Genomic DNA, 72,089 nt, shown 5'->3' with positions numbered 1-72,089 from the left:
CCTCCTCCCCACCACACCACTGTGCCAGCCTGTAGCGTATCCGTTGAAGTACATCTTTTGTTCCATTCGCTTTGCTGTTAGCCCTCTAGCTTTGAGAGCCTGCCTGCCACCTTAAATTGAACAGGGACCTCTCTCTATGCAAGGCAGAGAAAATCCTTTGGGTGCACATGTTGAAAATTCCCGCATGGTTTGGGTCAATTGGTGAGATTGACGTCAGTTTTGGTACACGTGTATGTGAAATGATAGCTGAATGATTGCTTCTGAGTGCAATTGATGTTCAATGATAACTAAATGATTGCTCTTGAACACAATTGATATCAAATGAGTGCAAATGATCGCTGTTCAACCCAAATGAAGCCAAACCTTTCAGGTAGGGACAGTCACTGTTGAAATGCAGGAAATATGGCAGCCAATTTGCACACCACAATTCTCACAAGCAGCTATAGTGACCATCTTTTGGTTATTGTTGTGATGTTGATTTAAGGAATCAATATTTTCAGGTGATGGGATCTTTCTTGTTCACCCAAGAGGGCAGACCGGCCCTGGATTTAAACTTGCTAAAATGTCCCATAGAGCTTCAGATACCTGTTGCCCAACAAATCTCAACGCTGAGTCATATGGGAAGATGGGTGACCGTCAAGGTTTGGTGAAAGAGGAAGTTTGAAAGAATCATGGAATCCCTATAGGGCAGAAGGATGCCATTCGGCCCCACAAGTCTACATGAACCCTCCAAAATATCACCCACCCTGTTACGTTCTGGTGCTTGGCTTGAAGGAATCAGTGTACTAGAGAACGTCTAGTTCGTGACTAGTTAAATGTTTATTGTTAAACAATAACGTGGGTTAGATAATAATAAGAAAACTATCAAAATCTACTAACTATAAATTACTTTTATTAAGAGCTACGACAACTGCGACTATCCACTTCAACACCTATCTCCAGACTCCCCGAGGTAACAGTGTTGGATTGTTGTTCTTTGCTGCCACCAGCAGGTTGGAGGTCATATCTATTAATATTTACATGATGGCATATGCATTTCATCACACACCCCACCCTCTTGCTGCAACCAGGTAACCCCACCTAGCCTTTGGACACGAAGGGTCAATTTTAGCACGGCAATCCACCTAACCTGCACATCTTTGGACTGTGGGAGGAAACTGGAGCACCGGAGGAAACCCACGCAAACACCGGAAGAATGTGCAAACGCCGCACAGTCACCCAAGGCCAGAATTGAACCCGGGTCCCTGGTGCCTTAAGGCAGCAGTGCTAATCACTGTGCCACTGCGCCATCTAGGCGTGACGTAAACAAGAGAGGTGGAGAGGTTCTGAGGAAATTCCAAAGCATTGGCAGCTGGAATTTTGGAAATCAGGAATCGGAGAAGCGCAGAGAGCTCAGAGTGTTGTCGGGTTGGAGGAAGTTACAGAGAATCAGAGAATTTACAGTGCAGAAGGGGGCCATTCGTCCCATCGAGTCTGCACCAGTCCTTGGAAAGAGAACCCCACCCAACCTTTTTGGACACTAGGGGCAATTTAGCACGGTCAATCCAGCTAACCTGCACATCTTTGGACTGTGGGAGGAAACCGGAGCACCCGGAGGAAACCCACGCAGACACGGGGAGAACGTGCAGACTCCACACAGGCAGTGACCCAAGCCGGGAATCGAACCCGGGACCCTGGTGCTGTGAAGCAACTGTGCTAACCACTGTGCTACCGTGCTGACATGAAATGGGGCACGATGCTATGAAGGGATTAGAAACCAAGGTTGAATGAGGCACTGCTGGACCAGGGACGAAAATGAACGATGAACACAGGGCACAGATAAAGTGGAAACCTACACGAATAAAACTCCTACGAAGCGTGTCCTTGTCCCGGGTTACCTTGTGCCGCAACCTGTCCCTATCCCATCCTGGACCCACACCCTCCCTGCCCTCTCCACCCATCAGCTGCAGAATCTACAACCCCCTTTAACTGACAGGTTAAGAAGGTCCTTTGTGGGACCTTTCAGCACTCAAAGGTGTTGAGGAAAAGTAGGATTGTCTCTGGCAGGTTTGATACACAGCCCAAATGAAAGAATTCAAAATATTAGCCCCACTCTGTCAAATCATGTTTCTCATGGTTTTCGAAGACAAGTCAACACACCTGTCATCACATAAACTCTGTTTTAGAAAATGAGTCAGTAACTGCAGACAGCTGGCCCATCCCTGCCTTTGACTGCAGTCGACCCCACCTAGCACCTGCACAGGTTGTCCCTGGATTTGATTTCCTACAGAAACACATTGGTCTGTCTTGCGGACTGATTTATAGTCTTCACTCAGCTCAATGTTTTGACTGGATAATTATCCAACAGGCTTTCCACATCTCTGACAAGTGTACTGCACAAACAGGCATGTCCATACACACACCACAAGAATGAGTCGCATTTATGTAGTGCCTTTGACACGGTGGAACATCGCAAGGTGCTTCACAGGAGGGTTGCCAGAAATACCTTTGTCACAGAGCTGTGTGAGGAGATAGTCGGAGAGATATGCAAACTCTCGGGCACACGGGAAGGTTTTAAAGCGTGTTTTAAAGGGGGGGGTGGAAAGGCAGAGAGGTTTAGGGAGGGAATTGCAGAGTCTAGGGAGCAGGGCAGATGAAGACTGCCCCCCTCCCCCACCCCAACCCTGAGGTGGAGCGCTGGAAATCAGGGATACACAAATGGACAGAATTGTAGGAGTGCAGAGATGACAGAAGGTTGTAGGGCTGGAGGAGGTTACAGCGATAGAGATAGAGGGCATGGTTGGATTCATAAACAAATGTGAGGATTTTAAAAATCGATGCTTGCTTACATATGCATGCAGACACATAACAAGCACACACACACACAAACAAACACACACCATATGCATGCAGGCGCACACACAACAATCACACGCATGCACACACACATGCATTCAAAACACCCGCACATGCACATTCAGACACACACACATACATGCATGCATGCAGACCCTTGCGCACACACACAAGCAGGCAGATACCTGAACACACACACATGCGCATGCATACACAGAGTCACACACATGTATGCAGACACACACACACATGCATGCATGCAGACCCATGCATACATGCATGCATGCAGACCCATGCATACATGCATGCAGACCCTAGCGCATGCACACATATGCATGCGCACACATGTATGCATGCAGACCCTTGCACGTGCAACACAATTATAAACATACCCAAAAATGCACACATACAGCTATACACACACTCATGCGCATACACACACAGGTGCATGTACACCTGCCAACACACATACATGCATTCAGACATGCACATACATGCAGGCAGACACACATGCATGCAGATCTTCACACCCAAATTCATGCATATACCTACATGCACACACAGCCACACCCATGTGTGTGCGCACACACATGCAGACAGCATGTGTGCAGTCACGCACACCCACACGTGCGCAGACACACACACAGGCAAACACACACATACACACACAAAGGCACACACACACATGTGCATACAGACAGATGCACCCATACACAGTAACACATGCACAGTCATATAGACACAGTCACACACATTCAAAAATGGCTGATTGCATGCATGATGGGAAGTTTTGGTCAATTTGAAATGAGACCTGTCATGATATTCAAACACACACATCATGATGGACACACCAACAGGCAAATCAGAGCACACAACACCACAACCAATCACACACAAGAACACCAACCACATAAAAAGCACGAGCACGACACCTGGTGGTCGGTAGGTCTGGGGACAAAGACACGGAGAAGAGCTGTTACAAAATCACAAACAGGGAATCCCCACGTGCAGAGTGTCAAGACAAAACTGTACATAGTAAGTTTAAATAAAATAGCGTTGTACCATATACAACCGTGTTGGCTCATCTGTGTGTCAGAACACCCAACACCACATGGTACAGGAGTGGATCGATACCTGCCAACTAACCTGCCATTCTGGACATGGACCGCACCGACAAACCGCAGCCGTTGCAAGTCGCGGGGAACCTAGGTACCAATTGGAAGCTCTTCAGGCAGCGATTTGACCTGTACATCCGAGCCACCGAAAAACAGAGTGCCTCGGATGAAACGAAGATTGCAATGCTCCTCTTCTACGCAGGTCAGCACGCCCTCGACGTCTTCAACTCACTGGTGTTCGAAGAAGGCGAAAACCAATCCAAATATGACACGGTCATCCTCAAACTGGACCAGCACTTTAAAGTTGAAGTAAATGAAAGTTTTGAAAGATACCTCTTTCAGCAATGCCTGCAAGGTAAGGAGGAGCTTTTTCAACCCTTTTTGACGCACCTCCGGATTCTAGCGCAGTCCTGCGGTTACGGCACCACCACAGAGTCCATGATCAGGGACCAGATTGTTTTTGGCGTTGCCTCTAGTGGCCTACGCCAGCAGCTTCTCAAAATAAAAAGCCTCACCTTAGCATCGGCTGTGGAAGCCTGTGTCCTCCACGAAAATGCTACCTGCCGTTTTGCCCGATTTCAGGCGTCCGAGTTGGCACGGAGGGGGTCCCCAGCCGTCGAATCGGCAAGCCAGGCCGCCCACGACGTCGAACGCATCCAGGCCCCGACCCACGGCCCGGACGACAGCGGCCGCTTCCCGCGCTTTTCGCGGTCTCCCGCGCTGGTGCGCGCCAAAAATAACGGCCACATCGAGGGACGCACTGCGCAGGCGCGCCCACCGCAAGATCGCACTGCGCATGCGCAGTGGCGCAATGAACGCCGTGACGTCATGACGTGCGGCAATTGTGGAGCTCTACATTTAAAAGGGCAATGTCCTGCAAAAAACCGACAGTGCCTCAGATGTGGCAAGATGGGCCACTACGCTGCCCACTGTCGTTCGGCTCAACCCATGGATCCGGCACATCCCCGACAATCTCGCAGACAAGTCAGGACCGTCCAGCCCACGCATCAAGACTTCCAGTTAAGTGATGCAGATGACCAGGATGCCTTCCGCGTTTCCGTCATCGATGTCAACAAGGTCAATGCCATCAATCCAGCCGATGAGTGGTGTGCCACCCTGACGGTCAACCGATCGCGCGTCACCTTCCGTCTGGACACCGGCGCATCCGCCAACCTGATTGCATATTCTGCAGTCCAGGCCATGAAGGTCAAACCACCCATCACGCCATCCCGGCTCAAGATGGTTGACTATAACGGGAACGTCATCCCGTCCATAGGATCTTGCCAGCTACAGGTGACTCACAAGATGCACACGGCCACACTCCCCTTCGAAGTTGTCGGCTCATCAAAAGACTCGTTACTGGGCGCACAGGCGTGTAAGGTCCTTCACCTGGTACAGCGCATTATGTCTCTCTCTCCAGATGAGATATCCGACTTCCCGGATGCTGAGTTCCACGCAAATCTCCATTCCCTCCTTGCTCACAACCAGGAGGTTTTTGAAGGCATGGGGACATTGCCATACACGTACAAGATTCGACTCAAACCGGACGCCATCCCTGTCGTTCACGCACCTCGCAGGGTTCCTGCGCCACTCAAAGACCGCCTCAAGTTACAACTGCAGGATCTTCAGGACCAAGGGGTCCTATCCAGGGTCACGGAGCCCACGCCATGGGTCAGCTCCATGGTCTGTGTAAAGAAGCCCTCTGGCGAGCTCCGCATATGTATAGATCCTAAAGATCTGAATAACAACATCATGCGGGAACACTATCCCATCCCGAAACGAGAGGACCTCACCAGCGAGATGGCGCAAGCCAAAATATTCACCAAATTGGATGCGTCCAAAGGATTTTGGCAGATCCAATTGGACCCGGCCAGCCGAAGACTATGCACATTCAACACCCCTTTTGACAGATTCTGCTACAACCGGATGCCATTCGGCATCATTTCAGCATCTGAAGTTTTCCACCGCATTATGGAGCAGATGATGGAAGGCATCGAAGGGGTACGTGTATATGTGGACGATATCATCATTTGGTCCACCACTCCGCAGGAACACATGCATCGTCTACGACGTGTCTTCACCCGCATACGACAAAATGGCCTGCGTCTCAACCGTGCGAAGTGTGCCTTCGGCCAGACGGAGCTGAAATTCCTCGGGGACCACATCTCACGGTCAGGGGTCCGTCCCGATGCAGACAAAGTTAGCGCCATCACAGCCATGCCACGGCCGGCTGACAAGAAGGCTGTCCTAAGATTCCTGGGCATGGTCAACTTCCTTGGGAAGTTCATTCCCAACCTGGCTTCTCATACAACGAATATGCGCCATCTCGTAAAAAAATCGACAGAATTCAACTGGCACCAATCGCATCAGCAGGAATGGGAGGAGCTCAAGCACAAACTGGTCACGGCACCAGTGCTGGCGTTCTTTGACACGACTCGCCCTACAAAGATCTCAACAGACGCCAGCCAATCTGGTATTGGAGCGGTACTCCTGCAAAAAGACAGCACGTCGTCATGGGCCCCGGTTGCATATGCCTCACGAGCCATGACCCCTACCGAACAGCGCTACGCGCAAATAGAAAAAGAATGCCTGGGCTTGTTAACTGGACTGGACAAGTTCCACGACTATGTGTATGGCCTGCCACGATTTACGGTTGAAACTGACCACCGCCCCCTGGTCAACATCATTAACAAAGACCTGAACGACATGACCCCTCGCCTCCAGCGCATCTTACTTAAACTCAGGAGGTATGATTTCGAACTGATCTACACTCCGGGGAAGGATCTCATCGTGGCGGACACTCTCTCCCGAGCAGTGAGCACACCACCAGATGCGGAGGTGTTCGTGCGTCAAATTGAGGCACACGTAACTCTGACAGCAGCAAATCTGCCAGCTGATGATCCTAGTCTGGCCCACATACGCGCAGAGACGGCGACTGACCCCCTTCTGCAGCGAGTGATGCGCCACATGACGGAAGGGTGGCTCAAAGGGCAGTGCCCCCAGTTTTATAATGTGCGAGATGACCTTACCAACATAGACGGGGTCCTTATGAAATTAGACAGGATCGTTATTCCGCACAGCATGCGCCAGATGATTCTTCATCAACTACACGAAGGCCACTTGGGCGTCGAAAAATGCAGACGAATGGCCCGAGAGGCGGTATATTGGCCGGGTATTAATGAAGACATAGCCAACATGGTGCTCAACTGCACAACCTGTCAGAGGTTTCAACCGGCGCATCCTCCGGAGACGCTTCTACCACACGAGATGGTGACGTCCCCCTGGGCGAAGGTGGGTGTTGACCTATTTCACGCGCTCGGCAGAGATTACATCGTTATTATAGACTACTTCTCAAACTACCCGGAAGTCATGCCTCTCCATGATCTGACGTCGTCCGCAGTCATTGGGGCCTGCAAGGAAACATCTGCTCGCCATGGCATTCCAAGGACTGTCATGTCAGACAATGGACCCTGTTTCGCCAGCCGTGAATGGTCGTCCTTTGCCGCAGCATATGGTTTCACTCATGTGACATCCAGCCCTCTATATCCACAATCGAACGGGAAGGCTGAAAAGGGTGTCCACATCGCCAAGCGGCTCCTGTGCAAGGCGGCTGCTGCCGGATCGGACTTTAACCTCGTCTTGCTGGCCTATCGATCGGCCCCGCTATCCACGGGTCTCTCGCCAGCGCAGCTACTAATGGGTCGCTCCCTCAGGACGACGGTACCTTCCATCCTGGCACCAACAACAGACCATGAGACGGTTCTTCGGAACATGCAAATGCAGCGTGATCGCCAGAAAAGTCGGTACGACACACGAGCGACGGACCTGCCCCCCCTGTCCTCCGGAGACAAAGTACGCGTCCATCAACCGTATGGTGGCTGGTCAGCATCGGCCGAAGTCCTCCGACAAGTGGCTCCCCGCTCGTTCCTGGTTCGCATGCCGGATGGTTCAGTGCGTCGCCGCAATCGGCGCGCCCTTCGCCGACTTCCACGCTCACAGCCACACAGTACGCACACGCCAGATCCTCAACAGGCTTCCGAGGATGACTTTGTGGAGCTGCCGCACATCACGCCCTTTCCATCGCCACCCATGGCCATGCCTGCACAGCAGCCGGTGGTTCTTGATCCACCCTTGAGGCGGTCAACCCGAACTCGTCACAAGCCCATTAGACTGGACTTATAATACCGTTCATATGTCTAACAAGTTGCACAATTTTACATGATAACCTGTTGTTGTTTATCGTTCCAGATATCGTCTGACTGGACAACTGTTCAAGTTTTTTTCTCTCGTTCGCATTCATGTTCTGTTATGGGACAACTTGGTTCATGTGACGCACCCGACATCGCCCCATGTAAATAATTCCGTCATATACACATGCTGTACACGACACACACACACTCTTAGATGCACTCACGACACGATCATATTTATTACCACGTAGGCACATATCTTTGTAAAAAGGGGGGATGTCATGATATTCAAACACACACATCATGATGGACACACCAACAGGCAAATCAGAGCACACAACACCACAACCAATCACACACAAGAACACCAACCACATAAAAAGCACGAGCACGACACCTGGTGGTCGGTAGGTCTGGGGACAAAGACACGGACAAGACCTGTTACAAGATCACAAACAGGGAATCCCCACGTGCAGAGTATCAAGACAAAACTGTACATAGTAAGTTTAAATAAAATAGCGTTGTACCATATACAACCGTGTTGGCTCATCTGTGTGTCAGAACGCCCAACACCACAAGACCTTCAGGCCAATGACCTATTTATGGAAAGGTTTGCAAAGCACAGATTAAATGTTTACAGAATGCATGAAAGAGGAACTCCGAGCTGACACCTGTGACCAGAATGTCTGAATATTGAGGAACAATGTCTGGAATATGAACCTGTGGTTAGAATAACGACATCATTCACCGTTCGAAACAGAGCAGAAGAGAATAAGAATCAAGCATCGAAGAGTTTGCTTCAGCGACGACCGAGGACCAATCGAGCGAAAGCAGCACCCTGAGTCAGGCTCAGAGAACAGAACGATCCTGCCAGAAGGATTTGACCAATTCAGTTCAAAGGGATATGCTTGAAGCTGTGAGTATTGAGATGAATTGTGATCAGTTGTACGGCATACAATTTGGATACATGGGGTGGGATTCTCCGCCTCGCCACACCACGCCCCCACCATTGACGGGATTCTCCGTCCCGCCAGCCGGCCAATGGGATTTCCCGTTGTGGGCAGCCTCACGCCGTCGGGAAAGCCCTGGGCGTGGGCATGCTGCCGGCGCAACGGAGAATCCCGCCAGCGGAGAATCCAGCCCACGCTAAATTGTGTTGAGTTATAAGTTTTCAATGCAAAGTGTTTGATATGTGACTGTTTGACCTCTTGTGAGAATACAGAGACCAGAGGTTCAACAGCACACAGAGACCCTCACACACATACACACACACACACACACTGCATGCAGACACACACAGCCACACTCGTACACACTAACTTCATTGCAGTGTTAATGTAAGCCTACTTGCGGCAATAAAGGTTATTATTAAAAAACACACCCAGCAGCTCCCTTTATCCAGCTGACACCTGAGATCAGTGTTTAACAATTGCCTTGTTAAAAAATGTTAGCAGACAAAGAAAAGCAGAAAGACAAGTTAGCACAAGAAAGCCAATTGTTGAGGCTATGTACTACTTTGTATCCAACCCACAATCTCCTGATCTGTTCCTGTTCTGGTTGTATCAGTTTTTATCAGTGTATTGTATGTGGGAGTATTGATACAGGGCTTCATTTGTAACTGAATATGGTGACAGTGGGTCTCTGTTAGTCACACATGAACCATGAATGATGCTGTAATAGCCAAGAATTAATCTGAAAGACACATTGGCATTTTTAGAAGATCAAAAAGATCAATATGTTCATGAAATAGAGAGCAGCAGTCAACAAAGAGAATACAAAATTGAATGATGTAGTGCTAAATGATTTGATTGTTCTATGTTCGATGTGAGACCTATGCTCACTGTGCTTGATTGTTGAAGCCTGGGTGATGAGTTTGAGTGAACAGGGAAGTTAGAGGACAGATATTTAGTGATCGCAGAGTGTTTTGAAACTCTTGTGAATAAAACTGTTGCACTACTGTCACCTCTGCATAGCTCTGAGATGTAGACAATATAACAAACCACATAAGTATGGCAGCAAATTATTAGTTAGAGCAGTTCATGTCAAACTTGTGTTTTAATAATCATATAAAGGCACATTCACTCATAAGGGAATGGGTGAACATGTTGTGGGTTCATTAATTTGCCCTCCTGTAAGAACGGTTATACAAAGGTACAAGTCTTGAGAACACCAGCAGCAGAGCTGTGCACTGCTCAATATTGAGAGTGGATTGCATGACACACTTCCCTTCTAGTGATATCATCCTGCTATCACTTCAAGTCACGTTGCAGCCAGACTGTGAAGACATCTGGCCAAAGTGGATGCCAAGAAGAAAGGGAGACATTCAAACACCTGAGGCAATGCCGAGAAGGTCTACAAGGACAAGCCTTAGGCCGGGATCTCCTGGCCCAACCGCGGCGGGTCTACCGGCAGCAGAGGAGGCGCGCCATTGGCGGTCGGCACGATCGTCCGCTTCTGCCCAAGTCTGCGTTGTTCACCGGCATCGCCGCTGGGGAAACCGCCGCGGGGCGGTGGTCACCTTCAGCGGGATCGGAAGACCCAACTGGCGGAAAGGGCCAGAAAATCCCACCCTCCGTGTCAGGGGTTTGACTTCTGAGAAGAAACGAGACCGCAGGGGAACTGAGAGCCAGTCGGATAGAAACGAGTTACGGAAATAGAATGCAGTTAATCAGAATGGGGAAGGCCCTTGCTAATGAAAGTGCAGGTGAAGCGGAGGCATTGCACATAACTGGACATAGGGAGGTGGATTTGAGACCAGGAAGAGAACAGCCATGGTCTGATTGGATGGCGGAGCAGGCTCGAAGGGCTGAATGGCTCACTTCTGCTCCTAATTCCTATGTTCCAGCTGAGGGAGGGAAGCTCTGATCCGAGCCTACCTTCTCATCGTATTGTACATTTATTGAGTTATCCCCTCACTCTGCTGAACCCTGGGGGATAGGACCGTACCACTCGAACTCTGCTCAACGAACACCGCCCTCACCCCAATCACACGTCGACGTGGGAGAATGCAATTGTTTGCACATGTGACTTACAGAACGCAGCACGGCCAGCTTCATTCAGCATCAGTGAGGTTTTCATCGAGAGCCTTCAATGACTATTCTATTTTCAACACACGCTTGGCCTTTTCAGCAACTGGAGACAAAAGGGGGATTGTTTCAGCTGGAGTTTGTAATTGCTGGTTACCTGGCAACAGAAAGCCAGCCGCTGGCAGCCCTCGGGGTGTGTGCGCGTCTCTATAATTGCACCTTCTCTGTGGCGAATATTTGCAACAAACGACGCTGGCAGCAGCTGAATGGCACAGAGGGATCGAGGAAAAAGAGGGAGAAGGAAGGACTGAGACGAAACGGGGTGAGGGAAAAACGTCAACTGGGTTAGAGATGGAACGAAGCGACTGTTTACCCCACGCGCTGTCACTCCAAAGTGATTGTGACACAAATATCTGTGGTAAGGATTGGTTGGAAAATTCCCTGTTGTAACCCGCACGGGTCTCACGGGGTTGGGTTAATTAACTGACCAAGACACCAGACGATTAAATCAGATCACCCACTTGATTGGCACCCGATTCACCACCTTAAACACTCACTCCCTCCACCACCGACGCACAGTGGCAGCTGTGTGCACCATCGACAAGATGCACTGCAGCAATTCACCAAGGTTCCTTCGACAGCACCTTCCAAACCCACGACCTCTACCATCTAGAAGGACAAGGGCAGCAGATACCTGGGAACCCCACCACCTGGAGGCTCCCCTCCAAGTCACTCACCACCATGACTTGGAAATATATCGCCGTTCCTTCGCTGTCACGAGGGCAACATCCTGGAACTCCCTCCCTAACAGCACAGTGGGTGCACCTACAGCGGTTCAAGCAGGCAGCTCACCACTACCTTCTCGAGGGCAACGCTCACATCCCATGAAGAATTAATTTAAAAACGTGTTCTGGGCTGCATCCTATCAGGCTGCATCACAGCCTGGTATGGCAACTGCTCGGCCCAGGGCCGCAAGAAACTTCAGAGAGTCGTGAACACAGCCCAGTCCATCACACGAACCTGCCTCCCATCCATTGACTCCATCTACACCTCCCGCTGCCTGGGGAAAGCGGGAAGCATAATCAAAGATCCCTCCCACCCGGCTTACTCACTCTTCCAACTTCTTCCATCGGGCAGGAGATACAGAAATCTGAGAACACGCACGAACAGACTCAAAAACAGCTTCTTCCCCACTGTCACCAGACCCCTAAATGACCCTCTTATGGACTGACTTCATTAACACTACACCCTGTATGCTTCATCCGATGCCAGTGCTTATGTAGTTACATTGTATATGTTGTGTTGCCCTATTATGTTTTTTCTTTTATTCACTTTTCTTCTCAATGATCTGGTGAGCTGCTCGCAGAAAAATACTTTTCACTGCACCTCGGTACACGTGACAATAAACAAATCCAATCCAATCCATCATTGAAAGCAAATAGCTGCACGGTCTCTGGCCCCCCTATCATAGACAACAGCCAGAGAGTACACCCAACCTTTCCCTCAAGCAACAATACAGTCATTGTATAAAGCTTTTCTCTGGGCTAATTTAGGATAGTGGTTATACCACTTTTGTGATCCACCCATAAGCAAGCTACATGTCTCATTGCCAAGATTTTTACAGATCTCCTTTGAACGCTGAAGGCCTCCAGCGTTGCTGGCAATTAGAGAAACCTTTCCCACAATATAAAGAGCGAGCGTACGTGTATGTAATCACCCTGTGGGGGCTCCGGGCATGGCCTCCAACTAATGAAGTGTAGTGTCAATTGAGTCATATATTCTTGGCCACAAACTACCCCAAATATCACTGTGGCTTTCAGAGACCACGAGATTAGAGTGAAATTAAAAATTAATGTCACTATAGTCCCCTTTGAGGGGGGAGGGGGGGGGGAGAGCTGACTGGTGGTGATTTAGCCTGAGGGTCACCACACCTCAGGCGAGGGGCGAGGTTGAGAGCAGCCATGATCTGATTGGATGGTGGAGCAGGCTTGGGGGACTGAGTTATTCATGAATAACCTCAGTCGGGACGGGAATCGAACCCGCGTTGCTGACCTTACTCTGCATCATGAACCAGCTGTCCAGCCCACTGAGCTAAACCAGGCCCCTATGCGATCCAGCCGGCGCATAGCCCAATAGTTTCTGTGATCATTGTTTGGGGGATTTTAGGCCACGAAGGAAAACTTATTTTATTTTATAACTGCTATTATGTACAGCTACAGTAGCTCACTCCTGGGTCTCCACTAATCAGTGCCTGACTGATCTCCTGCCCCCTTATCGGGGAGCTCGTATTCTGCCTCGGCAGGGTCGTGGACAGCGCATCAGGGGCAGCGCAGCTTTTGTAAGGGCCACGAAGAATCCAGCACGAGTTTTAAGGATACAAAGTAATAACATTTATTTACTATAACATATATACATAACAGTAGCAGTAACTTCCCTTGCTGCACACTCCTTCCTGTTGGTTCCAAACTGGCCAGCTTTATTTATACTAGGAGTTTACTAGTGGTTTCTCCGCCCCACTCATTGGGGAAGCTCATACTCCCACAGGATTGTGGGATAGTCATTAGTCCCCAGCCAATGGTAAGTAGGCAGGTTATAACAGCGGCACTCTGGTAGGTAGGCATAGCATGTTGCACTCACCTCAGTTGCTAGTGAACTGAGGACCACCTTGTGCAGGCCACTGACTAGCAATCACATTTGACACAGACATGAATTCCCGGTGGCGCAACGTTAGATTGGAAAAGCCAATAGGACACCAGCGGGCAGCTGTTATAATGAGCATTCATGAGATGCAAATGAATGCAAATGGAATTCACTCCCCTGCCAGCGGGATGACCGACCCGCCATTAACCCGTCACTGGGAGAATTGCAGCCGGTGATGAACCTTATACGGATTGTTGCAAAATGGCTGCCATGTTTACAGAAGGTGCTACACAAGATAAACATCTTAATTTCTTCAATGAGGTCCAACCTTTGGGGTTATGCTAAAGACGGCAATATTGGAATTCTACTGGAAGTGATTTCAGTAGGTAACTACAAGACTATGATCGGTTATTGTTTGCAAGCCAAAGTATAATGCCTGTGGTGTTTCAAGTAAAAACCTACTTTTGGATGCGATTGCTCCCATGGATCTGGCCAATATCCATTGGGAGTCGCAGAAAGTGACTCTTCCCGAGCTATCGATTCGTGGGTTTCCGACCTCTTGGCATGTGCCAGACTCTCCTCACTCACCGGCTACCAAACCCGCCATGGATTGGTTGGGAGAATTCCACCTTGGAATAATCCAGTCCAATGGAAACTTGGAACAGAATCGATAGCTCGGGAAGAGTCACTTTCTGCGACTCCCAATGGATATTGGCCAGATCCATGGGAGCAATCGCATCCAAAAGTAGGTTTTTACTTGAAACACCACAGGCATTATACTTTGGCTTGCAAACAATAACCGATCATAGTCTTGTAGTTACCTACTGAAATCACTTCCAGTAGAATTCCAATATTGCCGTCTTTAGCATAACCCCAAAGGTTGGACCTCTTTGAAGAAATTAAGATGTTTATCTTGTGTAGCACCTTCTGTAAACATGGCAGCCATTTTGCAACAATCCGTATAAGGTTCATCATTAACTGCCCAGAGGGAAATTCAGTAAAACTTGGAAAATGACTTATTTTGGTCCAAACTAGTCGTGTAAATCTTTTAGACTCCAGTTCGGACCAATATCTGTCACCTCCAAGTTCACGCGTGTTTTTCTTGGTGGACATCCGGTGTTCTTGAAAGTTGCTATATAAATGAAATCTTTCTTCCTTTACTTTTAGGAATTGGTGACTAGATGGGTTTTATTCATCGCAAGATGTTCCTGTGAATGTTGGGCATGAGGTCCGATAGCCTGTGCTACACGATGAAGGCATTTTCGAAAAAGAGAAGATTTCAAAGAGACCACTGGCAATTTTTACCCCGACCAAGTTTACCATAATCGACAGCAGGGAAGAAAATCAAGGAAAAGTTACGGAAGTCAGGAGCGGCGAGGAAACCAAAGTATTTCGCACAAAACCGGACAGAGACACTGAGAATGTTGCGTTTAGATTGTACAACACCTCATGTCTTGAATGCTTCGCACAAGTTACTTTTGAAGTCCAGTCACTGCTGAAATGCAGGCATAGGTGGTGTAGTGATTATGTCACTGGCCTATTAATCCAGAGGCATAGGCTCATGCTTTGGAGTTACGGGATCAAATCCCACCACGGCAACTGGCGGAATTTAAATTCAATTAATAAAATCTGGAATTGGAAACTAGTTTCCGTGATGGTGACCATGGATCTATCATCAGGTTTTGCCATTTAAAGAAGGAACTCTGCCACCCTTACTCGGTCTGGCCTACATGTGACTCCAGGCCCACTGCGTGCTTGGGTGGGGTGCTGTTTCCAACGGTTGATGCAGAGTCGATGGGCCAAATGCCCTCCTTCTGCACTGTAAGTTCTATGATTCTATGGTATAGTTGACTCCTGACTTCCCCTCTGAGATGGCTTTGATTGATTGAAAATGAAATGAAATGATAATTGCTTATTGTCACAAGTAGGCTTCAATGAAGTTACTGTGAAAAGCCCCTAGTCGCCACATTCCGGCCCCTGTTCGGGGAGGCTGGTACGGGAATTGAACCGTGTTGCTGGTCTGCCTTGGTCTGCTTTAAAAGCCAGCGATTTAGCCCAGTGTGCTAAACCAGCCCCTGGTTGATTGATTGATTGATTGATTTATTGTCACATGTACCGAAGTACAGTAAAAAGTATTTTTCTGCAGCCAAGGGAACGTACACAGTACATAGTAGACACAAAGAATAATTGATAAAGTACATTGACAAATAGTACATCGACAAACAGTGATTGGTTACAGTGCGGAACAAGGGGCCAAACAAAGCAGATACATGAGCAAGAGCAGCATAGGGCGTAGTGAATAGTGTTCTTACAGGGAACAGATCAGTCCGAGGGGGAGTCGTTGAGGAGTCTAGTAGCTGTGGGGAAGAAGCTGTTCCTATGTCTGGATGTGCGGGTCTTTAGGCTTTTGTACCTTCTGCCTGATGGAAGGGTCTGGAAGAAGACAAAGCCTGGGTGGGAGGGGTCTCTGACAACGCTGTCTGCCTTCCTGAGGCAGTGGGAGGTGTAGACAGAATCAATGTGGGGGTGGCAAGCTTGCGTGATGTGTTGGGCTGAGTTCAGCACACTGCAGTTTCTTGCGATCATGGGCCGAGCAGTTGCCATACCAGGCTGTGATGCAGCCGGACAGGATGCTCCCCATTGAAGGACAATTAGGGTTGGGCAACAAAGTCTGGCATTGCCAGCGACGCCCACACCCCATGAAAGAATAAAAGCTGAACACAGCATGATCCCGCGAACAGAAATGAAACTGATGAGCAGTGACAGGAAACGGGGAGAACTCCAGCTCCGCAGATCCCCTGGGATCCTGGTTCAGGAGCAGTTTGTTGCATTTCTTCCAAGAGAAGGGATTGGTGGACAGGGAATGAAAGAGAAGCAATTTGTCTTAATCATAGAATCATAGAATTTACAGTGCAGAAGGCGGCCATTCGGCCCATCGAGTCTGCACTGGCCCTTATAAACAGCACCCTACTGAAGCCACGTATCTCTCCTATCACCGTAACCCAGTAACCCCCACTTTTGTTTTTAAAAATATGTTTGTTCAAAGTTTTTCCAACAAAAATTTTCAACCAATTGAACTCCCCCCACCCCCCCCCGTAACAGAAAAGAAAAAGAACAGAACAGAACATAAACATATCAATCAAACAGAATAGAGCTTATACAATGGGTTTCTCCCGCACATATTAACCCTCCCATATGCTTTTTTTTACAAGTACCCCTCGGAAAAACCCCTCCCCCGCCCGTCCAAATACCCCCCCCCCCCGAAAGAGACACCCCCTCCCCTCCCCTCACCCCCTCCCTCCCTGGGTTGCTGCTGCTGCTGACCGACCTCATTCTAACGCTCCGCGAGATAGTCTAGGAACGGTTGCCACCGCCTGAAGAACCCCTGCGCAGACCATGTCAAGGCAAGCTTTATCCGCTCCTGCTTAATAAACCCTGCCATGTCATTTATCCAGGCCTCCACGCTGTGGGGCTTCACGTCCTTCCACATGAGCAAGATCCTCCGCCGGGCTACCAGGGACGCAAAGGCCAGAATACCGGCCTCTTTCGCCTCCTGCACTCCCGGCTCACCCGCCATCCCAAATAACGCCAGCCCCCAACTTGGCTTGACCTGGACTTTCACCACCTTGGACATAGTCCTCGCAACACCCCTCCAGAACCCCTCCAGTGCCGGGCACGACCAGAACATGTGGGCGTGATTCGCCGGGCTTCCCGAGCAACTCCCGCATCTGTCCTCCATCCCAAAGAACCTACTCAGCCTCGCCCCTGTCATATGCACTCTGTGAATAACCTTAAACTGTATCAGGCTGAGCCTGGTACATGAGGAAGAGGAATTAACCCTACTCAGGGCATCAGCCCACAGACCCTCTTCAATCTCCTCCCCCAACTCCTCCTCCCACTTGCCCTTCAGCTCCTCTACCGAAGCCTCCTCCTCTTCTTTCATCTCCTGATATATCGCCGAAACCTTGCCTTCTCCGACCCATACACCCAAAATCACCCTGTCCTGAATCCCTTGTGCCGGGAGCAGCGGGAATTCCCTCACCTGCCGCCTCACAAACGCCCTCACTTGCATGTACCTGAACGCATTTCCCTGGGGTAACCCAAACTTCTCCTCCAGCGCCCCTAGGCTCGCAAACGTCCCGTCTATAAACAGGTCCCCCATCCTTCTGATCCCTGCCCGATGCCAGCTCCGAAACCCCCCATCCATCCTTCCTGGGACGAACCCATGGTTCTCCCGGATCGGGGACCACACTGAGGCTCCCATTGCTCCCCTATGTCGTCTCCACTGCCCCAAGATCTTTAGCGTTGCTGCCACCACCGGACTCGTGGTGTACCTTGTCGGCGAGAGTGGCAGCGGTGCCGTCACCAGCGCCCTCAGGCTCGTTCCTTTGCAGGACGCCATCTCCAACCTCTTCCATGCCGCCCCCTCTCCCTCTATTACCCACTTACGGATCATCGCCACGTTGGCTGCCCAATAATAGCCACCCAGATTCGGCAACACCAGCCCTCCTCTGTCCCTACTACACTCCAGAAACCCCCTTCCTTACCCTTGGGGTCTTGTTTGCCCACACAAAACCCATGATGCTCCTACCTACCCACTTAAAAAAGGACTTGGTAATTATAATCGGAAGACACTGGAACACAAAAAGAAACCTTGGGAGGACCATCATTTTAATCGACTGTACCCTGCCCGCTAGCGAGAGTGTCAGCACATCCCATCTTTTGAAGTCCTCCTCTATCTGCTCCACCAGCCGCGTCAAATTAAATTTGTGCAGGGCCCCCCAGGTCCTAGCTACCTGGATCCCCAAGTACCGAAAGCTCCTTTCCGCCCTCCTCAACGGCAGGTCGTCTATCCCTCTTCCCTGGTCCCCTGGATGCACCACGAAGAGCTCACTTTTCCCTACATTGAGCTTATAGCCCGAGAAGTCCCCAAACTCCCTTAGGATCCGCATGACCTCCGCCATCCCCTCCACTGGATCTGCCACGTACAGCAACAGGTCGTCCGCATACAGCGACACCCGATGCTCCTCTCCCCCTCAGACCACCCCCCTCCATTTCCTGGACTCCCTTAATGCCATGGCCAAAGGCTCAATTGCTAACGCAAACAACAGGGGGGACAGGGGGCACCCCTGCCTCGTCCCTCGATACAGCCGAAAATACTCCGACCTCCGCCGATTCGTAGCCACACTCGCCATCGGGGCTCTATATAGGAGCTTAACCCAACTGATAAACCCCTTCCCAAACCCAAACCTCCGCAATAATTCCCAGAGATACTCCCACTCCACCCGGTCAAAGGCCTTCTCCGCGTCCATAGCTGCCACTATCTCCACCTCTCCCTCCACTGATGGCATCATAATCACGTTTAGGAGCCTCTGCACATTGGTGTTTAGCTGCCTGCCCTTTACAAATCCCGTCTGGTCCTCATGAATCACCCCCGGGACACAATCCTCAATTCTCGTAGCCAGCCCTTTTGCCAGCAACTTAGCATCCACATCGAGGAGCGAAATTGGCCTAAACGACCCACATTGCAGTGGGTCCTTGTCCCGCTTCAGGATCAGAGAAATCAGCGCCCTGGACATTGTCGGGGGCAGGGTCCCCCCCTCCCTTGCTTCATTGAAAGTCCTCACTAGCAACGGGGCTCACAGGTCCGCACACTTCCTGTAAAACGCAACCGGGAACCCATCTGGCCCCGGGGCCTTCCCCGCCTGCATACTCCCCAGTCCTTTAACCAGCTCCTCCAACCCAATTGGCGCCTCCAAACCAGCCACCTCCTGCTCCTCCACCCTCGGGAACTTCAGTTGATCTAGAAATCCTCGCATCCCCTCTTCCCCCGCTGGGGGCTGAGATCTGTACAGCTCCTCATAAAAGTCCTTAAATGCCTCATTTACTTTCACCGCACTCCGCACCGTAGTTCCCCTCCTATCCTTGACTCCACCTATCTCCCTCTCTGCCATCCTCTCACGAAGCTGATGTGCCAGCATCCGGCTCGCCTTCTCCCCATACTCGTACGTCGCCCCCTGTGCTTTCCTCCACTGTGCCTCTGCCTTCCCCGTGGTCAACAGGTCGAATTCCGTCTGGAGACTTCGCTGCTCCCTAAGTAGTCCCTCCTCAGGGGCCTCTGCATATCTCCTGTCCACCCTTAGGATCTCCCCCACTAACCTCTCCCTTTCCCTGCCCTCTCTCTTCTCCTTGTGGGCCCTGATGGAGATTAACTCTTCCCTGACCACCGCCTTCAGCGCCTCCCATACTACCCCCACCTGCACCTCCCCGTTGTCGTTGGCCTCCAAATACCTTTCATTGCACCTCCGCACCCTCCCGCACACCTCCTCATCCGCCAGTAATCCCACATCCAGACGCCACAGCGGGCGTTGGTCCCTCTCCTCTCCCAGCTCCACCCAGTGCGGGGCGTGGTCTGAGATGGCTATGGCCGAGTACTCCGTTCCCTCCACTTTCGGGATCAGCGCCCTACTCAAAACAAAAAAATCTATCCGGGAGTAGGCTCTGTGTACGTGAGTAAAAAAAGAAAATTCCCTGGCCAGGGGCCTAGAAAATCTCCACGGATCTACTCCCCCCCCATCTGGTCCATGAACCCCCTAAGCACCTTGGCCGCAGCCGGCCTCTTCCCCATCTTGGATCTGGAGCGATCTAATGCTGGGTCCAACACCGTGTTGAAATCCCTCCCCCCATTATCAAGCTTCCTGCCTCCAGATCCGGAATCCGCCCCAACATGCGCTTCATAAATCCAGCATCATCCCAGCTCGGGGTGTATACGTTTACCAATACCACCCACGCCCCCTGCAACCTACCACTCACCATCACGTATCGACCTCCATTGTCCACTACAATCTTCTTGGCCTCAAACGACACCCACTTCCCCACCAGTGTTGCCACCCCTCTGTTCTTTGCATCCAGCCCCGAATGGAATACCTGTCCTACCCATCCCTTTTTTAACCTGACCTGGTCTGCCACCTTCAAATGTGTCTCCTGAAGCATGACCACGTCTGCCTTCAGTCCCTTTAAGTGCACGAACACTCGGGCCCTCTTAACCGGCCGATTCAGGCCCCTCACATTCCAAGTTATCAGCCGGATTGGGGGGCTTCCCACCCGTCCCCCTGCCGACTAGCCATCTCCTTTTCTAGGCCAGTCCCGTGCCCGCGTCTCCCGCACTCTCCAATCCCCCAGACGAGGGACCCCCATCCCGACCGCCTCTTCTGTTTCCAGTTCCCCATTGGCTAATGCAGCAGCAACCCTATTTCCACCACCCCCCCTCCCTCCGCTAGATCCGTATCTAGCTCTTTTGCTCCCCCCATAACACTCCCGTAAGTCAGCTGACTCCTGCTGACCCCGGCCTCCCCCGCCGTCCCATTGACCGCCCCCCCCCCCCGTGTGGGAATCCCCCCTCCCCCTCCACCCCAGCAATCACTATGCGCTCCTCCACAACCCCCAGCCCCCCCCCCCTCCCTCCTTCTCTAGCACGGGAAAAAGCCCGCGCTTTCCTGAGCCGGCCCTGCCCCCTCTGGCGCCGCTCGTGTTGCGGCCTTATCCCAATTCCCCCATCCCCGGGCCTCCCCTCCCTCCAGCACCGGCGCCCACACACTCTCACAGTCTCCCCATCGGATCTCTTCCCCCATCCCCATCCATCACCCAACCCGTGGAACATTCCCTGCGCATAGTTAAAACCCTGTAGACAACCGACATCCCCCCCACAACCACAAACCCTCAGTTTGAGTCCAACTTTTCAGTTTGTATAAAGGTCCAAGCCTCCTCAGGCGTTTCAAAGTAGTGGTGTCGATCCTTAAATGTGACCCACAAGCGCGCTGGCTGCAGCATTCCGAACCTCACCCCCTTCCGATGAAATGAATGAAAATGAAATGAAAATCGCTTATTGTCACAAGTAGGCTTCAAATGAAGTTACTGTGAAAAGCCCCTAGTCGCCACATTCCAGCGCCTGTTCGGGGAGGCTGTTACAGGAATTGAACCATGCTGCTGGCCTGCCTTGGTCTGCTTTCAAAGCCAGCGATTTAGCCCTGTGCTAAACAGCCCCTTGGCCCGATTAAAACCAGCTCTCTTATTTGCCACCTCCGCACTCAGTCCTGATAGATTCGGATCTCCGTATTCTCCCACCTGCTGCTCCGCTCTTTCTTGGCCCACTCTCAAGACACACTCCCTATCCACAAACCGGTGAAACCTCACCACTACTGCCCTTGGCGGCTCGTTGGCCTTGGGTCTCCTCGCCAGGACCCGATGAGCCCCATCTAGCTCCAGGGGACTCGGAGAGGCCCCCGCCCCCATCAGCGAGTTGAGCATCGTGCTCACATATGCCCCGGCATCGGCCCCCTCCACCCCTTCAGGCAGACCCAGAATCCGAAGATTCTTCCTCCTCGACCTGTTCTCCAGGTCCTCGAATCTTTCCGCCCACCTCTTGTGCAGCGCCTCGTGTGCCTCCATCTTCACCGCCAGACCCAAGATCTCATCCTCGTTCTCCGTGGTTTTTTCCCACACCTCCCGGATCGCCGCCCCTTGGGCCTTCCGGGTCTCCACTAACCCCTCGATCGCCGTCAGCATTGGCACCAGCACCTCTTTCTTCAGCTCCTCAAAGCAGCGCCTGAGAAACTCCTGCTGCTCCTGCACCCATGCCGCCTGATCTACGTCGTCCGCCATCTTGTTTTTTCTCCCTCGCACTTTTCTCTGCTCCAAAAACTCTTTTTTGACCGCTCCACTCCTGGTCCAATCCATATACTATGGAGGGGGGACCTTGCTCACCTTCCCACACTGGAAGTCGTCGAAAAAATTGCCGTTGGGGCTCCTCTGGAGAGCCCAAAAGTCCGCTTTAGCGGGAGCCGCCGAATGTGCGGCTTAGCTCCGCATAGCCAGTAACCCCCACTTAACATGTTTTGGACACTAAGGGCAATTTATCATGGCCAATCCACCTAACGTGCACATCTTTGGACTGTGGGAGGAAACCGGAGCACCCGGAGGAAACCCACGCAGACACGGGGAGAACGTGCAGACTCCGCACAGACAGTGACCCAGCTGGGAATCGAACCCCGGACCCTGGTGCTGTGAAGCAACTGTGCTAACCTCTATGCTACCATGCTGCCCAAATAACACTTCCCTATTCTTATGGAGGGTTTTTGAACAATGGATGTTTCCAGTTGAACTGGTTACATAGCACAAAGGCTGCATTCAGATCCTTAAACCATGTAGATGCGGTGTAAAGATAGCAGTCGCGGTGGGTGGGAATGTATAAACACCAGCACAGATCTGCAGAGCCCAATTCCTGGTTTTGCAACCTGTTACCTTGTCACTTTGACCCAGTCGATGTTTTTATACCAGGTAGCTCACAGAGCCACTTTTCCATTTGAGCTGAAGATTCATAGGCATTTCTTTGTCTTATTGCTGACAGTATTGTTGCAACTTGTTATGGCTTTAGGCAGGAACTCAAATCAATATTTCCACTGGAGTTGCTAAGGAAGATGTGGGGTGTGGCAGCTATCCATTTAGAAAAATTACTATTTGTTAATAGAGTTGGCTCCAAACCTCAAGGGCGAGATCAATACAAGAGATGGTTTGATCAACCATCTTATCAGATTTCTCGGGCACATCAATTCACACAATGAATGTCACACTGTTGCTATGTGTTGGCCACTTTACACACACTCAGGTCTCACGCATAGAGATGAATTGGGAGTTAATGTTTGACAAAGTGATATCGGCCTTACATTAGGAAAACGCCCGAGTCTTTTATTAGTGCCGTGATGAGAGATGGGAATGCACTCTCTTCTCAGCAGATCACTGCATTGGGGAGAAAACAGGACTCCATTTCAAAAAAACCATGCGGGAATGTGTTTGCAACTCTTTAGGAGCATTAGAAAAGGCAGCCCAGACAACATTTGAGCTAGTTCCGTCATTCAATAAGATCATGGTTAATCTTTTACATCAATGTCACTATCCCACCTTATTCCCAGAATCACTTGATTCCCTTAATGCCCAAGATCCCATTGATACCAGCCTTACCGAAACATAGGAACAGGAGGAGGCCATTCGGCCCTTCGAGCCTGCTCCGCCAGTCATTATGATCATGGCTGATCATGCAACTCACTCGCCTGATCCCTCTTCCCCCCCCCCATATCCTTTAATCCCCTTCGCCCCCAAGTGCTATATCTAACTGCTTCTTGAAAACATGCAATGTTTTGACCTGAACTACTTCCACAGGCCGACCACTCTCTGAGTGAAGAATTTTTCCTCATCTCTGTCTGAAATAGTCTACCCCGTATCCTCAGACTGTGTTCTCTGGTTTTGGACACCTTCTCTGCACTCCCTGCCGCTCCCTATGGGCCCACGAATTCCAAAGGTTCACAGTCCCCTGTGAAGAAATTTGCAATTACAATGACAACAAGTCCCCAGGTAACTCTACAGAGGGAGAAATCGTCCCAACCTTGCCAGCATGTTCCCATGACATGGATGATGTGTGAATTGACGAATGCGATGGAGGGGCCAAAGGTTTCTCTCCATAAAAACCTTCCCTGCACCTGAATGGACCAGCAAGGGGTAAAATATTGAGAGGAAAGCCTTCAATTCCGAGGCCTTTCGATGTCCCCCGAGAGCTCACTTAGCCATTCTACAGGTGCACAATACTGATAGTGACAGCCCAAGAGAAGAGCTAAGGGGAAGGAGGGAACCTACAGACGATCGAGGGAAGAATAATGTGGGGAATAAATCTGAAACAACTCTGCAATGAAAGCAACATTGAAAGGAGGAGTTGGCGTCTACATAACACCAGAAAATACTGGACAATCTCAGCAGGTCTGACAGCATCTGTGGAGAGAGAAGGGAGCGAACGTTTCTAGTCCGGATGACTGCTCGTCAAGGCTGGAGAGAACTGGGAAATGATTTGTACTGTTGTGGGGGGGGGGGGGGGGGGTGGAGCAGTGGGGCTGGAGAGGGGGCCAGCAATAGGTGGAGATTGACAAAGATGTTGTGGTAAGAAGCATAAAGTGAATGTAAACAGGGGTGATAATGACTGAGAAGGGAGCTGACAGTGACACCTAAAGAGATTAGAATGTGTCAATGGCAGAACGAAGCTGAGCAGTGTGTCAAAGGTCAACTAGGAACAGATGGCCCCAGTGGGGCGGGGTGGGAGGAGAGGGGGACCTCGGAAGGTGTTGCTCCTTCAGTTTGCGATGGGCTTCACTGGAACGTTGCAGCAGGACAAGAACGGACATGCGGACGTGAGAGCGGGCCGGTGAGTTGAAATGGCATCGACAGGAAGGTCTGGGTCCAGCTTGCGGACGGACCGGATGTGTTCTCCAAAGCGGTCACCCAGTCTGCGTTTAGTCTCTCCTACGGAGAGTAGACCACATTGGGAGCAGCGAATGCAATAGACCAGATTGAAGGAGGTGCCGTAAAGCTCTGCCTCACTTGAAAAGAGTGTTTAGGGCCTGGGATAGAGAGCAGGGAGGAGGTAAAGGGGCAGGTGTTACACCTTCTGCGATTGCATGGGAAGGTGCCGGGGGAAGAGGGTGAGGTGTTGGAGGTGATGGAGGAGTGGACCACGGGATCCGGAGGGAACGGCCCCTGCAGAATACTGACAGGGAGAATGAAGGTAAGGTGCGTTTGGTGGTGACATCATGCTGGAGCTGGCACAGGATGATTATTTGAATGCGGAGGCTGGTGGGGTGAAAAGTGTGGACAAGGGGGACCGTATCCTGGTTCTGGGAGGGAGGAGAGGGGGTGAGGGTAGATGTGCGGGGGATGGGTCGGACACAGTTGAGAGCCCTGTGGTCGACCACAGTGGGCGGTAAGTCACGATTAAGGAAGAATGAAGACAGGTCAGCAGCAGCAGAGGCAAAGGAACTGGGAGAACGAGATGGAGGCCTTGCAGGATGTGGGGTGTGAAGAGCTGTAGTCGGGCTAACTGTGGGAGACAGTGGGTTTGTAATGGATACTAGTGGACAGTCTATCCCCAGAAATTGACCACACGAAAGTGATAGAGAGGTGGAAATTGGAAGCAAAATAAATAAATATCGCCCCTCGCCCACACCCCTCCCACACAACAGTATAAATCTGACCCTATTTTCAGCTCTCTCCAGCTTTGACAAAGAGTCACCCAGACTCGAAACGTTCGCTCCCTTCTCTCTCCTCGGATGCTGTCAGACCTGCTGAGATTGTCCAGCATTTCCTGTTTTGTTTCCGATTCCAGCATCCGCAGTAATTTGCTTTCGACAGTTTTGTCGCATTGGTTATCAATGGGTAGCACTGGAGGGTGTGGGTTCAAGACTCAGTCAAGGAGCTGATCACAAAATGCAGGCTGATACTTGGCAGTGCTGCACTCCCTCTTTCAGGGGAGATGAGACACTGGGACCCTGCCTCCCCTCTGAGCTGAGGTGCAAAAGATCCTCTGGGACTATTCTGAAGAAGAGCAGGTGAGTTATCTCGCTGTGCCCTGGTCACCATTTATACTGGATTTAGATTTATTGTCATGTGTAGCGAGGTACAGTGAAAGGTATTGTTCTGCGTACAGTCCAGGCAGATCGTTCCATACAAGAAAAAAACATAGGACATGCGATAAATACACAATGTAAATACATAGACCCAGGCATCGGGTGAAGCATACAGAGTGTAGTACTGCTCAGTGGAGAATGTGTGTGAAGGGATCAGTTCAGTCCATAAGAGGGTAGTTTAGGAGTCTAGTAACAGCAGGGAAGCCGTTTTTGAATCTGTTTGTGCGTGTTCCCAGACTTTTGTATCTCCTGCACGATGGAAGAGGTTGGAAGAGTGAGTAAGCCGGGTGGGAGGGGTCTTTGATTATGCTGCCCGCTTTCCCCAGGCAGCGGGAGGTGATGATAGAGTCAATGGTGGAATTGGATTGGATTGGATTGGATTTGTTTATTGTCACGTGTACCGAGGTGCAGTGAAATGTATTTTTCTGCGAGCAGCTCAACAGATCATTAAGTACATGGGAAGAAAAGGGAATAAAAGAAAATACATAATAGGGCAACACAACATATTCAATGTAACTACATAAGCACTAGCATCGGATGAAGCATACAGGGGTGTAGTGTTACATAGGTCAGTCCATAAGAGGGTTGTTTAGGAGTCTGGTGACAGTGGGGAAGAAGCTGTTTTTGAGTCTGATCGTACGTGTTCTCAGACTTCTGTATCTCCTGCCTGATGGAAGAAGTTGGAAGAGTGAGTAAGCCGGGTGGGAGGGATCTTTGATTATGCTGCCCGCTTTCCCCAGGCAGCGGGAGATGCAGATGGAGTCAATGGATGGGAGGCAGGTTTGTGTGATGGACTGGGCGGTGTTCACGACTCTCTGAAGTTTCTTGCGGTCCTAGGCCGAGAAGTTGCCATACCAGGCTGTGATGCAGCCCGATAGGATGCTTTCTATGGTGCATCTGTAAAAGTTGGTAAGGGTTAATGTGGACATGCCAAATTTCCTTAGTTTCCTGAGGAGGTATAGGCGCTGTTGTGCTTTCTTGGTGGTAGTGTCGACGTGGGTGGACCAGGACAGATTTTTGGAGATGTGCACCCCTAGGAACTTGAAACTGCTAACCATGTCCACCTCAGCCCCGTTGATGCTGACAGGGGTGTGTACAGTACTTTGCTTCCTGACGTCAATTACCAGCTCTTTAGCTTTGCTGGCATTGAGGGAGAGATTGTTGTCGCTACACCACTCCACTAGGTTCTCTATCTCCCGCCTGTATTCTGACTTGTCGTTATTCGAGATCCAGCCCACTATGGCAGTATCGTCAGCAAACCTGTAGATGGAGTTGGGACCATGTTTTGCCACGCAGCCATGTGTGTACAGGGAGTAGAGTAGTGGCTAAGTACGCAGCCTTGCGGGGCCCCAGTGTTGAGGACTATTGTGGAGGAGGTGTTGTTGTTCATTCTTACTGATTGTGGTCTGTTGGTCAGAAAATCGAGGACCCAGTTGCAGAGTGAGGAGCCAAGTCCTAGGTTTTGGAGCTTTGATATGAGCATGGCTGGGATTATGGTGTTGAAGGCGGAGCTATAGTCAATAAATAGGAGTCTGATGTAGGAGTCCTTGTTTTCAAGATGCTCTCGGGATGAGTGGAGAGCCAGGGAAATGGCGTCTGATGTGGACCGGTTGCAGCGGTATGCGAATTGCAGTGGATCAAGGCATTCTGGGAGTATGGAGGTGATGCGCTTCATGATCAACCTCTCGAAGCACTTCATTACGACTGAAGTCAGGGCCACTGGACGGTAGTCATTGAGGCACGTAGCCTGGGTCTTCCTTGGTACCGGTATGATGGTGGTCTTCTTGAAGCAGGTGGGGACCTCGGAGTGGAGTAGGGACAGGTTAAAGATGTCCGTGAATACCTCTGCCAGCTGGTCCACGCAGGCTCTGAGTGCACGACCAGAGATCCTGTCCGGGTCCGTCGCCTTCCGAGGGTTCACTTTCAGGAAGGCCAATCTGACTTCGGAAGCTGTGATGGTGGGTATGGGTGAATTATGGGCTGCTGGGGCACTCGACAGCGGATTGTTGGTTACCTGCTCGAACCGAGCATAGAATGCATTGAGCTCATCGAGTTCATCGGGAGGCGGGTTCGTGGACTTGGCACACTGAGGGCTGTATATCAGTCTTGTCACTCTGAGGGTTGTATACCAGTCTTGGCACACTGAGGGGTGTATACCAGTCTTGTCACTCTGAGGGCTGTATATCAGTCTTGGCACACTGAGGGCTGTATATCAGTCTTGGCACACTGTGGGTTGTATATCAGTATTGGCACTCTGAGGGCTGTATATCAGTCTTGGCACATTGAGGGTTGTATATAAGTCTTGGCACACTGAGGGCTGTATATCAGTCTTGACACACTGAGGGTTGTATACCAGTCTTGGCACACTGAAGGGTGTATACCAGTCTTGGCACACTGAGGGTTGTATACCAGTCTTGGCACACTGAGGGTTGTATACCAGTCTTGGCACACTGAGGGCTGTATACCAGTATTGGCGTACTGAGGGTTGTATCCCAATCTTGGCACACTGAGAGTTGTATAGCAGTCTTGACACACTGAGGGGTGTATACCAGTCTTGGCACACTGAGGGTTGTATATCAGTCTTGGCACACTGAGGGTTGTATACCAGTCTTGACACACTGAGGGTTGTATACCAGTCTTGGCAAACTGAGGGTTGTATATCAGTCTTGGCACTCTGAGGGGTATATACCAGTCTTGGCACTCTGAGGGTTGTATACCAGTCTTGGCACTCTGAGTGGTGTATACCAGTCTTGGCACACTGAGGGTTGTATACCAGTCTTGGCAAACTGAGGGTTGTATATCAGTCTTGGCACACTGAGGGTTGTATACCAGTCTTGGCACACTGAGGGGTGTATACCAGTCCTGGCACACTGAGGGTTGTATACCAGTCTTGGCACTCTGAGGGGTATATACCAGTCTTGGCACTCTGAGGGTTGTATACCAGTCTTGGCACTCTGAGTGGTGTATACCAGTCTTGGCACACTGAGGGTTGTATACCAGTCTTGGCACTCTGAGGGGTATATACCAGTCTTGGCACACTGAGGGTTGTATACCAGTCTTGGCAAACTGAGGGTTGTATATCAGTCTTGGCACACTGAGGGGTATATACCAGTCTTGACACAATGAGGGTTGTATACCAGTCTTGGCACACTGAGGGTTGTATACCAGTCTTGGCAAACTGAGGGTTGTATACCAGTCTTGGCACTCTGAGGGGTATATACCAGTCTTGGCACACTGAGGGTTGTATACCAGTCTTGGCAAACTGAGGGTTGTATATCAGTCTTGGCACACTGAGGGGTGTATACCAGTCTTGGCACACTGAGGGTTGTATACCAGTCATGGCACTCTGAGGGGTATATACCAGTCTTGGCACTCTGAGGGTTGTATACCAATGAGTTTCCTCATTAATTTTCTCGTTTGATGTTCCATGTTAAACCCTGGGTATTTGTGGTAAAATAACCCCAAGGATGTGTCTGCAAAGTCCAGGCTGACCCTCCTCATGCCTATACAGAGGAAGTGCTATTTTAGCAGAGAGATGAAATCAGTACCCCAAACTTAACAAGGCAAAAAGAAAAAGCTCGGATATTTTACCCAATATCTCAACACTGACCACTCCTAGTTCACCGATGACCTTCCCAACAAACACTACTCCCTTCATTGACTGGATTTATAGCTGCAATTATCATTCGGTTGTCAATTCTGTTGGTCGTTTCTCAAGCTCCTGTGAAAGGAGTTAATAAAATTTATGAGAGTCCACAAACTGATTAAAACGGTGTAAAATATTGTCAGATATTTTTGCTCAATGGTAACCAATTTGGCATTTATTTCGAATTCTTTCCAAGTGTCGTCTGAATTAAATAACTAGTTGTGTTTACATTTGCTGTGCCTTTTCTTCGTGCTAAGGTGAAAATTTGGATGCTCCCAACTGTCGTGTTGGGTGTTCCGATGCACAAACGATCCAACACGGTTGTAGATGGTACAACTCTGTTTTATTATTCTGTACAATAATAACTGTTAACTTCTGGCTTGGGTACGTGCTTCACCAGCTAACCTGTGGACCCAGCCCTAGCACTATCTTAGTGAGGCACTCAGCACATGGTGTATGTCTGAGTGGCGCGCTGTGAGCTCTGTGCTCTGAGCTATCTCCTGGTAGAATGAGCGGGAACTGTGGTGTTCCCTGTTTTATAGTGCGTGTGCTCTCACTGGTGATTGGCTGTGATGTTGGTCCAACTACCTGTCCATCAGTGTGTGTGTGATTGCATCATGATATGCTAATGTGGATATCATGACATCCCACCTTTTCACAAGGATATGTGCCTACATGCTAATAAATATAAGTGTGTATTGAGTGCATCTGAATATGTGTGTGCAATATTTACAACATGTACATGAGACTAAATTATATACAGAGGAAGGTGTCAACAGAGCAACGAGGTTGTACCAATAACAAAACAAATGCAATCAGCAAACGACGAGAGAGAACTTCTGGAACGACAAGAAAGAAACACATTAACAGTCTGTAAAACAATTCAGTGAGTCCAATGTGCAAACAGGCTCATAAGTCAAGTCTATCAGGTGGGTGACGAATTCGGGTTGACCGCCTCAAGGTTGGGTCAGGATCCACCGGCTGAGGAATGGGCCTGGCCACGGGCGAGAGAGGAATAGGCAGAGTGGCAGGAAGCTCCACGAAGTCGACATCAGGGACAACAGGAGGGCGTGGCACCGGTGCATGATCAGGTAGCGAGCGCGGAAGCAGCCGAAGGGCCCGCCGATTATGTCGGCGAATGGAGCCATTAGGCATGCGAACCAGGAACGAGCGGGGAGCCACATGGCGGAGATCCTCGGCGGTTGCCGACCAGCCACCCTCCGGTAGGTGTATGCGGACGTGGTCTCAAGGTGCCAGGGCAGGAAGATCAGTCGCCCAAGCGTCATGTGCCACCTTCTGCTGAGCACGCTGTTGTTGCATCCTTCGCAATACTGGAGCATGGTCGAGGTCAGGAACATGAATGGACGGCACAGTGGTCCTGAGGGTGCGACCCATCAACAGCTGGGCTGGCGAGTGGCCCGTGGACAGTGGGGCCGAGCGATAGGCCAGCAGGGCTAAACAGAAGTCAGATCCGACATCAGCAGCCTTGCAGAGGAGCCGCTTCACAATGTGGACGCCCTTTTCTGCCTTGCCATTCGCCTGGGGATGCAAGGGACTGGACGTCATGTGCGTGAAGTTGTATGAAGTGGCAAAGGAAGACCATTCTTGGCTCGCAAAGCAAGGCCCGTTCTCAGACATGACGGTGAGCGGAATTCCATGGCGAGCGAAGGTTCCTTTGCATGCCTGGATGACAGCTGATGATGTCATGTCGTGCAGGCGTATGACCTCCGGATAATTTGAAAAATAGTCAATCAAAATAATGTAGTCCCTGCCAACTGCCCCACCTTCGCCCAGGGGGACGTGACCAACTCATGGGGCTGAAGCGTCTCAGGGGGTTGCGCCGGCTGAACCCTTTGGCAGGTGGGGCAGTTGGCACCATGTTGGCGATGACGTCGCTGATGCCCGGCCAGTACACAGCCTCTCGGGCCCTCCGCCTGCACTTTTCAACTCCGAGATGGCCTTCGTGCAGTTGTTCGAGGACAAGCCTGGTGCATGCTGTGTGGGATCACAATTCGGTCCAACTTCAAGAGGACACCATCAATGACGGCCAAGTCGTCCCAGACATTGTAGAATTTTGGGCACTGCCCCTTGAGCCACCCTTCCGTCATGTGGCACATTACACGCTGTAGAAGGGGGTCAGCCGCAGTCTCACGGCGAATGTGGGCCAGACGTGAGTCAGTGTCCGACAGATTGGCCGATGTGAAGGCTACTTGTGCGTCGAGCTGACAAACGAACACCTCCGATTCGGGCAGTGTGTTGACCGCCCTGGACAGAGCATCTGCGATGATGAGGTCCTTCCTCGGGGTGTAGACAAGTTGGAAGTCGTACCTCCGGAGCTTGAGCAGAATGCGCTGGAGGCGAGGGGTCATATCGTTGAGGTCCTTCTGAATGATGCCGACCAGGGGGCGATGGTCAGTCTCCACAGTGAACTGCGGAAGACCATACACATAATCGTGGAATTTGTCGATGCCGGTCAACAAACCCAGGCACTCCTTTTCAATCTGCGCATAGCGCTATTCTGTGAGGGTCATGGCCCGCGAGGCATAGGCGACCGGGGCCCATGATGCGGTGTCGCCCCGTTGCAGGAGTACCGCCCCAATGCCGGACTGGCTGGCGTCAGTTGAGATCTTTGTTTCCCGTGTGGTATCGAAAAACGCCAGTACCGGGGCGGTGGTGAGCTTGACCTTGAGCTCCTCCCATTCACTCTGTTGTGCGGGCAGCCACTGGAATTCCGTTGTCTTTTTGACCAGGTGGCGAAGAGCAGTCGTGTGCGAAGGAAGGTTAGGAATGAACTTTCCCAGGAAATTGACCATCCCGAGAAAGCGCAGCACTGCCTTCTTGTCTGACGGCTGCGGCATGGCTGCGATGGCTGCCACTTTGTCGGCATCAGGCCGCACACCCGACCCGATGTGGTCCCCCAAAAACTTTAGCTCAGTCTGGCCAAAAGAGCACTTGGCTCGGTTAAGGAGCAGGCCCTGATCCCGTATCAGTGCAAAGACACGCTGAAGACGACTGATGTGCTCCTGTGGTGTGGTGGACCAGATGATAACGTCGTCTACGTAGACGCGTACCCCTTCGATGCCCTCCATCATCTGTTCCATGATGCGATGGAACACCTCAGAGGCCGAGATGATGCCGAATGCATCCTATTGTAGCAGTATCTGCCAAAGGGAGTGTTGAAAGTGCACAGCTTCCTGCTGGACTGATCCAGTTGAATCTGCCAAAAGCCCTTTGAGGCATCAAGCTTGGTGAATATTTTTGCCCGAGCCATCTCGCTCGTGATTTCTTCTCGTTTGGGTATGGGGTAGTGTTCCCTCATAATGTTGTGATTCAAATCTTTTGGGTCGATTCAGATCCGGAGCTCGCTGGAGGGCTTCTTGATGCACACCATGGAGCTGACCCATGGCGTTGGCTCCGTGACCCGGGAAAGCACTCCTTGGTGCTGCAGGTTCTGCAGCTGCTGCTTGAGGTGTTCCTTGAGTGGTGCTGGGACCCTACGAGGTGCGTGAATAACCGGGGTGGCGTCCAGTTTGAGCCGTATTTTGAACATGTCGGGCAGTGTGCCCATGCCCTCGAAAACCTCCTGGTTGTGGGCGAGGAGTGAGTGGAGCTGCGCCCTAAAGTCTGCATCCGGGAAATCGGACGTGCCTTCTGGAGACAGAGTGTGTACCCGCTGAACGAGGTGGAGGATCTTGCACGCCTGTGCGCCTAACAGAGAGTCCTTCGAGGATCCAACTAATTCAAACGACAATGTGGCTTTGTGTGAGTTGTGTGTAACCTCGAGCTGGCAGGACCGTGGCCGGGATGACGTTTCCATTGTAGTCAACCAGCTGACAGTGGGATGGCAGAATCGGTGGTTTAACCTTCAAGGTCTGGAAGGCTGACCATGCAAGGAGATTGGCGGAGGCACCAGTGTCCAGGCAAAATGTGATCTGGGACTGTTAGGGTGGCACACCACTCATCGCCCGGATCAACGCTGTGCACTGGCAGCGGCTGGTGGTTCCGACTTGGGGACATCCGGTTCTTGTGGATTACCGCAACGCGGAAGGGTTCCCTGTCTTCGGTATCGCTGGTCTGCATACTGTCAGGATATGACTCAGTGTAGGGGGGCTGAATCGCCCCCACGTCCCTGCGAGGCTGGCGGAATTGTTGGGAGTTGGCAGGTTGAGCTGCTCGACAGCAGGCAGCATAGTGGCCCATCCTGCCACAGCGGAGGCATTGTCGCGCTTTGGCCGGACATTGCCGCTTTAAATGGGCGGTGCCGCATTGCCGCACGTCGTGACGTCATGGCATTTGTTGCGTCGTTGCGGGTCCTGCATAACGCGCGCCTGCGCATCACGTCCCTCTGCGTCAACGTCCCCTCTTTTGGCGAGTACAAGCGCGGGAGGCCTCGGAAAGCGCGCAAAATGGCCGCCCTCGTCCGGGCCGCGGGCCGGAGGAACTCGATCGACTGGACCCGCTCCGCCTCGTAGGACCTGTGCTGTGCCGTTTCGGCCGCCTGGATTTGGGAGTACCGGCTGGTTGCGTTCTCATGGAGGGCGCAGGTCTCGATGGCAGTCGCTAGGGTGAGGTGCTTTATTTTAAGGACCTGCTGGCGTAGGGTGTCCGAGGTGACCCCAAAAACTATCTGATCTCGAATCATGGAGTCGGAGGTGGCCTCATAGCCGCAGGACTGCGCGAGGATACGGAGGTGTGTCAAGTAAGATTGAAAAGGCTCATCCTTACCCTGCAGGCGCTGCTGGAAGAGGTACCTCTCGAAGCTCTCAGTGACTTCCACGCTGAAGTGTTCCTCGAACTTCAGAAGCACCGTCTTATATTTTGTCTTGTCCTCGCCTTCCGCGAATGCCAGGGAGTTATAGATGTGGATGGCGTGTTGCCCCACCGTGGAGAGGAGGAGGGCGATCTTCCTGGTGTCCGATGCATTCTCCCTGTCTGTGGCTCCTAGGAAGAGCTGGAAGTGCTGTTTAAACATAAGCCGAGATTACCAGCAATTCGGAGCGGCTGCGGCGGGCTGATGTTTTCCATGGAGCAGGATGGCGGATTTCTGAAAGGGTGCAGGTAGGTCTCACAGTCGCTGGTTAGCTTCCACTACTGGTATCATGTCGTGTTGGGTGTTCTGATGCACAAATGATCCGACACGGCTGTAGATGGTACAACTCTGTTTTATTGTCTAAACAACGGTAATAACTAACTGCTGGCTTGGGTACGTGCTTCACCAGCTAACCTGTGGACCCAGCCCTATCACTATCTTAGTGAGGCACTCAGCACATGGTCTATGTCTGAGTGGCACGCTGTGAGCTCTGTGCTCTGAGCTATCTCCTGGTAGAATGAGCGGGAACTGTGGTGTTCCCTGTTTTATAGTGCGTGTGCTCTCACTGGTGATTGGCTGCGATGTTATGCGTGTGCTGGTTGGTCCAACTGCCTGTCCATCAGTGTGTGTGTGATTGCATCATGATATGCTGATGTGGATATCATGACATCCATGACTATGGTACAGGTCAAGGAGTTGTGGTCACTGTCACCAAAATGCTCTCCCACCGAGACATCTGACACCTGGCCTGATTGGGCGATAACTATTGGTCAGAAAAGAAAGGACATCGGCAACAGTGCAGCACACCCACAGTACTGCAATGGAGCGTCAGCCCTTGACTTTATGCTCAACACTGGAGTGGAACTCGAGGCTAGGACCTCATGACTTTAAAGGTGAGGGTGGTACCGATCGAGGAAGGATCCCTTCCGTATATCTTCAGTTGCAGTTCCGTTAGCAGATACGTACAAGGTCCTACCCGCCAGGCTTGGATGTGGCTTTGGTGATCACGGAAACAAAATGCAGGAAATAAAGATGTGTATGATGCTGAAAGAAACTCCAACATCAGACAGCAAGGAGCAGGACACCCCCCCCCCCACCCCCACCCCACCCCAAGTAAGGCTTCAGGAAATTTGGAATCATGTCCGTCTAACTTTGAGACTCACTCTTGAAACTTTTTTTACGACAGCAGATGCAAGGCAGGGTAACATGGTGACGCCGACCTGACGGGCAGCTACAGTGTCACGTCCCACACCTGAACCGGGGGCTGGATTCCCCGAACCTCTGCACCGAAATCGTGATCGTGAGGGGGCGGAGGATGGGCGTTTACACCGAAATCCGGTCCAACGCCGCTCCCGCAATTCTCCGGACAATCACTCACGAATCGCGTGCGAACTACGCGGCGTGGGTAGGAGGCCATTGACAGAGGCCCCGCCTGCGATTCTCCGAGGATAACTGGCCGATTTCCCGAAGGCGTAGTTCTAACCACCGATCGGCCGTCGGGAACGGCCGGTGGTGGCTGCGGACTCAGTCCGCTGCCGCTCTGGTGGGGGGGGTGCGGGGATCGATCACGGTGCGGGGAGGCGACATCATGGACGGCCGGGGGGTGCGATCGGGCATCACGGACCCGCGTGTGCGCGCGATCCCGGGGGGGGGCCTACATTTCTGGTGCTGCCGTGCGCATGCAGGGTCTCCCCTGAAGGTAGGAGAATCACTCAGCACTTTCTTAAGAAAAGTCCCGAGTGATTTACGTTTTTACGCTGCCGTATGGACATAGCCCATACATAATATGGACATTATTGGAGAATCCCTCCCCGGGTTTTAACATTGCCAAGTGCAGTCAGGCTGGTAGATCTTACAGCTGAGGTTTGACCGGGTTTACGATGGCCTCGCCGCCGAGATTCCGATAACCATCGCTTTGAACTTATCGCAACAGAAGGACGATTGTCTCCACCCGACTGCCTGAGGAATGAGTCACAGGAAAACAGTCGATATTCGTCCTGATGGATAGAAATCGAGGCGAGTTCGGCTCGTTTTAATGTCAGAGCAAACACATAATCAGCACTTTGTAAAGTGAACCCACTTCTAAAACAAAGAGTGTGGTACTGTTTAATCTGATCATACCTCCATCCTTATTATATGTCTGTGTTCGTAAAGAGTTATTGCCAACATGAGTCATTATCTTGTCAATGGAAGAGATGTGAGAGGTTTCATGTTGTCAGCTAGTAAGTCTGAAATGTAACTAAAGTGTGCAAAGATACTCATCAGATAGTTCCAGAGATTGGGGAATACAGTTACATGGATAGGCTCGAGAAGCTGGCCTTGCTCACCCTACAGCAGTAAAGGACAAGAAGGGATTTGACAGATGTGTTTATATGAAGGACGTAGAGAGGGAAATTGATTCCAGTTGCTGAAGGTTTGACTAAGATGATGTGTTGGGTGTTCTGGATCACAAACAGGTCACCAACATTAGAAGTGGTGCAACTTTATTTTATTATAAGGTTAACTATATGAACATACTTGAACTGTGGGTAAATGCAATACCAGCTTTAACTGTTGACCCTTGCCTAGTCCTAACCAGGTGATGCACTCAGCAAATGGTGAATGTCTGTGTTGCAGGCTGTGAGCTCTGTGCTCCGAGCTGGCTGCTACTAGAATGAGCGGGAACTCTCCTGTCCCCTGTCTTTCTAGTGCGTGTGCTCTCACTGGTGATTGGCTGCGGTGTTATGTATGCTGATTGGTCCCACTGCATATCCATCAGTGTGTGTGTGTGTCTGCACCATAATATACTAGTGTATATTATCACATCCCCCCCTTTTATATAAAGAATATGTGCCTGCGTGACAATAAATATCGTGTAGTGAATGTACCTGACTATGTGTGTGCGTGTTATTTACATGACTATGTACATGAGGCTAATCTATTTACACGAGAAGGTGCCTGGTGCCGAGAAATAGGGTGTCACACCAACAACGCAATGAACATTATATACAAACTACTGGAACGATGAAACAGGATAACAGAACAGATCAAAGATTCCAACATCGTAAAACTCACAAGTCACGTCTCTGAGGTGGGCGACAAATTCTGGTTGACCGTCAGGGTGGCAGGCCACTCGTCGTCTGGATCAATGCTGTTCACCGACAGCGGCTGGTGGTTTTGATTCGGGGACAGCCTGGTCTTTGTTATAACAGCGACTGGAAAAGGCTCCCTCGGGTCCTCAGTGTCACTGGTCTGCGGGACGTCGGAATCGGACTCGGTTTGAGGGTAGGTAACTGCTTGTTGCAGGGTTATTCGGAGGTTTATTTCATTTCCTGGTTCAATTTGAGACATTGTGCTGTCACTCCAGGTGAAGGAAGATTGTTTTACAGCTTTAAAAGATTTTTTCTTTGATTTGGGACGTTACCTCTTTAAATGGGCGTGGTCCGGAGCCTCTGATGTCATGACGTGTATGACGTAGCACGTAGGAGGCGTTTGCACATGCGCAGATCGCGGTTCCTTTACTGATGGCCGTTTTCGTGAGTGCGCATGCGCGGCATCGCGCAACTGCACATGTGCAGTTCCTTTACAAAGATGGCCACCGACCAAAATAGTTCTGTGCGCCGGGATTTCGGCCGCGACGTGAGTACTGGTGCTTCTCTTACCTTTTCTTGCTGGTTGGAGTGTGTTTTCCTCACAGTATTTGCCGAATTTGTCTAGGACTGCCTGGAAGTCGCTCTTGTTTTGCCCCTTGGAGAACTTGAATTTTTAAAAAGATTTCTTCTGCTCTGGCACCGGCGATGGTGAGGAGAAGCTCTGTTTTTTCAGGATCGGCCAGGTCTTCTAGTTCGGCTGCCAGCAGGAAGATTTCAAACTTTTGCCGGAATGCCCGCCAGTTTTTCGCGGAGTTCGCCGTGGCACTGGAGCTGCTGCGGAACCCGGATCTTGAACATCTTGCCTGGGTATCGTTGCTGGTTGTCACTGTACGCTGAGGTGCCGGCGATGCGGAGCGGCGGCAGGTTGATGTTCTCCATATCTCAGGATGCCGGAATGCTGATTAGTTGCAGGTGGGTCTCAGAAGTGCTAGTATGCAGCCACTCCTTGTACCATGATGTGTTGGGTGTTCTGGATCACAAACAGGTCATCAACACTGGTAGTGGTGCAACTCTATTTTATTATAAGGTTAACTATATTAACATACTTGAACTGTGGGTAAATGCAATACTAGCTTTAACTGTTGACCCTTGCCTAGTCCTAACTAGAGCGCGGGAGCTGAGTGAGCCGGGACTCTGAAAACAGCGCGGGAGGTGGGTGAGCCGGGACAGTGAAAACAGCGCGGGAGGTGAGTGAGCCGGGACATTGAAAACAGCGCGGGAGCTGAGTGAGCCGGGACAGTGAAAACAGCGCGGGAGCTGAGTGAGCCGGGACTCTGAAAACAGCGCGGGAGGTGGGTGAGCCGGGACAGTGAAAACAGCGCGGGAGGTGAGTGAGCCGGGACAGTGAAAACAGCGCGGGAGCTGAGTGAGCCGGGACTCTGAAAACAGCGCGGGAGCTGAGTGAGCCGGGGCAGTGAAAACAGCGCGGGAGGTGAGTGAGCCGGGACAGTGAAAACAGCGCGGGAGGAGAGAGAGCCGGGACATTGAAAACAGCGCGGGAGCTGAGTGAGCCGGGACAGTGAAAACAGCGCGGGAGGTGAGTGAGCCGGGACAGTGAAAACAGCGCGGGAGCTGAGTAAGCCGGGACTCTGAAAACAGCGCGGGAGCTGAGTGAGCCGGGACATTGAAAACAGCGCGAGAGGTGAGTGTGCCGGGGCAGTGAAAACAGCGCGGGAGCTGAGTGAGCCGGGACAGTGAAAACAGTGCGGGAGCTGAGTGAGCCGGGACTCTGAAAACAGCGCGGGAGGTGGGTGAGCCGGGACAGTGAAAACAGCGCGGGAGGTGAGTGAGCCGGGACATTGAAAACAGCGCGGGAGCTGAGTGAGCCGGGACAGTGAAAACAGCGCGGGAGCTGAGTGAGCCGGGACTCTGAAAACAGCGCGGGAGGTGGGTGAGCCGGGACAGTGAAAACAGCGCGGGAGGTGAGTGAGCCGGGACAGTGAAAACAGCGCGGGAGCTGAGTGAGCCGGGACTCTGAAAACAGCGCGGGAGCTGAGTGAGCCGGGGCAGTGAAAACAGCGCGGGAGGTGAGTGAGCCGGGACAGTGAAAACAGCGCGGGAGGAGAGAGAGCCGGGACATTGAAAACAGCGCGGGAGCTGAGTGAGCCGGGACAGTGAAAACAGCGCGGGAGGTGAGTGAGCCGGGACAGTGAAAACAGCGCGGGAGCTGAGTAAGCCGGGACTCTGAAAACAGCGCGGGAGCTGAGTGAGCCGGGACATTGAAAACAGCGCGAGAGGTGAGTGTGCCGGGGCAGTGAAAACAGCGCGGGAGCTGAGTGAGCCGGGACAGTGAAAACAGTGCGGGAGCTGAGTGAGCCGGGACTCTGAAAACAGCGCGGGAGGTGAGTGAGCCGGGACAGTGAAAACAGCGCAGGAGCTGAGTGAGCCGGGACTCTGAAAACAGCGCGGGAGCTGAGTGAGCCGGGACATTGAAAACAGCGCGGGAGCTGAGTGAGCCGGGACTTTGAAAACAGCGCGGGAGCTGAGTGAGGCTGGACTGTGAAAACAGCGCGGGAGATTTAAAAAGCGCGGGAGCTGCGAGTCGGAGCGGAGATTTTAAAAGATCGCAGCCTAGTTTCGGGAGCCGTTCGGAGGAGGAGGAGCAGTCTCTGTCAGGGAGAGAACCTGAGAACATCTAAGACACTCAGAGGGTAAGAAGGTAAGTAAGTGATTTTTACTCATTTTACTTTTATACCCTTTTCAAATTGTATGTGTCGGGGGGAAACTGAAGTGACATCACAGAAAAGCTGTGGCCTGAGTGGCTGGTTGGGAATCTACATTAATTAAAAAAATTAAGCATTGGTAACTAATTAAACATAATTACTTAATTATAATTTAGATGGATATCTAAGCCAGAGATCGGAGAGTACTATATTTAGCTTTCGCATTTCTATTAGAAATCTAGTGCTAGGAAACAGATAGTTAACAGTAACTTTGAAATTTTTTTTAAAATATTTTTTTTTTTTTAATTTTAATTTTAATTTTAATTAATTGACGCAATGTCAGTTAGAGCGGTGCAGTGCTCTGACTGTGAGATGTGGCAGGCCCGGGAGGCTTCCAGCGTCCCGGTGGCTTTATCTGCAGAAAGTGCACCCAACTGGAGCTCCTCACAGACCGCATGGTTCGGTTGGAGCAGCAATTGGATGCACTTAGGAGCATGCAGGTGGCGGAAAGCGTCATAGATCGCAGTTATGTAAATGTGGTCACACCCAAGGTGCAGGCAGAGAAATGGGTGACCACCAGAAAGGGCAGGCAGTCAGTGCAGGAATCCCCTGTGGTTGTCCCCCTCTCGAACAGGTATACCCCTTTGGATACTGTCGGGGGGATAGCCTATCAGGGGAAAACAGCAGCAGCCAGAGCAGTGGCACCACGGCTGGCTCTGGTGTTCAGAAGGGAGGGTCAAAGCGCAGAAGATTAATAGTAATAGGGGACTCTATAGTCAGGGGCACAGATAGGCGCTTCTGTGGACGTGAAAGAGACTCCAGGATGGTATGTTGCCTCCCTGGTGCCAGGGTCCAGGATGTCTCCGAACGGGTAGAGGGCATCCTGAAGGGGGAGGGCAAACAGGCAGAGGTCGTTGTACATATTGGTACTAACGACATAGGCAGGAAGGGGCATGAGGTCCTGCAGCAGGAGTTCAGGGAGCTAGGCAGAAAGTTAAAACACAGGACCTCGAGGGTTGTAATCTCGGGATTACTCCCTGTGCCACGTGCCAGTGAGACTAGAAATAGGAAGATAGAGCAGCTAAACATGTGGCTAAACAGCTGGTGTAGGAGGGAGGGTTTGGTTATCTGGACCATTGGGAGCTCTTCCGGGGCAGGTGTGACCTATATAAGAAGGACGGGTTGCATCTAAACCGGAGAGGCATAAATATCCTGGCCGCGAGGTTTGCTAGTGTCACACGGGAGGGTTTAAACTAGTATGGCAGGGGGGTGGGCACGGGAGCAATAGGTCAGAAGGTGAGAGCATTGAGGGAGAACTAGGGAATAGGGACAGTGTGGCTCTGAGGCAGAGCAGACAGAGAGAAGTTGCTGAACACAGCGGGTCTGGTGGCCTGAAGTGCATATGTTTTAATGCAAGAAGTATTACGGGTAAGACAGATGAACTTAGAGCTTGGATTAGTACTTGGAACTATGATTTTGTTGCCATTACAGAGACCTGGTTGAGGGAAGGGCAGCATTGGCAGCTAAACGTTCCAGGATTTAGATGTTTCAGGCGGGATAGAGGGGGATGTAAAAGGGGAGGCGGAGTTGCGCTACTGGTTCGGGAGAATATCACAGCTGTACTGCGGGAGGACACCTCAGAGGGCAGTGAGGCTATATGGGTAGAGATCAGGGATACGAAGGGTGCAGTCACAATGTTGGGGGTTTACTACAGGCCTCCCAACAGCCACCGGGAGATAGAGGAGCAGATAGGTAGACAGATTTTGGAAAAGAGTAAAAACAACAGGGTTGTGGTGATGGGAGACTTCAACTTCCCCAATATTGACTGGGACTCACTTAGTGCCAGGGGCTTAGACGGGGCGGAGTTTGTAAGGAGCATCCAGGAGGGCTTCTTAAAACAATACGTAGACAGTCCAACTAGGGAAGGGGCGGTACTGGACCTGGTATTGGGGAATGAGCCCGGCCAGGTGGTAGATGTTTCAGTAGGGGAGCATTTCGGTAACAGTGACCACAATTCAGTAAGTTTTAAAGTACTGGTGGACAAGGATAAGAGTGGTCCTAGGATGAATGTGCTAAATTGGGGGAAGGCTAATTATAACAATATTAGGCGGGAACTGAAGAACATAGATTGGGGGCGGATGTTTGAGGGCAAATCAACATCTGACATGTGGGAGGCTTTCAAGTGGTAGTTGAAAGGAATTCAGGACCGGCATGTTCCTGTGAGGAAGAAGGATAAATACGGCAATTTTCGGGAACCTTGGATGACGAGAGATATTTAGGCCTCGTCAAAAAGAAAAAGGAGGCATTTGTCAGGGCTAAAAGGCTGGGAACAGACGAAGCCTGCGTGGAATATAAGGAAAGTAGGAAGGAACTTAAGCAAGGAGTCAGGAGGGCTAGAAGGGGTCACGAAAAGTCATTGGCAAATAGGGTTAAGGAAAATCCCAAGGCTTTTTACACGTACATAAAAAGCAAGGGGGTAGCCAAGGAAAGGGTTGGCCCACTGAAGGATAGGCAAGGGAATCTATGTGTGGAGCCAGAGGAAATGGGCAAGGTACTAAATGAATACTTTGCATCAGTATTCACCAAAGAGAAGAAATTGGTAGATGTTGAGTCTGGAGAAGGGTGTGTAGATAGCCTGGGTCACATTGAGATCCAAAAAGACGAGGTGTTGGGTGTCTTAAAAAATATTAAGGTAGATAAGTCCCCAGGGCCTGATGGGATCTACCCCAGAATACTGAAGGAGGCTGGAGAGGAAATTGCTGAGGCCTTGACAGAAATCTTTGGATCCTCGCTGTCTTCAGGGGATGTCCGGAGGACTGGAGAATAGCCAATGTTGTTCCTCTGTTTAAGAAGGGTAGCAAGGATAATCCCGGGAACTACAGGCCGGTGAGCCTTACTTCAGTGGTAGGGAAATTACTGGAGAGAATTCTTCGAGACAGGATCTACTCCCATTTGGAAGCAAATGGACGTATTAGTGAGAGGCAGCACGGATTTGTGAAGGGAAGGTCGTGTCTCACTAACTTGATAGAGTTTTTCGAGGAGGTCACTAAGATGATTGATGCAGGTAGGGCAGTGGATGTTGTCTATATGGACTTCAGTAAGGCCTTTGACAAGGTCCCTCATGGTAGACTAGTACAAAAGGTGAAGTCACACGGGATCAGGGGTGAGCTGGCAAGGTGGATACAGAACTGGCTAGGACATAGAAGGCAGAGAGTAGCAATGGAAGGATGCTTTTCTAATTGGAGGGCTGTGACCAGTGGTGTTCCACAGGGATCAGTGCTGGGACCTTTGCTCTTTATAGTATATATAAATGATTTGGAGGAAAATGTAACTGGTCTGATTAGTAAGTTTGCAGACGACACAAAGGTTGGTGGAATTGCGGATAGCGATGAGGACTATCGGAGGATATTGCAGGATTTAGATTGTTTGGAGACTTGGGCGGAGAGATGGCAGATGGAGTTTAATCCGGACAAATGTGAGGTAATGCATTTTGGAAGGTCTAATGCAGGTAGGGAATATACAGTGAATGGTAGAACCCTCAAGAGTATTGAAAGTCAAAGAGATCTAGGAGTACAGGTCCACGGGTCATTGAAAGGGGCAACACGGGTGGAGAAGGTAGTCAAGAAGGCATACGGCATACATTGAGTATAAGAATTGGCAAGTCATGTTGCAGCTGTATAGAACCTTAGTCAGGCCACACTTGGAGTATAGTGTTCAATTCTGGTCGCCACACTATCAGAAGGATGTGGAGGCTTTAGAGAGGATGCAGAAGAGATTTACCTGAATGTTGCCTGGTATGGAGGGCATTAGCTATGAGGAGCGGTTGAATAAACTCGGTTTGTTCTCACTGGAACGAAGGAGGTTGAGGGGAGACCTGATAGAGGTATACAAAATTATGAGGGGCATAGACAGAGTGGATAGTCAGAGGCTTTTCCCCAGGGTAGAGGGGTCAATTACTAGGGGGCATAGGCTTAAGGTGAGAGGGGCAAGGTTTAGAGTAGATGTACGAGGCAAGTCTTTTACGCAGAGGGTAGTGGGTGCCTGGAACTCGCTACCGGAGGAGGTGGTGGAAGCAGGGACGATAGTGACATTTAAGGGGCATCTTGACAAATACATGAATAGGATGGGAATAGAGGGATACGGACCCAGGAAGTGTAGAAGATTGTAGTTTAGTCGGGCAGCATGGTCGGCACGGGCTTGGAGGGCCGAAGGTCCTGTTCCTGTGCTGTACATTTCTTTGTTCTTTGTTCTTTGTTCTAACCAGGTGATGCACTCAGCACATGGTGAATGTCTGTGTTGCAGGCTGTGAGCTCTGTGCTCCGAGCTGGCTGATACTAGAAAGAGCGGGAACTCTCCTGTCCCGTCTTTATAGTGCGTGTGCTCTCACTGGTAATTGGCTGCGGTGTTGTGTATGCTGATTGGTCCCACTGCATGTCCATCAGTGTGTGTGTGTGGGTGTGTCTGTACCATGATATACTGGTGTATATTATGACGTAAGAGAGGATGCAAATTGTGATTGACTGACAACTGAACCAGAGGCGACTCGATGAGAATCATTTCTTGTGCGACAGGTGATTAGGATTTGGAAATCGCTGTCTGGTAGGCTAGTGGGCGTGGTCTCAAAGATTCCCCCCACAAGAGAAATTGGTGAATATTGGAGAGGAATTTGCAAGGATTTGGGAGAATGGGAATAGCTAGATTGCTCTTCAAAGGGGCCGGCACTGATAAATGGGCTGAATGGCCTCCTTCTATGCCATACTTCTCTCTCGTTCTAACTAGCAGTTCAGCACAGACCACTCAGACCAACTGGCCTGTGTTAGTGTTTATGCCCCATGAGTGTCGGAGAATCGCTACAGTGCAGAAAGAGGTCATTCGGCCCATCGAGTCTGCACCGACCCTTTGAAAGGCTACCCCGCCAAGATCCAATCCCCCGCCCTATCCCTGTAACCCCACCCAAACATTGGACACACTAAGGGGCAATTTAGCACGTCCAATCCACCTAACCTGCACATCTTTGGACTGTGGGAGGGAACTGGAGCTCCCGGAGGAAACCCACGCGGACACGGGGAGGACGTGCAGACTCCGCACAGACAGTGACCCAAGCCGGGAATCGAACCTGAGTCCCTGGCGCTGTGAGGCAGCAGTGCTAACCACTGCGCCACCATTGCCATGATCGCTGAATATTTTTGTTGAAATATAAATTGAGAGAGTTGTTAAACAGGGTGCATCAATCAAAACTATTGAAATTGAGAAGGCCAATACTGACGGTGAAACTAGTCGACACAGGTGGAGAGGCAGCTAACGCACGTTAATGCAAACAGAATGTCTTCTCGTCGACATGAACAAACATATCTTTCACAGGACAAGCCCCACCGAGGGAGGTGGATCATACCCTCCCGAACGTATCCAGCGATTCTCTGGCAGCGCACGGCCCTCAGTTCGCTCCATGAGGCATCAGCTTCGGGAAAACTGCCAGTAACCTCTTTCTTTTCCCTCTGGCGAGGGAGAAACCGTACCAAATTTGGTTTAGTGAGACTGGTCCAACAAATTGTCTTAATGATATCTGTGCACAATGAAAAGGTTTGAGAAATGATGTTGCCACGACAACAGATAAATCACAAAAGCGAAATCTTGACAGCTGAGGTCGTGGTATGACAAATCCCGCCGGCAAAGTCATCAAATGGCAGAGTCACGCCCCTGGCGGTCATTAGGAAACCAGTTCTAAACGTTTCAGCAAAGCGTGGATATAATTAACGCTTCGTATTTCACAATCAGACCATCAGACTGTGCTGGCCCCGAGCTCTCGGCTCTGATCTTTCTTGCCTCGTGGAATCCTACAGCACAGAAAAAGGGCAGGTGTAGCAGTAGGTTAGCACTGCTGCCTCACAGCGCCGAGGACCCGGGATCGATTCCCGGCCCCAGGTCACTGTCCGTGTGGAGTTTGCACATTCTCCCCGTGTCTGCGTGGGTCTCACCCCCACAACCCAAAGACGTGCAGGGTAGGTGGATTGGCCGCGCTAAATTGCCCCTCAATTGGAAAAGAAAATTGGATACTCTAAATTTATATTTTGAAAAAGCACAGAAAGAGGGCATTCGGCCCATCGAGCCTATGTTACGACTCGTTGGAAGAGCGATCCAATTTTTCAAACTCCTCCTGCTCCATCCCCAGTGGCCTCGTTATTATTTTCCCTTTTCAAATATTTACCCAAATCCCTTTTGAACCTCACCATTGTATATGCTTCCTCTTATTAGGCAGTGTTTTCCTGGTTGTAAAAACTCACATCATTAAACAAAGTCGGGAAGACCGTGTGCAGTGTTGGTCTTCTTATTTTTGAAAAAAAAGATACGATTGCTTCAGAAGCAGTTCAGAGAAGGTTTAAAAAAAAAATTAATTTATGGGATGTGGGTGTCACTGGCTCGGCCAGCATTTATTGTCCATCCCAAGTTGCCGTTGAGCAGGTTGTGGGTCATTCCTGGCCACCGGACTCATTCCTGGTGTTCCGGGAGACAGGAGGGGGAGCAGTTTAAACAGACCTGATTTCTCCTCTCACAACCCACCCTTGAACAGTTTTTTTAAAATTTCCCCCAGCATCGCTGGTGGTGCATTTTCCCCAACCCTTCAATTGTCAAAGTTCCAATCATCGACCAATAACTCGCACAGCAAAGTCAAGAGACGATAGAATAGAAGGGGTTGGTTTATTTGACACACGCGCTCAAAACGCGCAATGTCTGCCCTCGTCGCACCTCACGCAATAAGGGAGAGGAAGGGGTTCATGTCGAGACCATGATAAAAAATTAGAGCTATGTTCCAGATGAGTCCAGAGTCTAGAATAAAAGCCCAATGGGGTATTCCTCCAGAGGTTAGTTGCCTGACTGTTGCAGGGTGGTCCATCTTTCCAGGAGCCAGCGCTTCTGCGATGGGGGGAGGCATGGAAGGATTAATTAGTTTGCAGGCTCCTGATTCAATGTTCCAGTAATACACAGTGTAGCTGAGTGCCAGGCACTTTAACTGGACAGAGATCTTCCTGCTACTCTCCGTGAGATGGTAAAATGGTAGACAGAAACAGACTGCCGTCTGGAGACCTGTTTCTCGTTGGAGGTCAAACAGTGACTGAAGATAAGGTCCAACGGCTTACTAACTAAAATAATTTGCACAGCTCAAGTCTCAGTCATGTTACAGGGTAGTTTCGAATTGACTAACGATGCCCCAAGTTGATACCCATTCTGTTTTGGAGCAGGTAACAGTTGGGCCATGAACACCACTCTGGAGGTTAGGAGTTGCAAACAGTTGCCTTTGTCCAGAGATGGCTGGGCAGGTATATTGGACAGAATTTTGCCTCCCCCATCCCCCAAGGTGTTCTGAGGCGGATGGAAGCATAGGGGAGGCAGTGGACTAGTAAACCGGAGACCTAGAAGCCTGGGTTCAAATCCCGCCACTGCAGATGGTGAAATTTGAATTAAATTTAAAAATCTGGAATTAAAAGTCTAACGATGACCATGAAACCATTTGTCGATTGTCGTGAAAACCCATCCGGTTCACTAATGTCCTTCAGGGAAGGAAATCTGCCATCCTTACCTGGTCTGGCCTACATGTGACTCCAGACCCACAGCAATGTGGTTGACTTTTAACTGCCCCCTCGAGGGCTAAATGCTGGCCCTGCACACGACGCCCACGTCCATGAACGAGTAATAAAGAAAAATTGCATGGATTGGGATTCAGGATCCAACCCGCCCAACCCGAACACTGTTTTAGGGTGGGGTGGACAAGGCCTTGGACGGGAAGCCTCCCATTCCCTAATTAAGGCCCTTAAGTGGCCACTTGACGAACACTTAAGGGCCTTCTCCCACCCGGACTCTGTTGGTGAGAAACAGGAAACGTTCTCACCCTTTATCTCAGGCAGGAAGAGGGGGGAGGGTGGGGGAGGGTTTGCCTCCTTTGAAAGACTCCTTCAGACTGGGATAACCCTCTCCTCATGGACCAGAAAGCTCTGGCCCTCCCTCCCCCCCCTCAACCCGGCCAACCCCTGACACCAAAATCGACCTTACTCTTGACCTTCCAGTGCGTCTCCTACCCTCCCCTCCCTGGGAGCACTGGTACTTACTAGAAATGAAATGAAAATCGCTTCTTGTCACAAGTAGGCTTCAATGAAGTTACTGTCCAGCGCCTGTTCGGGGAGGCTGGTACGGGAATTGAACCGTGCTGCTGGCCTGCCTTGATCTGCTTTAAGCCCGGGGACTTAGTTACAGGCATGGTGCTGCAGTATCTCTTCTGGCCAGTGCAGTGCAGTACCTGGATGACCAACAGCCATCCGAGGTGAGACATCCTACCAAGTGCAGACGGACATCCCACCAATGAACGCTGAATGGTAGGGGGCCAGTCGGAGTTGGCGGGGCTGTATTCCCATCCGATTCTCAGGATGAAGGCCGAATGTTTACACGATGCAAGGAGTGTTACCTTCCAGGAGGTGTGAGCTGTTGTTTTAAAAGTAAATTTAGGGTGGCAATTCTTTATTTTCCAATTTAGCGTGGCCAATCCACCTCCCCTGCACATCTCTGGGTTGTGGGGGTGAGACCCAAGCAGACACGGGGAGAATGTGCAAACTCCACACGGATAGTGACCCGGGGCCGGGATCGAACCCGGGTCCTCAGCGCCGTGAGGCAGCAGTGTTAACCACTGCGCCACTGTGCCAGCCCGGGTGTGAGCTGTTAACCTTTGTTCACATTCGAAGCGGCTCAGAAACTTCCAGAAGCCAGCAGCTGATCAGCATCAGCCATTGTGTCAGACCTTCAATTGGCCCTTTTGGAAGACAGAGGAAAAGTAAAACTTTAAGAAGTATTGGATTGGATATAAAATGCTCTTCTCGTCTCCTGCCTGAGGCACTGTGGTGAAGGAGTTGTCTTATGAAGAAAAGCTGGGCAGGTTGGGGCTCTCCCCATTAGAGTTTAGAAGGATGAACAAAGAACAAATAACAAAGAAAAGTATAGCACAGGAACAGGCCCTTCGGCCCTCCAAGCCCGTGCCGACCATGCTGCCCGACTAAACTACAATCTTCAACACTTCCTGGGTCCGTATCCCTCTATTCCCATCCTATTCATGTATTTGTCAAGATGCCCCTTAAATGTCACTATCGTCCCTGCTTCCGCCACCTCCTCCGGCAGCGAGTTCCAGGCACCCACTACCCTCTGTGTAAAAAACTTGCCTTGTACATCTACTCTAAACCTTGCCCCTCGCACCTTAAACCTATGGCCCCGAGTAATTGACCCCTCTACCCTGGGGAAAAGCCTCTGACTATCCACTCTGTCTATGTCCCTCATAATTTTGTAGATCTCTATCGGGTAGTCCCTCAACCTCCGTCGTTCCAGTGAGAACAAACCGAGTTTATTCAACCGCGCCTCATAGCTAATGCCCTCCATACCAGGAAACATTCTGTAAATCTCTTCTGCACCCTCTCTAAAGCCTCCACATCCTCCTGGTAGTGTGGCGACCAGAATTGATCCTTTTGAAACACACAAGGTCCTGAGGGGACTTTGATAGGGTGAATACCTGGAGGGTGTGGGGGAGAGACTCACCCCGACAGAGTCAATTCTAGCATCACTTGAACTCGATCATAGAATCTCTACAGTGCCAAAGGAGGCCATTCAGCCCATCGAGTCCACACCGATCCTCTGAAAGAGCACCCTATCTAAACCCAATCTCCCGCCCTATCCCATAACCCCACCTAACCGGCACATCCCTGGGCACTAAGGCAAAATTTAGTGTGGCCAATCTACCTAATCTCTGGAATGTGGGAGGAAACCGGGGCGCCCGGAGGAAACCCATGCAGACTCGGGGAGAAAGTGCAAACTCCAAGTGGCAACTGCTCGGCCCAAGATTGCAAGAAACTGCAGAGTGTGATGACCTCAGCCCAACGCATCACACAAGCTTGCCACCCTCACCTTGATTCTGTATACACTTCCCGCTGCCTCAGGAAGGTAGACAGCATTATTAGAGACCCCTCCCACCCAGGTATTGCCTTCTTCCAGACCCTTCCAACAAGCAGAAGGTACAGAAGTCTGTAGATCCGCACGTCCAGACATAGGAACAGCTTCTTCCCCACAGCTACTAGACTCCTCAACGACTCCCCCTCGGACTGATCTGTTCCCTGTAAGAACACTATTCACCACGCCCTATGCTGCTCTTGCTCATGTATTTGCTTTGTTTGGCCCCTTGTTCCGCACTGTAACCAATCACTGTTTGTCGATTAATTATTTGTCAATGTTCTCTACTGATTATGTTTTTTGTCTACTATATACGTACTGTGTACGTTCCCTTGGCCGCAGAAAAACACTTTTCATTGTACTTTGGTGCATGTGACAATAAATTAAATCAAATCAAATCAGATCCACACAGTCACCCGAGGCCAGAATTGAACCCGGGTCCCTGGCGCTGTGAGGTAGCAGTGCTAACCAGTTACAACACAGGTGAAATTAGATTGTATTTCAAATACCTTAGATCGAGCCCAATAAACTATAGTCACCAAAGTTTGTAACTTCACGAGACAAGTGACCTTTTATTATGTACAGTATTAGAATTAAACGGATATAAAATGTAACTGACTATCTAACATCCCTTTTTCCAATCCCCCCCTTCTTAATTACCCGACTCCTCTATATACACACACACACACACCACCATACACGCACACACCATTACACACATACACCGACACACACACACAGACAAACAACACAGAGAGGAAAGGGTGTGAAAATGGAAATAAGATATAAATAAAAAGATAGAGATCTTTGATGCATTGGTATGACTTCCAGTCAATGTCTTTCTGATGTTCAGGCTTTCGTTTTGATACTTCTTCCTCCTAGGCTTAAGATGTTTTTTCCTGGCAAGGTTGTCTACTTTCTCTGCAGACTTAGTATTATTGGGAATCACAGATAAGCATAGAATTTACAGTGCAGAAGGAGGCCATTCAGCCCATCGAGTCTGCACTGGCCCTTGGAAAGAGCACCCTACCTAAGCCCATACCCCCAACCTATCCCCGTAACCCCACCTAACCTTTTTTGGACACTATGGACAATTTAGCATGGCCAATCCACCTAAGCTGCACGTCCTTGGACTTGTAGGAGGAAACCGGAGCACCCGGAGGAAACCCACGCAGACATGGGGAGAACGTGCAGACTCTGCACAGACAGTGACCCAAGCCGGGAATCGAACCTGGGACCCTGGAGCTGTGAAGCAACTGTGCTAACCACTGTGCGAGCGTGCTGCGCACGGAATGTAAGATGGTCACAGAAAAATCCAATCGTGAATTCAGGAGAATCTTCTTTTCCAAGAGAATGGTGAGAAGGTGGAACTCACTCCCACAAGGAACAGATGAGAATGGAAAGCTTGACCACATAAGAGCGAAAGGTATAAAAGGAGAAATTGACAGGAGGAGGAACAGACGGTTCCACTGTGTGCCGGTGGTGGAGGGCAGCTTGGGGGGGGGGGGGGGGGGGGTGGTGAATGTTTGTGGATGCGGGTCAATGAAGCAGGGCTGGATGGTGTTGAGCTTCTCGAGTGTTGTTGGAGCTGCGCTCATCCAGGCAAGTGGAGAGTATTCCATCTCACTCCTGACTTGTGCCTTGCAGATGGTGGACAGGGTTTGGGGAGTCAGGAGATGAGTTACTTGCCGCAGGATTCCCATCCCTGACCTGCTCTCGGAACCATTCTTGTGAATCTTTTCTGTATCTCCCTGGTGCCTTCAACATCCTTTCTAAAGTGTGGTGGAACCGGACTCAATGCACTGGTAGAGGCCAAACCATTCTTTCATGCAAGTTCAACAATTTCCTTTTGTATTCTGTGCCCTATTGGTAAAGGTATGGGTGCTGCATGCTTCGTTAATAGTTGCAAGTTGTATTATCGTTCACTACTTGCTTTTCTAATCCAAATAACTCTTGCACAGAACTTGGACAGATGGTATGGATGCCCACTTTAAGGTCTTTGCTTCTCCATTAATGCCAGGCGATACAAGGTGAAACCAGCTCCGTTTCACATCCACACCTCTAGCATGTGAGGGGGAAATGCATTTCCCCCAAAGCAGTTTCCCCACTCCTCCTTCTGAGGCACCTTCCACTCTCTTTCACGCCAGTTTACAAAGAGGAGACAGGAAGCACCAGCTCGCACTACATCCTTCAATGTTACAAAGCATCCCAAGGCCAGGGCAGGGCAGGGGCGAGGAGAGGAGATGAAATAGTGGAAACAGAGGCTTGTGTCTTTTTGTTTTAAAAAGAAGGGCTTTTGGAGGTGGGAGAAACATAAGAAAGTGAAGATCTGACGAAGGCGGACTCGGAGTGATGCAAACTGACAGCAACAAGTCCCTCTTTTCGATGCTGAATTAATGATGACGTTCCGATCTTGAATGCCCACATTGACAACACAGTGGGTTTAAGAGATTCTGCTCGATTATCTGGCAACGTTACATTCCGTGGAGGTCATATTGATACTTTTGGGTGGGTCCTTCACACCTTGTCCAAAACGCTGAACTAATTCTTATGTGAATGCCGTTGGCAGCTTGCCTGGTTGATACTTTGCCAAAGCGTCAATCTGTTGACTGTTACTGTTTATTTGTGTCGACAATTCATTACTCTCGCTCCGTGACATGTTTGCTTTCGGTTATTTGTGTCCTTCCTGGATTTTTGGACATTGTAGCGGAGGGAGTCCTTCAGCTGGTAAATCATGTTTTGCACAGTCGAGCGCCCACACGTTTTGTATCATTGAGGATGTTTCAGGTGAGGGAGCATCAATTCCGGGCTTAGTTGCTTCAATGTTACCCCAGCACCTTGCTGACAAATTGTCTTCTAAATGTGTTTGGGTTGCTCACAAATACACAGTCCCGCTCATTGAGCGGAATTTAGGCGCGCTTTATTCACTCTTTCCATGAAGTTGTGGGGTCACTGGCAAGGCCTTCATTTATTGTCCATTCCTAATTGAGCTTGGGTGGCGAGCTGCGTAAAAAGCTCTTCCTCATATCCCTCTGCGTCTCTTACTGAAATCTTGCTAAAACAACTTGCATCTATATCATCTTTAACATAATAAGAAATCAGACTATCTGACCATTATCACATTGCTGTACATCGCTGAAGTGAGACACAGGTTGTCAAAGTTTTTCATTTTGCATCCATCAGGTCAAACACTGTAAACATGAAGGTGCAACAGGCGGTAAAGAAGGTAAATGGTATGTTGGCCTTTCCAAGTTTAGGAATGTCTTGCTGCAATTATTTAGGGCCTTAATGAGGCCACACTTGGAATACTGTGTGCAGTTTTGGTCCACTTATCTGATGAATGATGTTCTTGCTCTTGAGGGAGTGCAGCAAAGGTTCACCAGACTGATTTCTGGGATGGCAGGAGAGGTTGAGTCAGTTAGGATTGCATTCGTTAAAGTTCAGAAAAATGAGGGGGATCTCATAAAAACCTATAAATTCTAACGGGACTAGACACAAAGGATGTTCCCGATGGTGGGGGAGTGTCCAGAACCAGGGGTCACAGTCTGAGGGTACGGGGTAGACCACTTCGGAGCGAGATGAGGAGAAATTTCTTCACCCAGGGGGAGAAGAGCCTGGGGAATTCATAATCACAGAAAGTAGTTGATGGCAAAACATTGTGGGCATGAACTAACGGCATCATTGCACCCGACTCGGGTCGCAATGAGGCGGGATAATCTCGCAAGATTTACGAAGCTTGTTACGCATTGCGACATCTAATGAGATCTTGTGAGGCGTCGCGATCTGCATCCCGCCCACAATGGGCAGGATCTAGATTTGCATATTTAAGTCCGCAGTTAACCTCACCTAAATATGTTTGCGCCGGAGTTCCCCAAGGCGTAGGATCTAACTGCTTTGCCTCGGAGACGCTGAGCAGGCGCCGTTTAGCACTGAGTTCCACAAAGTGGACCAGGCGTCTCGGCACTTGGGGGGATTTTGAAGGTGATTGGTGGGGGGCCTGACCCTGGGTGGTCGGGCTCTGGGTAAGGTGGTACCCTGGCATTCCCAATGCTACCCAGGCACCCTGGCACTACCAACCTGGCACCCTAGCAGTGCCACCTGGATGCCACGCTGGCACTGACAGGTGCTCAGGTGGCACTGCCAGGCTGCAGGGGCACTTCCTTGGTGCCAGGTTGGCAGTCCAAGGTGCCTAAGTGGCATCTTGCCCATGCCAGAAATCGAGCCGGAGGCTGCCCTGACCTTACGAGGTAAGGTGCTGATTGCTCCAGCAGAGGGCAGTAGAGTGCTACTCATTGCCTGTTGCGGGGGAAATTTGCATACGTCCGTGTGCTCACCCTAACTTGAAGGTGCACCTGAGCAAGAGACCCTAGCTGTTCAAGTGAAGACAAGCATCCAGCAGGTGGCAGTAGAGCAGAGCTGCTGATTGGCTGTTGCGGGGGAAATTTGCATACGTGCATTGTGGTCATCCTAACTTGAAGGTGTACCTGAGCAAGAGACCCTAGCTGTTCAAGTGAAGGCAAGCATCCAGCAGAGGGCAGTAGAGCATAGCTGCTGATTGACTGTTGCGGGGGAAATTTGCATAGGTGCATTGTGGTCTGACATCACAGCCTGCAGGTAAGGGATTGGCTGGTGACTGGTAAGTAGTTTTTATTTTATTTTCCCTCAGGTGTTATCCTGCGGGGCACAGAGGTTGCTGAGTGAGTGCTTGCTGAGAAGGGGAGTGAATGACAGGTAAGCTCTTTCTTTCTTTTTCTTTTTTTATCTAGAGGGGATGGCAGGGAAGGTAGTGCAATGTTCCTCCTGCAGAATGTTTGAGGTGAGGGACGACATCAGTGTCCCTGCTGATTTCATCTGTGGGAAGTGCACCCATCTCCAGCTTCTCAGAAACCGCGTTAGGGAACTGGAGCTGGAGCTGGATGAACTTCGGATCATTTGGGAGGCAGAGGCAGTCAAAGATAGACACTTCAGGGATGTAGTTACTCCGAAGAATAAAGATAGATGGGTGACGGTGAGAGGGGCTGGGAGGAAGCAGTCAGTACAGGGATCCCTTGTGGTCGTTCCCCTTAGTAACAAGTATACCGCTTTGGATACTGTTGGGGGGGGGGGGACTTACCAGGGATAAGCCATGGGGTACAGGTCTCTGGCACTGAGTCTGTCCCTGTTGCTCAGAAGGGAAGGGGGGAGAGGAGTAGAGCATTAGTCATTGGAGATTCCATAGTTAGGGGGATAGATAGGAGATTCTGTGGGAACGAGAGAGACTCGCGGTTGGAGTGTTGCCTCCCAGGTGCCAGGGTGCGTGATGTCTCGGATCGTGTTTTCGGGATTCTTAAGGGGGAGGGGGAGCAGCCCCAAGTCGTGGTCCACATAGGTACCAACGACATAGGTAGGAAAAGGGACAGGGATGTAAGGCAGGAATTCAGGGAGCTAGGGTGGAAACTTAGACCTAGGACAAACAGATTTATTATCTCTGGGTTGTTACCCTTGCCACATGATAGCGAGACAAGGAATTTGGAGAGAGAGGAGTTGAACACGTGGCTACAGAGATGGTGCAGGAGGGACGGTTTCAGATTTCTGGATAATTGGGGCTCATTCTGGGGTCAGTGGGAGCTCGACAAATGGAATGGTCTACACCTGGACCAGAGGGGTACCAATATCCTGGGGGGGAAATTTGCTAATGCTCTTCGGGAGGGTTTAAACTAGTTCAGCAGGGGCTTGGGAACCTGAATTGTAGCTCCAGTATACAGGAAATTGAGAGTAGTGAGGTCATGAGTAAGGTTTCACAGTTGCAGGAGTGTACCGGCAGGCAGGAAGGTGGCTTAAAGTGTGTCTTCTTCAATGCCAGGAGCATCCGGATTAAGGTGGGTGAACTTGCAGCATGGGTTGGTACCTGGGACTTTGATGTTGTGGCCATTTCGGAGACATGGATAGAGCAGGGACAGGAATGGTTGTTGCAGATGCCGGGGTTTAGATATTTCAGTACGCTCAGGGAAGGTGGTAAAAGAGGGGGAGGGGTGGCAGTGTTAGTCAAGGACAGTATTACGGTGGCAGAAAGGACATTTGATGAGGACTCGTCTACTGAGGTAGTATGGCCTGGGGTTAGAAACAGGAAAGGAGAGGTCACCCTGTTAGGGGTTTTCTATAGGCCTCCGAAAAGTTCCAGAGATGTAGGGGAAAGGATTGCAAAGATGATTCTGGATAGGAGCGAAAGCAACAGGGTCGTTGTTATGGGGGACTTTAACTTTCCAAATATTGACTGGAAACGCTATAGTTCGAGTACTTTAGATGGGTCCGTTTTTGTCCAATGTGTGCAGGAGGGTTTCCTGACACAGTATGTAGATAGGCCAACGAGAGGCGAGGCCATATTGGATTTGGTACTGGGTAATGAACCAGGACAGGTGTTAGATTTGGAGGTAGGTGAACACTTTGGTGATAGTGACCACAATTCGATTACGTTTACTTTAGTGATGGAAAGGGATAGGTATATATCGCAGGGCAAGTGTTATATCTGGGGGAAAGGCAATTATGATGCGATGAGGCAAGACTTAGAATGCATCGGATGGAGAGGAAAACTGCAGGGGATGGGTACAATGGAAATGTGGAGCTTGTTCAAGGAACAGCTACTGCGTGTCCTTGATAAGTATTTACCTGTCAAGCATGGAGAAAGTGGTTGATCAAGGGAACCGTGGTTTACTAAAGCAGTCAAAACACTTGTCAAGAGGAAGAAGGAGGCTTATGTAAAGATGAGACATGAAGGTTCAGTTACAGCGCTCGAGAGTTACAAGTTAGCTAGGAAGGACCTAAAGAGAGAGCTAAGAAGAGCCAGAAGGGGACATGAGAAGCCTTTGGCAGGTAGGATCAAGGATAACCCTAAAGCTTTCTATAGATATGTCAGGAATAAACAAATGACTAGGGTAAGAGTAGGGCCAGTCAAGGACAGTGGTGGGAAGTTGTGCTTGGAGTCCGAGGAGATAGGAGAGGTGCTAAATGGACATTTTTCGTCAGTATTCACACAGGAAAAAGACAATGTTGTCGAGGAGAATACTGAGATTCAGGCAACTAGACTAGAAGGGCTTGAGGTTCATAAGGAGGAGGTGTTAGCAATTCTGGAAAGTGTGAAAATAGATAAGTCCCCTGGGCCGGATGGGATTTATCCTAGGATTCTCTGGGAAGCTAGGGAGGAGATTGCTGAGCCTTTGGCTTTGATCTTTAAGGCATCTTTGTCTACAGGAATAGTGCCAGAAGACTGGAGGATAGCAAATGTTGTCCCCTTGTTCAAGAAGGGGAGTAGAGACAACCCAGGTAACTATAGACCAGTGAGCCTTACTTCTGTTGTGGGCAAAATCTTGGAAAGGTTTATAAGAGATAGGATGTATAATCATCTGGAAAGGAATAATTTGATTAGAGATAGTCAACACGGTTTTGTGAAGGGTAGGTCGTGCCTCACAAACCTTGTTGAGTTCTTTGAGAAGGTGTCCAACAGGTGGATGAGGGTAAAGCAGTTGATGTGGTATGTATGGATTTCAGTAAAGCATTTGATAAGGTTCCCCACGGTAGGCTACTGCAGAAAATACGGAGGCATGGGATTCAGGGTGACTTAGCAGTTTGGATCAGAAATTGGCTAGCTGGAAGAAGTCAAAGGGTGGTGGTTGATGGGAAATGTTCAGACTGGAGTCCAGTTACTAGTGGTGTACCACAAGGATCTGTTTTGGGGCCACTGATGTTTGTCATTTTTATAAATGACCTGGAGGAGGGCGTAGAAGGATGGGTGAGTAAATTTGCAGATGACACTAAAGTCGGTGGAGTTGTGGACAGTGCGGAAGGATGTTACAAGTTACAGAGGGACATAGATAAGCTGCAGCGCTGGGCTGAGAGGTGGCAAATGGAGTTTAATGCAGAAAAGTGTGAGGTGATTCATTTTGGAAGGAATAACAGGAAGACAGAGTACTGGGCTAATGGTAAGATTCTTGGCAGTGTGGATGAGCAGAGAGATCTCGGTGTCCATATACATAAATCCCTGAAAGTTGCCACCCAAGTTGAGAGAGTTGTTAAGAAGGCGTACGGTGTGTTAGCTTTTATTGGTAGAGGGATTGAGTTTCGGAGCCATGAGGTCATGTTGCAGCTATACAACACTCTGGTGCGGCCGCATTTGGAGTATTGCGTGCAATTCTGGTCGCCGCATTATAGGAAGGATGTGGAAGCATTGGAAAGGGTGCAGAGGATATTTACCAGAATTTTGCCTGGTATGGAGGGAAGATCCTATGAGGAAAGGCTGAGGGACTTGAGGCTGTTTTCGTTAGAGAGAAGAAGGTTAAGAGGTGACTTAATTGAGGCATACAAGATGATCAGAGGATTGGATAGGGTGGACAGTGAGAGCCTTTTTCCTCAGGTGGTGATGTCTAGCACGAGGGGACATAGCTTTAAATTGAGGGGAGATAGATATAGGACAGATGTCAGAGGTAGGTTCTTTACTCAGAGAGTAGTAAGGGCGTGGAATGCCCTGCCTGCAACAGTAGTGGACTCGCCAACACTAAGGGCATTCAAATGGTCATTGGATAGACATATGGACGATAAGGGAATAGTGTAGATGGGCTTTAGAGTGGTTTCACAGGTTGGCACAACATCGAGGGCCGAAGGACCTGTACTGCGCTGTAATGTTCTATGTTCTATGCTCGAGAACCCCCTAATTAGTCTGTTAGGGCATGGGGCGGGGACGGTCCTTGGCCTCAGTGGGGGCTCCGGAGATTAGGGCAACATTTAAAAATGGAGTGCGGAGTCTGCACGTCCTCCCCGTGTCTGCGTGGGTTTCCTCCGGGTGCTCCGGTTTCCTCCCAAAGTCCATAGATGTGCAGGTTAGGTGGATTGGCCATGATAAATTGCCCCTAGCGTCCAAAAGGGTTAGGTGGGGTTACGGGGATGGGGTGGAGGCGTGGGCTTAAGCAGGGCGCTCTTTCCAAGAACCGGTGCACACTTGAGGGGCGAATGGCCTCCTTGTGCACCGTAAACTCCATGATTCTTCAAACTGGGACTCTGATTCATTTCCGTTCAATCTGTGTGTTTTCACGAAGCAGTTAGATATAGCACTTGGGGCAAAGGCGATCAAAGTCTATGAGGCGGAAGGAGGGATTGGGCGATTAAGTTGGATGATGAGCTCGAAGGGCCGAATGGCCTCCTCCTGCTCCTATTTTCTATGTGTTATGTTAATTCAAAATTTCAAACGATCACAAATATTTATGCTACAGGAAAAAATGGTTGTGTCGATTGGTTGGCAGGCTGACTCTGGCTGAGGCGTTGCCATGGTGAGAGCAATGGGGGAATTACGGACTCACCATTCTTCCGGGAGATTGATAAAAAAGTGAACACTATTTGTGGGAACTCGCCACGCACAGAATTGCTGCTGTGTTTCTATAACAGGTAACTGCACTTCGAAAATACGTCATTGACCGTTAAGCACGCTGGGACCTCCTGACATCACGAGGAACTCACGTGGTTGGCACTATTAGCACCCTCTTGGATTTGGGGAAAGTTGCCTTTCCACCACATTTGGGCACGGTTTGACAACACAATCCTGAAACCCTGTTCTCCTCTTTTCCTCTTATCCATCTCTGGGGAACTTGGACATTTTGGTGATGTGCCAATAATATTGTCTGGAGTGGTTTTGCGAGCAGGGCCAGTACAGGTTGAAACGGCAGCTTTCCTTTTCTGAGAGCGAATAACGAACCAGTCAGTTAACCAACTCGACCTAAAACCTTTTGGGTCATTGTTTCCTGGTAGCAGGTGAACTGAATTGACCTTTACAACTGGGTTAAACAATGAAAGCTCTGGATTTCTAAAAATTCTTTTTTTATGGGATGTGGGCGGTGCTGGTTAGGCCAGCATATATCGCCCATCCGTAATTGCCCTTGAGAAGGTGGTGGTGAGCAGCCTTCTTGAACGCTGCAGTCCCTGAGGTGTAGGCACACCCACAGTGCTGTTAGGGAGGGAGTTCGAGGATTTTGACCCAGTGACAGTGAAGGAACGGCCGATATATTTCCAAGTCAGGACGGTGAGTGACTTGGAGGGGAACCTCCAGGTGGTGGGGTTGCCAGGTATCTGCTGCTCTTGTCCTCGTAGGTGGTAGTGGCCGTGGGTTTGGAAGATGCAACTAAAGGAAACTTGGTGAGTTCCTGCATCTTGTAGATGGTACACACGGCTGCTATTGGGGCGTCGGAGGAAATTAATATTTAAGGTGGTGAATGGAGTGCAAATAAAGCGGGGCTGCTTTGTTCTGGGTGGTGTCGAGCTTCTTGAGTGTTGTTGGAGCTGCACTCATCCAGGCAAGTGGGGAGTATTCCATCACACTCCTGACTTGTGCTTTGTAGATGGTGGACAGGCTTTTGGGGAGTCAGGTGAGTTACTTGCTGCAGGATTCCTAGTCTCTGACCTGCCCTGGTAGCCACAGTATTTCTATGGCTGGGTCCAGTTCAGTTTCTGATCAATGGTAACCCCCAGGATGTTGAGAGTGGGGGATTCAGTGATGGTAATGCCATTGAATGTCAAGAGGCAATAGTTCGATTCTCTCTCATTGGAGATGGTCATTGTTTGGCACTTGTGTGGCCCGAATGTTACTTACTACTTGTCAGTCCAAGCTGGTTTTACTAGTCTAGTTAATAACTAACTACATTGCTGTAGCCATAGATCAAAATCTTTGTTTGAATTACATAAAGGCTGCTTGTATCCTTGGGCGGGATTTCCTATTCAGGGGCCATCAGCAAGGGTGGGACGGGAAACTTTGGAAAGGTGTTAAGAGTCAATGCCTCCCAAAATGTTCCCATCCCGCCTCCCAGCGATTTCCAGAGACGGAATGTGATTGTGGGTTTCAGTGACAATTGTAATTCTATGGGGCTTTTTCACATTTATTTTATCGTCATGAGAGATTATGTTTTGAAATTCATGGCATTGAATTCCCAAAGGAAAACAGGATCAAGGGCCTTTCTTTCAACACATGGATGAGCACAACATAAATGTGATGCATGTTACCAAGTCCCTCCCAGACGATGATGGCAATGTGGACCAGGCAGGTGTAAGATTCCAAGCAATGATTGATAATAATAATGCCCCTGTCAGTCTATCTTCAAAATATCTGATACACACCCAAGTTCCATTCAACAGGAGCATTGATACTTAACACGTCATGGGTCTCGCTGCCATTTTGGCACCATAACGAGAGGCTGAATATTTGCCTCCATATCGGGCCCTCCATCGCACCCCCACCTGCCACCTCCACCTCCCTCCCCACCTACCCCCCTCCCCTCTCCCCCTCCCCTCTCTAAGCTGTCAGGACCTATAGGCCAGACACTTGGAGGATAGAATGTGAGGCCAGTGCTCAAGGCAAACTGTGAGGTTCGCCCACCTGGCTGGATACAGCTGGGCCGCATGCCGGTGGACCAGCCAGGTGTGACCATTTTAAAATGTTTTAATGTTTTTGAAATTGCTGTGAGGGTGCGTCAAGAGGCAGACTCTCTCTCTCTCACACACACACACACCCTCCCTCTCTCTCCCTCCCTCCCTCCCTCTCTCCCCCACAGTGTTAACCCCCAAAGTTAGCTGCAAATTGGTCTACTCATGGGGTTAACCACAATGCGAGATTATTTACCATCACTTAGTATCAAACCAACTAAGACAAGCTTCCGACCTGTAGACCGGCATGGCAGCACAGTGGTCAGCTCTGCTGCCTCACAGCGCCAGGGACCCGGGTCCAATTCCGGCCTGGGGTGACTGTCTGTGCGGAGTCTGCACGTTCTCCCCGTGTGTGCGTGGGTTTCCTCCGGGTGCTCCGGTTTCCTCCCACAGTCCAAAGATGCGCAGGTTAGGTGGATTGGCCATGATAAATTCCCCCTTAGTGTCCAAAGGTTAGGTGGGGTTACAGGGATGGGGGGGGGGGGGGTGATTGGGCCTAGGTAAGATGCTCTTTCGAAGGGTCAGTGCAGGCCCGATGGGCTGACCGGCCTCCTTCTGCACTGTAGGGATTCTGATTCGATAAGTTATTAAACTTTGAACATTTCCTGCTGAAAAATGTCTTTAACTAACTAAAGATGGCGGAATTACTGCCGAATGCACGATTACTGAATCACCCATTGCGATTACTGAGCTGCCCGCACCCTCACAGGCTTGGTGGTGGCCCGTGGTCAGGTTGGTCAACCTCGGCCGCATTGATGGCTGGAACAATAATCGACAATGGTTGTCATGGTCACCATTACTGAGACTAGTTATATATTCCAAATTTTATTAATCAAATTGAAATTCCATCCAGTTGCCGTGGTGGGATTTGAACCTGTGTCTCCAGAGCATCAGTGTGGGCCTCGCGATTACTAGTGACATGACCACTACCCCACCGCGACCCCCCCCCCCCCACCCCCGCCCCCCCGCCCCCCGCCCCCCCGGCCCGGCACCAGCGAAAGGGGTAAGTCAGCATTGCTCAGTGTGCTGGTCTGTGATGCAGAACAAGGCCAGCAGTGCGAGTTCCATTCCCGTGCCCGCTTACCCGAACAGGCACCGGAATGTGGCGACTAGGGGCTTTCACAGTAACTTCATACTTGTGACAAGAAAAGGTTATTCTTCTTCTTATTATTATTATTGATTCCTGTTACTGATTATCTCCAACTTCCCCTACCAGGATCTGGCGCAAGGACATTATTGGCTCAGGCTGATTCTCTTACTACTAATAATAATAATAACAATTTGCTTATTGTCACAAGTAGGCTTCAATGAAGTTACTGTGAAAAGCCCCAACTGCAGCCAAGTGTCATGCCAAGCTGTTGGCAAGACTCAAAGGAAAGGAATGACACCTGGCCAAGGTACCAGGAAGCTGGCATCATCTGTGCAGCAAGGGGAGAGAATAATAAGAATAATAACAATCGCTTATTGTCACAAGTAGGCTTCAATGAAGTGCCCCTAGTCGCCACATTCTGGCACCTGTTCGGGGGAGGCTGGAACGAGAATTGAACCGTGCTGCCGGTCTTGTTCTAATAGAAAACTTACAGAAATAAAACATACCTTGCAATAGACAGGGGTGCAAACAAGTGTGGTGACGTTAGCCGGCGAGCATGTTCGGTGGCACTGTAACGCCCACCTTTAACCCTCTGATGCTCAGTCCCATGACAGTGGCATCACTAACCTCAACCACATGGTCGGGGACCTGACAGGCTGCAGGTCTGAGCCGCCACCGAGTTGAATACTGGGCCCAGCGGTGGTGGCGCGGACTGGCCAGCATACGGGAAGTTTTTCGTTTTTGCGCCTGAGTATGCCGCAAGTGAATCAATTTCAGTGGTTGAAGTATTGAATATGAAACGCCAGGGGGGAGTCAGGCAGGGTTCCTACACTTCACAGTTACCCATTGAAACAGTACCTGTTGAGGAAGAGGGCTGCAGTGGTCAACCGGAGAGGAAAACCATTTGGGTAAGATAGTGAAGACTCATTGGGTAAGATAGTGGAAGACTCATTGGGTAAGATAGTGAAGACTCATTGGGTAAGATAGTGAAGACTCATTGGGTAAGACAGTGGAAGACTCATTGGGTAAGATAGTGAAGACTCATTGGGTAAGATAGTGAAGGCTCATTGGGTAAGATAGTGAAGACTCATTGGGTAAGATAGTGGAAGACTCATTGGGTAAGATAGTGGAAGACTCATTGGGTAAGATAGTGGAAGACTCATTGGGTAAGATAGTGAAGACTCATTGGGTAAGATAGTGAAGACTCATTGGGTAAGAGAGTGAAGACTCATTGGGTAAGATAGTGGAAGACTCATTGGGTAAGATAGTGAAGACTCATTGGGTAAGATAGTGAAGACTCATTGGGTAAGATAGTGGAAGACTCATTGGGTAAGATAGTGGAAGACTCATTGGGTAAGATAGTGAAGACTCATTGGGTAAGATAGTGGAAGACTCATTGGGTAAGATAGTGAAGACGCATTGGGTAAGATAGTGGAAGACTCATTGGGTAAGATAGTGAAGACTCATTGGGTAAGATAGTGAAGACTCATTGGGTAAGATAGTGAAGAGTTCCTGCCACCTTCAGAGATTGCAGAAATTAACATTTCAGAAATGGACAGAGGAAATTGGCAGGGGTGTGTCATGATATGCAGGCACACACACACACATAATGAGATACAGACAAGCAGCTAATGGACACCGAGAACAGGACATGACCAATAAGCAGGCAGGACACTCAGGGGTGGGGTCTGACTATAAAAGACACGAGGCACTCACACTCCACCTCTTTCCACCGATGAACATCAAGAGAGTCAGTCAAGGGTGTTGTTAGAATCTCACACCTCCAGCATGTGGCTAAGAGATAGTCTGGTTCAGTCAGACAGAGTAACCACACTTAGGTTAGGAGAGAGTCGAACTCACAGAGAACTGTGCTAACTGTGCTATTAGTTCAATAAACCTGATTGAACCAACTTCAAGGTCTGGAGTATCTTTCTGATCTAAGCTGCATCCAGTTGCAGCCAGTGTTAGACCAGTGTACCTAACACGACAGGGTGGGGTGAGGTGAGGGGTGGTTGGGGGGGGGGGGGGGTTAGGGGGGAGGGTAAATGAAACAGAGTGCAAAGTTTAACACGATCACCAAACTGGGTGGAGGAACATAACATCACCGAAAATAAGAATCTTTGGTATCGTTCAAAATGACAACTCGTGGGAATTTTCAGCAAACCCGTCATTGGGAAGTTGATAGGGTGGGTGCCCACTGGCTTTGCTCCCAACAAAATTGGGAAAGTAATATCAGGTCCGAGAGGGCTGTGACTCCCAACCTTCCGCCCATCCCCCCAAGTTCCAAGGGCTGGTTTAGCACAGGGCTAAATCGCTGGCTTTGAAAGCAGACCAAGGCAGGCCAGCAGCACAGTTCAATTCCCGTAACAGCCTCCCCGAGCAGGCACCGGAATGTGGCAACTAGGGGCTTTTCACAGTAACTTCATTTGAAGCCTACTTGTGACAATAAGCGATTTTCATTTCATTCATTTAATTCCTTTTCCCAACTGGCAAGTTAGGCTTATGCTGTCCCCCAATCCATTTGCAATACACGCTAACCAATATGTTTTTTTTATTCTGTAGGGTGTGCACACTTGTTTAAACTCTTTGCACTCCCAATAGGACTCACTTCACCTTGGGGAAATAAAGCTATAAATACACTGAGGGAGGGAGAGAGAGCAGAAAAACAATTGCCAGACAGTGTGCTGGGTGGGCAGGTCCGATCGCAAATACAATGGGAGCAAATGTTCCCTCTGTGTGGGTGTGAGATCCCAAAACAATCTTAAAGGGACAGTGCAGTGTAACGCACAGGCCTTAACTGCATAATGAGGAGATTGCGTAGAGAGGGAGACATTTTACTCCAGAGAATATGAAACCGCCGTCTGGAAAATCCAGTAAGCATCTCGAGACACGGAACGGAAAGTTGGAATGTGGTCGATGTAATATTCATTTTCAAAAAGTGAGACTGATGCAGGTAAATCACAGGCCAACAACATCGAGGAGAAAGGCAACTTGCAAACCTTAATTAAAGATATAATTACTAATGTTCTCTGAGGCACTTTGACAGTAAATAAGGAGGAAATGTTTCCACTTGCAGGAGATGTTAATTGCCAGAGGGCCCAGATTTAAAATAATTAGCTAGAAAGTGAGCAGATATTCTGTTGACTGCAGTGAATTGCGATGAACTGGAAGGCACTGTCTAAAAGGGGGATGGAAGCAGTTTCGGAACTTTCAAAAAGCTCTTGTGCATGAATATTTGAAAGTGAAAAATGTACAGGGTGGGACTAATTGAAGAACTCTTTCAAAAGGTTGACATTGTTAGTTGAGTGGCTTACTTCATGCATGGCATGTGGGCTTTCTGGCTAGGCCAGTATAATATAAGGAAAGTAGGAAGGAACTTAAGCAAGGAATCAGGAGGGCTAGAAGGGGTCACAAAAAGTCATTGGCAAATAAAGTTAAGGAAAATCCCAAGGCTTTTTACATGTACATAAAAAGCAAGAGGGTAGCCAGGGAAAGGGTTGGCCCACTGAAGGATAGGCAAGGGAATCTATGTGTGGAGCCAGGGGAAATGGGCGAGGTACTAAATGAATACTTTGCATCAGTATTCACCAAAGAGAAGGAATTGGTGGATGTTGAGTCTGGAGAAGGGTGTGTAGATAGCCTGGGTCACATTGAGATCCAAAAAGACGAGGTGTTGGGCGTCTTGAAAAATATTAAGGTAGATAAGTCCCCAGGGCCTGATGGGATCTCCCCCAGAATACTGAAGGAGGCTAGAGAGGAAATTGCTGAGGCCTTGACAGAAATCTTTGGATCCTCACTGTCTTCAGGTGATGTCCCGGAGGACTGGAGAATAGCCAATGTTGTTCCTTTGTTTAAGAAGGATAGCAAGGATAATCCAGGGAACTACAGGCCGGTGAGCCTTACGTCAGTGGTAGGGAAATTACTGGAGAGAATTCTTCGAGACAGGATCTACTCCCATTTGGAAGCAAATGGATGTATTAGTGAGAGGCAGCATGGTTTTGTGAAGGGGAGGTTGTGTCTCACTAACTTGAAAGAGTTTTTTGAAGAGGTCACCAAGATGATTGATGCAGGTAGGGCAGTGGATGTTGTCTATATGGACTTCAGTAAGGCCTTTGACAAAGTCCCTCATGGTAGACTGGTACAAAAGGTCAAGTCACACGGGATCAGGGGTGAGCTGGCAAGGTGGATACAGAACTGGCTAGGTCATAGAAGGTAGAGAGTAGCAATGGAAGGGTGCTTTTCTAATTGGAGGGCTGTGACTAGTGGTGTTCCACAGGGATCAGTGCTGGGACCTTTGCTGTTCGTAGTATATATAAATGATTTGGAGGAAATGTAACTGGTCTGATTAGTAAGTTTGCAGACGACTCAAAGGTTGGTGGAATTGCGGATAGCGATGAGGACTGTCAGAGGATACAGCAGGATTTAGGTTGTTTGGAGACTTGGGCGGAGAGATGGCAGATGGAGTTTATTCCGGACAAATGTGAGGTAATGCATTTTGGAAGGTCTAATGCAGGTAGGGAATATACAGTGAATGGTAGAACCCTCAAGAGTATTGAAAGTCAGAGAGATTTAGGTGTACAGCTCCATAGGTCACTGAAAGGGGCAGCACAGGTGGAGAAGATAGTCAAGAAGACATATGGCATGCTTGCCTTCATTGGCCGGGGCATTGAGTATAAGAATTGGCAAGCCATGTTGCAGCTGTATAGAACCTTAGTTAGGCCACACTTGGAGTATAGTGTTCAATTCTGGTCGCCACACTACCAGAAGGATGTGGAGGCTTTAGAGAGGGTGCAGAAGAGATTTACCAGGATGTTGCCTGGTATGGAGGGCATTAGCTATGAGGAGCGGTTGAATAAACTTGGTTTGTTCTCACTGGAACGACAGAGGTTGAGGGGCGACCTGATAGAGATCTACAAAATTATGAGGGGCATAGACAGAGTGGATAATCAGAGGCTATTCCCCAGGGTAGAGGGGTCAATTACTAGGGGGCATAGGTTTAAGGTGCGAGGGGCAAGGTTCAGAGTAGATGTACGAGGCAAGTTCTTTACACAGAGGGTAGTGGCTGCCTGGAACTCGCTGCCGGAGAAGGTGGTGGAAGCAGGGACGATAGTGACATTTAAGGGGCATCTTGACAAATACATGAATAGGATGGGAATAGAGGGATACGGACCCAGGAAGTGTAGACGATTGTAGTTTAATCGGGCAGCATGATCGGCACGGGCTTGGAGGGCCGAAGGGCCTGTTCCTGTGCTGTACTTTTCTTTGTTCTTTGTTCTTTATCCCTAATTGCTCCTTGAGAAGGTGGTGGTGAGCTGCCTTCTTGAACCCCTGCAGTCCACATGGTGTAGGTACACCCACAGTGCTGTTAGGGAGGGAGTTCCAGGATTTTGACCCAGCGACAGTGAAGTAACGGCCGATATATTTCTGGGGTGGTGAGTGGCTTGGAGGGGAACCTCCAGGTGGTGATGGTGTCCCCATGTGTCTGCTGCCCTTGCCTTTCTGGGTGGTAGGTGTCAGGGGTTTGGAAGGTGTGGGTGTCACTGTAAACCGGCAGTGGAGGGAGTGAATGTTGAAAGCGGCGGATAGGGTGCTAATCAGACAGGGCTGCTTTGTCCTGGATGGTGTCGAGCTTCTTGAGTGTTGTTGGAGCTGCGCTCATCCAGGCAAGTGGGGAGTGTTCCATCACACTCTTGTGCTTTGAAGATGTTGGACAGGCTTTTGGAAATCAGGGAGTGAGTTACTCTCTGCAGGATTTCCACCCTCTTAACCTGCCCTTGTAACCACGGTGTTCATTTGACTGGTCCAGTCCAGTTTCCTCCTCAGCTGTTTGATTCTAAGGGAAAATAGTTGGATACCGTCAGGACACGTTTGAGAAAGGAATAACCCGATCGATAGTGAGGCTGGGGTATATTCCATCATTCCGTTCAACAGGAAAGTGTAAAATCAGATTGATTGTAGCACAGGCCACGTTAACACTTACGAGAAGGTTATTTAAGTTGCCGGAGGAGTGAGGAGAAGCACATGGGAACCAGTTGGGGGTAAGAGACAAGACTTACTGCTCACCTGAAGGATAATCCCCATCACCGCTGTGATTTCTGTGGAGACTGATCCAAATGGATGTGTTGATTCGGCACACATATTGGATTAGCATTCAGCTGCCAAAAAAGACAATTTACCTGTCATGAAATACATGATTTGGGGTGTAACACAACATATAATGTAAGGGTTGCAAAGCTGCTATTGAGAAATACAGGGCTGGGCATACATCGGGTACAAGTTTTAATGCTTTGCATTAAACTTGTCTTCACAGCTACCTCACACAGGTGATAAAAGTTCTCTCCTTTCCCCAGTGTCTCTCTCACAGTGGGTGAATCTCTGTTCATCTCTTGCCCTGTGTGTCCAGCCGCCCCACAGACCAACCTGCCTCTCTTTCAAAGCCCTCCTTAAAATACATCTCTTCGCTAACGCTTCTGGTCACTGCCTCCTGATTCCCCCTTTGACTCAAAGTTTCCTCGGTCTACTTAGGTCTTGGCCTGTGGATGTTAACGGTACTATATAAATGCAAGTTTGAATTGTTGTAATGTCAGAAACAAATCTGCAACTTTAAGCTTGTATTTGTGTCAAGAAAAATAGAATATGGTTTTAGTTTTAGTTAGAGATTTTTTTTTTTGCCAATTTGAGATGTCTGCATTGTAATTGTATGCAGGCATTTTTAATGAGGTTACCACCATTGAAACAAGGGGAGGGGCCACAAAGGGGTTAGTAGTTTAGGGATTTTAGGGAAAAATAACATAAAGTAAATAAAACTGTTGCCGTGCAATAAAGAGACACAGAGTCATGGGGAAAGATAGAAGGACAGTGAGTTAGTGTGTACCGACCAGACAGTGAAGGCAGACGTTTAATGCCCCCTGGTGAAAAACCCTGGGGAATGTGAGTTTAGGAAACTCGTGTTGACTCTGAAGTTAAAGTCATGGGGAGTTCAGATTGTGGAGGTGTTTTTTTGGGGTGGTGGCGGCGGGGGGGGGGGCGGGGGCGGGGGGGGGGGGGAGCGGTGCTCAGAGAGTGATACCAGCTGACGAAAACCCTCCAGTGGATGCTGAGAGATCTGCAGGAAGAAGAGCGTTTGCAACTGTGCCAGACCAAGAAAATAGTGGCAGTGTTGAGATGGTGCTAAACCTTCACTGGGGGCTGCGTCTGTAAGGGTATTTCCAAAGAAAAGGGAATATTGTGACTTGTGTTTGCAGTGAAATCTTTCCAACCTTTCTGACTGGTGTGTCCCGAAAGTGCATAAGGAGGCCATTCAGCCCATCGAGTCTGCACCGACCCTCTGGAAGAGCACTCTATTTAGGCCCATTCCCCCCTCCATAATTCTGCGCACTGATCATGGCCAATCCACCTAACCTGCATATGTTTGGACAACGGGAGGAAACAGGAGTACCCGGAGGAAACCCCCGCAGACACGGGGAGAATGCACAAATTCCACACAGTAACCCAAGGTTAGAATTGAACCCGGGTCCCTGGTGCTGTGAGGCAGCAGTGCTAAACACTGTGCCGTCCGATGTGATATAGTTCATTTTTCTTGTGTACAAAGCGTTTTATTCTTTGTGTTAAAAGTACACTGGCAGATTCTTGTGAATGTGTTCAGTAACTGACCCCCAGGGTTTCTAAAAAAAAGAACAAAGTTTGGATCTATCAAGCCGGGATTTCACCCTGGGATCTGACTTGTCTTGTGTTAACATCTGCTTGGATCGTGACAGTTTTCTGAGTGTACGTTTCCATCGATAACTGTGCGCTTCAGTAGCTCCCCCTCTGTCCTCTTGCAGTCCTACCCCTGTGATCCTCTCTTGTCCTGTGGTGGGCTGTCACTCAAAGTCAGGAGTGTGATGTAATACCCACTTGCCTGGATGAGCGCATCTCCAACAACACTCAAGAAGCTCAACACCATCCAGGACAAAGCAGCCCCGCTTGATCCACACTCGCTCAACACCTTGAACATTCACTCCCTGCACAGCCGGTGCACAGTAGCAGCCGTGTGTACCGTCTAGAAGATGCATTGCTGGGAATTCACAAAAGGCTCCTTCAACAGCAGCTTGTTAGCAGCATGCTGGGCAAATAGCATCACGGGGACTGCAGTGATTCGAGGAGGTGACTCACCATCTCCTTCCCAAGGGCAGTTAGGGATGGGTAATAAATGCTGGTATAGCCAGGGACGCCCACATCCCGGGACTGATTAAATGTTTAAAAGCAATGTACCTCTGTCGCTTTGTCTGTGTGTCTTGCCCTTGGTGTGGTTCACATTTTCTGTGCTCCTGTGTTACGTCTCCCTGCATCCTCTTGTCTGTCATTCTCTCTCTCAAGCAAAACAAATCATTAAGTGGCTTCAGTTATTGAAAATCAGGGGCTCGCTTTAAACCTTGCCCGGAAACGTGACTGTTACGCAATCAGCAAAAGGCGGCATAACGGAGGCTGAAAGTGCAGAATCCCGGTTCCGGCGGGACCAGGGACGGCTACCCCGGCCCGGCTTAGAGAGAGACTGTTTGTGTTGTCAAGAAGCTATCGTGCGTCTGGAAGGTGATTCCGTGGCGACAGATATAAAGGGCAGCGTCCATGAGCTTGCTGATCATCTCCTGTGGCTGGAGAATCGCAACGGGTCTGACAGCGTCTGTGGAGAGAGGAGAGAGCGAGTGGTTCAAAGCTTTCACCGAGGGCCACCCCGACTCAAAACGGCAGCTCCGTTCTCTCTGCTCTTAGACCCAGCTCTTAGCCGGGCGAAATATTCTAAACTGGTTGCCAACGTTACGGTGTCTTACTAAGTGACCGTAAAGCTTCAGGTCAGATGGTAGCGTAGCGGAGAATTCAATAGTCTCCTGGCACTTGTCACCTATCTCAGAGTCATAGATTATCATAGAATTTACAGTGCCATTCGGCCCATCGCATCTGTGCCGATAGAGAAGAAAAAAACGAGCCCCAACCCAGCTTAACCCTGCAGGTTACGGCACCTGTGGTGACTGTCCAGGCACCTTTTA

The 72,089-nt window shown here is 49.9% G+C and overlaps 2 long non-coding RNA genes across 2 annotated transcripts; one reads left to right on the top strand and one right to left on the bottom strand.

The window, feature by feature from the left end:
* Positions 1-11,277: 11,277 nt before the first annotated feature.
* On the top strand, positions 11,278-15,451 carry LOC140403385 (uncharacterized). Its single transcript, XR_011938291.1, has 2 exons — positions 11,278-11,584; positions 14,974-15,451. It is a non-coding gene; the product is annotated as an uncharacterized lncRNA (long non-coding RNA).
* A 22,014-nt stretch (positions 15,452-37,465) lies between these two features.
* Positions 37,466-71,718, bottom strand: LOC140403384 (uncharacterized). Its single transcript, XR_011938290.1, has 3 exons — positions 71,317-71,718; positions 69,127-69,218; positions 37,466-38,866 (listed from the first exon to the last, which is right to left on the bottom strand). It is a non-coding gene; the product is annotated as an uncharacterized lncRNA (long non-coding RNA).
* Positions 71,719-72,089: the final 371 nt, after the last annotated feature.

The sequence above is a fragment of the Scyliorhinus torazame genome, chromosome 27 (genome assembly GCF_047496885.1).
Source record: "Scyliorhinus torazame isolate Kashiwa2021f chromosome 27, sScyTor2.1, whole genome shotgun sequence".
Classification (NCBI taxonomy): Eukaryota; Metazoa; Chordata; class Chondrichthyes; order Carcharhiniformes; family Scyliorhinidae; genus Scyliorhinus; species Scyliorhinus torazame.
The sequence above is the reverse complement of the archived record's forward strand: the minus strand, read 5'-3'. Positions and strand labels throughout refer to the sequence as shown.